This window comes from Chlamydotis macqueenii, chromosome 1, assembly GCF_036417535.1.
Source record: "Chlamydotis macqueenii isolate bChlMac1 chromosome 1, bChlMac1.mat, whole genome shotgun sequence".
NCBI lineage: Eukaryota > Metazoa > Chordata > Aves > Otidiformes > Otididae > Chlamydotis > Chlamydotis macqueenii.
Genome location: NC_141556.1, coordinates 188,925,050 through 188,997,138, shown reverse-complemented (window position 1 = coordinate 188,997,138; position 72,089 = coordinate 188,925,050). Strand labels below are relative to the sequence as shown.

At 37.4% G+C, this 72,089-nt stretch overlaps 1 protein-coding gene across 12 annotated transcripts; it reads right to left on the bottom strand.

The window, feature by feature from the left end:
- Nucleotides 1–30,917: 30,917 nt before the first annotated feature.
- POSTN (periostin) lies at nt 30,918–70,758 on the bottom strand. 12 transcript variants are annotated; one of them, XM_086771930.1, is made up of 24 exons: nt 70,372–70,757; nt 68,754–68,852; nt 61,048–61,112; nt 59,586–59,743; nt 58,768–58,932; nt 57,899–58,045; nt 55,232–55,373; nt 52,711–52,923; nt 52,420–52,554; nt 51,419–51,567; nt 50,730–50,866; nt 49,847–49,977; nt 46,943–47,073; nt 46,669–46,771; nt 46,221–46,288; nt 45,616–45,661; nt 43,400–43,447; nt 39,929–40,024; nt 39,228–39,317; nt 37,535–37,612; nt 37,066–37,146; nt 34,880–34,966; nt 32,747–32,788; nt 30,918–32,201 (listed from the first exon to the last, which is right to left on the bottom strand). In XM_086771930.1, exons 1-24 carry the CDS (start codon nt 70,491–70,493, stop codon nt 32,161–32,163), a joined length of 2,574 nt encoding a protein of 857 aa, XP_086628056.1. In that variant the 5' UTR covers nt 70,494–70,757; the 3' UTR covers nt 30,918–32,160. The 12 variants fall into 12 exon arrangements, with proteins under 12 accessions (XP_086628056.1, XP_086628058.1, XP_010128171.1 ...); XM_086771932.1 differs by lacking the exon at nt 39,228–39,317 and having other exon boundaries at nt 70,372–70,758; XM_010129869.2 differs by lacking the exon at nt 43,400–43,447 and having other exon boundaries at nt 70,372–70,758.
- Between the last annotated feature and the right edge of the window lie 1,331 nt (nt 70,759–72,089).

Below are 72,089 nucleotides of genomic sequence, written 5' to 3'. Positions count from 1 at the left end.
TGCTATTGCCTTGCACGCAGGAGAAGCCTTTATTCAGCTGATTGTTGTTGTGAATGGGGGACTGCATATGGTACCATGTAATTTTGTCTGACAAACCTTCTGCAAAAGAAATCAGAAAAGGGTTTCCATGCCATGATTGCAGAGATAAGCAAAACTTCACCATTTAGATTACAGTAAGAAAAAAATGAATAATGACTGAGGACTGTATGAGAGGATGAGAAGGCAGCATTGTTTCACAGTTACAGATGACAGCTAGGAAAAGGAGAGCCTCTGAAGTGTTTGAAGCTGCAGTAACTTGTTTACCTAAAAGTAGATGAAAACAAACTCATTTCAAACTTCTATGATGACTACCTTTTGTTCTCAGGTACTACCAATATGATAATGTTTTCCTCCTGTTTTCTCTGTATCTACATTTCAACCGTATCTTTTCCTGGCAGTGACTAGGATTTGCTGAAGGTTCTCACCACCAAATATGGGGACTTCTGAACAGCAATTTTTATTAACTTTTACACCAAAATATGGCTGAAATAATAGTGCTGTGCAAATTTATATTTTTTTCATTGTTAATGAGCCCCAGACATTTCATTGTAGGGGCATGACTTCTCACTTGCTCATTTCTCTCTCAAAATGTTGAAGCATCAGCTGTAACTTTTGTGTTCAGATGTGTGCCTAACAATTTCTTAAGTTTTTTATTATAAAGGAAAATATTTGTGTTAACTCTAAATTTGGCATTTTGAAATATGGTACTGCTTCTCATATATTTTTTTAATGTGTAACTCATATGCCTAATATAATAATTTAAAATTATGACCACATAACCAAGTATTCAGACTTCTTCAGCTTTGCATTTGAAAACAAAGTTGCTTGTGTAAGAAAGATTGAAGTCAAGGTTCACAGCCCAGAGTTTTGGTAAAACCTGAAGGATGTTAAACAGGCCTGAATTAGTTTATCTGGCTATCTAAAAGTTATACATCTAGTTCAATAAAATCAATCTGGATAACAGTACAGTTTACAATGAGCGGTAGACTTCTTTTTGACAGCAATGTGTATTACTTCTCTTAAATAGTTCTTTTGGGTTTTGATGTGTTGTATTAAGAGAATGATGACCAAGCTAATGTGACAAGCTCAGCTTGGACAGCTTTCAGATATTTAAAACTATCTGAGTCCTTACCAATAGCATTTAGTTCCCAACCATATTCAGTTTAGTAGGATTGTTCTCATTGATACCAATCAAAACTGTTGTTTTGTTGTTGTTTTGCTTTATATTTTGTTCTTTAATGTGTTTATGTAGCTTTATTCTCTCATCAGCAGGAACATAAAGCCCTTCTTTACAGTTAAGATCTTAAATTCAATTCTACAACAGATAAGCACAAATGGAAGATAATATACTGCTGTCCATACTGAGTACAGCTTTGTCTTGCATCTAATATTAATGTTCTATCTTTTTTTTCTCATTAAGACATTAAAACCAAGCACAGATCAGTTGAAAAGATAGTTGGTTTGTGAGGTGTGCAAGCTGAGACTCTTAAAAGGAGAGAGGAATTTTTACCAACAAAACATCTTTGCAAATAATTTTTCTTTTACATACCTATTTTGTAACCTACTATGCAACAGAACAATACAGATAAAGATTGCAAATGCGAAACTTTGTGTTAGGGCTGCAGGCGAATGACTGGGCTGCTGATTAGATTCTGGCCCAAGGTTAAGTGAAATGAGTAGGATGTGGAGAAGTTCTTGGCACAACATGAGAAATTGCCTAATACAACAAATAACAGTGTGAGAAGTGAACAAAAGTTGTGGATGACACCATGAAGGATAGGTAGATCTCACAGATGGCAGCCCAGGCAGTTGGGATGTGCCTGCTGGACAGCCCTGTGCTTGATCACTACCCCTGGGGAGCATCCCTAGTCAAACCCACTGTTTTGCCCCTAACCTACAGGTAGGAATAAATGATGAGTATAGAAAGTATGGGTATTAGGAAGAAATCAAGTATTCAATATTTTTTATATCCTTGATTTGGCATGTGAGATGTCATTCTGTCAGTTCACTTTTCCAGACCAGATAGATTTTTTTACGCAGTAGTTTAGTGTTAATATATTAACTACTTTGTTCTATTCTTTTGATCAATTTCGAGGCTTGTCAGTATAATTTTATGTCCAAGACTGACTGAAAAAAAAAATGCTTTAATCTTTCAGTTCAGTTTTCCTTTCAAATATCCATTCAGTTTACACATTTTCGTAGCTCTAATCTCACAGTTTTAAACTGACAAGCATGAAAACTTACAAATGAAAAAGGGCTTCAGTAACCCCACAAACTGGAGACTGGCCTCTGGTTAAATATTTCACAGTTGAATATTTGTTAGTTTACCCATCAAATAAAAATCTCTTCCCTTTTGAGTCAAAACTAATTAACATCTGCTGAAAATTTGGTTTTTTTGCAATTTTTATGAGTATGCAGACAATATAGTGGTATATTCCTTTTAAAACTACATTATGGAGAAGAAAATAGGTAATTTAAATTATTTTGACTTGTCCCATGAGAAGCACAACTTATTAAACTGAACCTGCATTCTTCTTCTTGGAAAGACAATCTTAAATTTTAGAGGCTAGTGCTCTTGCATTTATGGTGGCTTTTCTCTACTGAGAGTTTCTTAAAATGAATTTTTCAACAATGTTCTCTTTAAATTACTACTAAATATGGGAAATACTCTCTAAACTAGAGACGCATGGGTTTGATGGACGGACCACTCAGTGGATAAGGAGTTGACTGGATGGCCGCACTCAGAGAGTGGTGGTCAATGTCCAAGCAGAGACCGGTCATGAGTGGCATCCCTCAGGGGTCCGTGTTGGGCCCAGCCCTGTTCAACATCTTTGTCGGTGACATGAACAGTGGGATAGAGTGCACCCTCAGCAAGCTCACTGATGACACCAAGCTGTGTGGAGCCATTGACACGCTGGAAGGGAGGGATGCCTTCCAGAGGGACCTTGATAGGCTGGAGAAGTGGGCCCGTGCCAACCTCATGAAGTTCAATCAGGACAAGTGCAAGGTCCTGCACCTGGGTCATGGCAATCCCAGGCACAAATACAGGCTGGGTGGAGAACGGATTGAGAACAGCCCTGAGAAGGACTTGGGAGTGCTGGTGGACGAGAAGCTCAACATGAGCCAGCAATGTGCTCTTGTGGCCCAGGAGACCAACAGCATCCTGGGCTGCATCAAGAGGAGCGTGGCCAGCAGGTTGAGGGAGGTGATTCTCCCCCTCTACTCTGCCCTGGTGAGACCCCACCTGGAGTACTGTGTCCGTTTCTGGAGCCCCCAACATAAGAAGGACATGGACCAGTTGGAGAAGGTCCAGAGGAGGGCCATGAAGATGATAATAGAGCTGGAGCACCTTTCCTATGAGGACAGGCTGAAAGAGTTGGGGCTGTTCAGCCTGGAGAAGAGAAGGCTCCGGGGAGACCTTATAGCAGTCTTCCAGTACCTCAAGGTACTGGAAGGCCTACCAGAAAGATGGGGAGAGGCTGTTCAGTAGGGCCTGTTTTGATAGGATGAGGGGTAATGGTTTTAAAATAGAGGGAGGTAGATTTAGATTGAGTATTAGGAAAAAAAATTTTACAATGCGACTTGTAGAACACTGGAACAGATTGCCCAGAGAGATGGTGGATGCCCCATCCCTGGAAACGTTCAAGGCCAGGCTGGATGAGGCTCTGAGCAACCTGATCTGGTTGGAGATGTCCCTGCTCCTTGCAGGGGGGTTGGACTAGATGACCTTTGAAGGTCCCTTCCAACTCTAACCATTCTATGATTCTATGATTCTATGATTTTTTCCCTATACTGTGAAGGAAAATTTTTCCTTCTGTTATCAAATATACACAATATTTGTTTGTGCTAAACTTGCTTGTTCTTTCTTTCTCAGAATGTGCTCTTTGATGTCACTCTTTTCCAAGGCTTTCCTGATTATATGTTCTCAGGCTATATCTACTATTCTCTTCAGGGAAAAAAGTGCTCACTGCTGACACAGCCATTGCTAGATATATTATATACTGAAGGGCTGTTGGTTTTTTTTCCCATTCAATTAGTTATTCATACAAAACAAGAAAGAAGAATTCCAAGGCTTTTAGTAACATCTTTGAACATAAGTTCATGTTTTCCCATAAGGCTGAAATTGAATCAAGGGATAATCCATTTTCCTGAGGAAAAAAAAAACAGCGCATGAAAGATGTCTACATATGTGGATTTATTTTTGTTGTGATGGAAGGAGGTGTATCAGTGCAAAAGCTTATGTCATTGACTGAGAGTTAATTAATCATGGTGTTGTGAGGCTAAATTGTTTATACCTCTAATAAACACTTATTAGGGGTGGCTATCTTGTTTCTATGTTGACCTCAGTGATATTCCCGGACTAAAAAAGGGCTATTTGTGTGATGACGAGTTAGTAGGACCCTTGCTGACAAGCCAAACCCTATGACTTTATTGTTTTTCTTAGGTTTGGCAAATATTTCTATTGTTAAAGGCCAGTTTTAACTTTGCATAACCACAAATGAGATATTTTATCCTTTAACTTCCTGACTGTAAATTACATGGAACGTCTACATCCATTGCTAAAGGCTTCACAGGGTTAGGTTCTATCAAAAAGGTGAAATTTCAGAATTATTCAAAATATAAAAAGAGGAGCTGAAAAATGGCTACACCAGAAGTCAAAGTGTACTCTGTACAATAAACTCCAGCAGGCAGCAAGGCAGAACATTATTTATGCTGCTGTAAAGAGATAAAATGTGGTGGTCGTTGAAAACAACATAAAAATCGAATAGAAGATCACCAGCTAGGACATGGTCACCCCTAAAAATAGCAGGACACTCCCATTTTTGAAGACTTTCTCAGATCTGCAATGCACTGCGTAAGCAACTCATGAATGAAACATTCTCAAATATGGTTCTGAACGATCAGACACAGAAGCTCATAAACTATCCTCAGCAAAATAAAAGATGGGTAATAGCCCAAAACCAGCAAAGAGGGGGTCAGGAACCTCAAAATATTTAAAAATAAAGCTGAATAGGATCATGCCCATGTGTGAATATCTGCTGCTACTTCCAGAAGCACACTCTTACACAGTAGTGTATGAAAAGATACAAATTTTGTAGGGAAATTTCAGCCTATAAATCATAATAATTCAGGAAAAGAATGCTATTTAATGAGCAGCTCCAGAGATGATACAAATTTAACGACAGGCATCATTATGGGAAGTAGTATCATGCTTTATGGGAGTCTGGGATGGAGCATGAAATGGAAACCGGCTCCAAAGTGCGTGCTCTGGGCATTCGATCCTCTTCTGCTACTTCCCTTGTCTGAGAGCAGGCAGCCAGACCTCCCTCAGGGCTGGCCTGGAGTCAGAACCTCTCTTACCCATTCACCATCACTTTCTGAAGGGCACGAAAGTCAGCGTCTCTGAATACACTTCAAAGGCCCAGATTGCTAGGATTTTTAGACATTTGAACTTGCAGATAAGCATATAGTGGCATTTTCCAGAGTGCTTTTCACCTAATCTCTATCTATCAGCAGCAGGGTGTCTGAGCACTCTCCAAATTCCTGTGCACGCTTGACTGCATCTCTGGGTGCTTAGGGCAGAGTGACTGCAGATGCAAGTAAAGGCAGGATACTCTGAATTGGCAAAATGTAAGGCAGCCCTGTCCCAAGTATGGCTTGCAGGGCTGTGGCTGAGCATACCCACCCTGCCTCTGACCAGGGAGGTGTCTCAGCCCCGCACATCAGCTGTGGTGAAGTGAGACGCTTGTGCAGTTAAGCTTAATACACACCAAATCTGCCTTTTATCCAAACAGCCACAACTGAGGATCCCACAGGCCATATTTTAATCCCAGTAGACATAGTTTGAAATACTAGAAATATAAATAGGATTTGAGAAGCAAACACACTGCTGTTAGATATAAAAACAATGAAAATGTAACCCTTGAATGTGATTCAGTATCCAAGGCCATGAGCCCTTCCATGCTTCTGCTTAATCTAAGCTGTCTCTTTTGATAGTCCTGCTGATTCCAACCATTTCCTGTAGTCACAGTGAAATCGTACTTCATTATTTCTTCATTTATTCTTAATAATCTTAAGAAGAATATTCTTCTGGAATGCAATTTGTGTCAGAAACATGTGCAGTGTAAGTTTTCTTATCTTTCACAAGGTGACATGGTCTTTATTTAAAAAAAAATAACTTCTATAACGCTACTAGGAATGCTTTTCTAGTAAAAATTAAGTCGAACATTTCTTAGCCTGCCTTTATTATGTGGAACTTTAAATTCCAGACTCCCTCTAATTTCCCACTGGTAGATTGTCCTCAAAGCCATGCAAATCTTCCAATAGAAAACAAAAAAATCCACAGCTTAACCCAAGTACAGCCTGCAATCAGGTTTTGCTTTGCACAGCAAATACTGTGTTTCATTGCATTTTTCTGTCCTTGAGATCTTCCAGTAGTTTGTCTTTAAGTGTAACCAGACATTAGACTGATGTTTCATATTATTTTTTTACAAAAATAACTATCAGCGAACACATCATTAAGTCTCCATGCTGCTTCAGTTGTTTTTTTTTTTTATTTCTGCGACTGTTTTTCATTTTTTAGAATCAACTCTTCAGCACCCATTAAAACTGTTCCGTAGTGTTTCATCATGCTACTTCTTAAGTCCTACAGTTACCGGGTCACTGCTTTCTGTTGCTGATGTTGTTTTTACCAGACACTGTTTCAGATGCCCTTACCGTTCTTCTCCTGGATGCCTGTGATGTAGATCTTTCTGAGTCTCAAACCAACAGTATGCAGAGTTGGACTCTTTTTATATGCACTTTTACAAGTAATAATTTCAAACCTGTAAACGTCCAGGTACTGCATCAACAAATCAGGTCACTGGCAGAAAGGAATTGTCATCCCCTACTATGTTCAACACAAGTTGAATTTTGTATCAGAGTTCTCCTTATCTCCCGCTCTGCTGTGGTGTTGCTGCAGTTAAACAATGGCAGCGCAGTCTGTTTTCTTGTTTGTGGCACCTAATTATCTAATTTTATTTATTAGATATTGTTAAGGATATTAATATACCAGATTAGCCTATGAATTGTGACATACATCTCCAGAAGTGCGACATATTCCCTTTTATTTTCCTGAAATCATCAAAGCTTCCATAGATTTGTAAATCCAAGAACCTTCTGGGGTGTTGTGAGGTGACCTGACATCTGGAGAGGATAACATAGTGAAAGAAGCAAGATGACAAAATGTTGGCAGGGAAACTGAGGATGCTTGTCCCTGGCATCTCTGCCTGACAAAATGCTGAACATCATCAGTTATAATGCTGAGGAAAATTACCTACACTGACTGCAGCAGCTGCTTTTGGGGGCATGGGACAGCGGGTTAAAGACAACATACCTCTCTGTTTTCGTGTCTGTGGAAGAGGTGCTTCATAGCTTCTTGGCAATCTAAGCACGTCTGTTGCAGTGGAGCCATGTAGGCTGCAGAAGAATGGGAAGGCAGTAAGGGCACATTCCTACCACTGAATTCAACACCAGTAAAGGGGAAACCCACAGCTGAGTATGAGAAAATCACATGGGATTAATTAAATTATAGTGCTATCTGAATTTTGTATATGAAAGAAACTATTTTTTAATGTACTGCATTGTTAAAGTTCATTATGTGTGTAACTTTCACATATGCATATTCTAATACTAGCCTGGGATTTATGCAGTGGATTCCCAGACCCTTTTCAGTTCATAAATTAACACACTGGACTGAGTCCAGGCAAGGACTTTTTCTGAGTTCAAGCCCAGTGCCTTAGAGAGCACTTGATAGCTTTCTGGCAGGCATACATCTGACCTAGTGCTACAGGGCTTCCAGGGGTCACTGCTGCAGGGCAGATCACACAAATACACAAACCCATGCTTACTTTTCTTAACAGAGGTCTTAAGCACTAGGGTACAGATTATTTTGTGCAATGACTTGTGATTCATCTCCATTTTTGAAACTTAATATTTGGCAGCAAATGCTTGAGGAGCTGCTGTGCTAGATGATGAGTTTGAGGAGGAGTAAGGCTGTGTAGATCAGCACCGTATTCAACTGGGAAGGGAAGACCTTCTAGAATCACTCCTTTATTTCATCTGAGCTTTGCTGAATATGAATGAAATATGTATAAAATGGTCTTGATCGCAGGGACTCATGTACAGACTCCCCTCTGCAGTGGGGTGTTCCTTCCATCAGCTGCCTCAGGCTATTTTCTCTTGCTTGCTCTCTTTCCAGTTACCCTGTGTGCTTTACTCTGCAGTGGTAAAGCTTCAGCAGGAGAGGTGCTGAGTACCTCGCCCTAGCTCAGCAAATCTCATAGTAGACAGATACTGACATAAAGCTCTTCAGACTGATGCAAAATTCAGGCCTTTTCTTTCATTGATGAGGGCAGGTTGCTAGGTAAGAGACAACTGTCACTGTCATGGACTTCCTTGCCTCCTTCTACAGTTTGTAAAAGAAAAAATACCAGTATTCTACCTTAACATGTTTTAGCCGAAAATATGTTTTGCTTCTCAGATCTAACAGATCATATCTGTCAGGCAAATGAACATAAGAATTGCAAATGAATGACAAAGTGGATGTCAGTTTACTCAGCTCTGAAGTTCTTCTGGGAATATGAACCCAGATGCTTCAAAGTAAAAGAGTGAATTGCCTACAAAAGATGCATTATTTTAGCTTTAGGTGATCTGACCATTGAAACAGGGTGTTCTGGATCACAGCTTAGGATTTATGAAGCTAAATTCCATTTAAATGTCATGTCAGATGCACAAACCTTTTCCTGGATTTCAGCCAGCCTCCAGGCTAGCAAGCTTTTTGGCCTAGCAGTTTAATGGGTATCTTACTGTGTGAAAATTATCAGCACATTATAAAGCAAAATAAGTAAGCCAAGTTCTTCCAGTTACATAGAAAAACTCCCTTAACCTACTGACGCCCTTCTACATTTACACTGATGTATCTAGGATCAGATTTCCCTCCCCTAGTTGAGTAATTTTCTTTGACAAGATTATTTAAAACATTTTGGGAAATGGCAAAATAAGAGCTAATTACTCTATGTTAATGATGTATATTCATGTTTAAAGAAAATGTTAATAGATTATGTTTTGAGAGCATAAGAAAGCTATAACAAGGGGAAAAGTAGCTTGTTGATCTCTAAAGCCAGTCCCAGTGCGCTTTGTTCACATGGCTCTGATGTATGTATATGTCAGTGATCAGCCAGACACAAACTGTTACCTCTCTGAGCGCGCTTTCAGTGATGCACTCCAAGAAATGGTAGTCTTGCTTACAGCTTTGTAAAGAAACTGTATTTAAGCTACTTGATTTCTGAGAAAGAACAGAACTGCCTTCTATGCAATGGGCAGTCTGGAGATTGTTCTAAAATGAATGTCAGCAGAAAAAGCTTCTGACCTCATTCTTACATGGAGTTACAATTAGTATATCTGAACCTTACTATAATGTAGAGATCAAAAGTTAAGGGAGTCATTCCCAGTTGGTGAACTTGTCAAATGAGAGTGAGAGTATTATGGGAGATAGTCAGGAAAAAAGGTAAAAAACTTACAGTTTTGCTAGACTTGTTGAAGACTAAACGAAGACTTTTATCACCCATAAAGTCATGCAGCAGTTTGCAGTGGACTGACAATCCTGCTAAGATCACACAGAACAATGCGTGACACTGAGACATCTGAACTCTCTCTAAATGTACATCTTTTCTTTCTGAAGTTGTTAGTGTTAGACACCCAGAGTAAGCGGGAGCAATCTTCCTTTTCAGTAGGAAGACATCTCTTCTCCATGTTAAACAGCCCCAGCTCTCTCAGCCTTTCCTCATATGACATATGCTCCAGTCCCTTAATCAATTTCATGGCCCTTTGATGGACTACCTCCAGTACATCCATACCTCTCTGGTATTGAGCAGCCAAAGACTACGTGCAGCACTTCAGATGTGTCTCACCAGTGCTGAGTGGAGAAGTATCACTTCTCTTGACCTACTGGTGATGCCTATTGCTAAGTAAAAGCTACACTTGCCAGGGCATTTCGGGAGGAATTCATTCTGATGTATCACATCATCTCAGATATGTTTAGCCTTTTGGGGGTTTAGAACAAACATAACATTCCTGTATCACCAGTAAAGTCAGCTGTGGGATAGTTACTTTCCCAAGACTCAGGCATCTTTTGACCTACTTGGAATTTCACACACTGGGGGAATTGTCAGTTTGTAAAGTAAAAAATTACTGTGCAGTTTAGCAGCCTTCAATACTTGGCTAGAACTTAGGGTGGGAGTGGGAATGATAACTCTGGCTACAAAGGCCTTAATTCTGTTCAAGTACCATTTTCTGTAAATGAACACTGATTAAAATCTGGTTGTTGATCAGGAGTTCAGTGATACTGGTAAACTTTAACTACCATAGAGACTTGAGAATTACATTGCTAACGTTTTAGAAAAGGCTGGCAGTCAATGCCAGTAATGCAAATGTGTATTACAGTGTCATTACTTCATTCTGCTTCGTTGGTGTCTGGAAAAGGGCAAATGCTATTTTTACTTCTTTAAATGGGAAAGGAATCAATTTCCATTCTACTAACACATGGAGAATGTGATACTATTTGTGAAAATATTATCTTATGAAAGGTTAGGATATTTATCTACCCTTGTAACTTTGACGTTTTGAATCTAGGCATACATTTTGAATTGCAAATCTTGACCTATTAAGATTCTGGCAAATTCAACCAGGTGATTTTATTCATCATTAGTTAAACATTTTTTGCAGATCATTTCAAATGAAAAAGTATTGTGTCCTTCTTTAGTGAAATGACAATGAAATATCATTATCTTTGCCAACTTTGTAAACTTTGCTAGATTGTAAAGGACCTCTGAAACCTCCGGTGCTGAGATGAGGCTATTGTACTTAAAACGTGTTTATACAGCTCTGTGTCCAGAAATTTGCCCATTTTGTAGGTGAAACGTCTAATCAGACTACGATGAGACCATCAATGAACTCTTGATGGGCAAATGAATGAGTGACTAAAACACATAAAATTGTATTTGTAGTCATGTTATAACCTAACTTGATTTTTTCCCCAATAGCTATTGGATAAACAATCATTATACTATATTATTATAGCAGTGAGGTCCTCTATCTGTGCAAGTGAGTGTCTTTTCACATGGTACTATGAAATTGCAATTAAGGATGTGCTAATGATTAATTCCCATCTAACAAGATATGTTGAAAAATTATTGAGGAATGAATAAATATAAAATGTAGCTTCTTAATATTCAGTGTCAAATGGAAAATTAAAAGATAACAGTTCTGATTAATCTAAAATATTTGATAAAAAACCCTTCATTATTTTCAACTGTTATTTAATCAAATTTTGTCATTTGTTCTGAAATGTCATTTTAAAATACAAACGGAAAAAATCTGAAAATGCTGAAATAAACATTTAATCCATTTTAAATCAAAACAGTTGTGTGGCTTTGATATGGATTTACATACAGGATTAATAAAAATAAAATAACAAGTTTTGCTTTCCTGTATTTGTAATTCATCTGAACACATTTCCCTCCTTCCATTAAACACCATTTTAGCTTCATTAATTTTGGTGCTTTTTAATGTTAAGATCAAATCAGCAATGCACAGATTAGCTGATGTGACTACAAATAGGTGGAGACAAGAGAGCACAAGGTTCGTGAAAAATCCACAGCAGGACAAATAACTCATGAAGCTTATTATATCTCAACACACTCCTGTGTTGAGACAGAGCTATTGCTCTCACTATTAAAAGGGATCACCTGAGATTTCTGGTTCTTTCTTTGGAAGGTGGCCAGTTTTGTCTCAAAGTCTTTTTTTCGTCCTTACTGCTCTCTGTACTTTCTTTATAATCGCTGCAGTATCAGTTAAGAAAGTTTAGCTGAATTGGCCTCATATGAACCAGACAATGTACAAATTAGTAGCAAGGAAATTCAAGTTACATTTCTTTGCTTTTCTGCTTTTGTTTTCCTCAACAGCATGAGCTGGGAGTGAATCACTTAAACTTTATTCTGTGAACTGAACATGGGCTTTTAAAACATTTCCCTTCTCTTCATCCAACAAATTGTCAAGTGATTTCAGAAATATATTTGTAGCCAAAACTGGACTAATTTCTGTTGTACTCCATCCTGCAATGCCTGAAAGTCCGATTCCTGGTTCTGGGATGAGAAGTTATGATGCTGGCCCCCACGGGGGAAGGAGGATCCTGTCTTGGCCAGGGAGACTCAGACCGGTTTCCCGTTTGCCCCATGAGACACCTAACCTTTAACCTGAGTTTTGAGCTGGGCTGCTGTTGGGTGTGCTGGGCCAGCAATCTATGCGCTCTGAAAGACACTGCTAGTCCAGTGTTTGAGTTGGTACCTCCAAAGTTATACGGCCCAGGGGGAGAAAGCAGCTGACCACTGGAGGCTGCAGGGAGGACTCTGCTCAAGTATTCACCTGCCGCCTTATTCACTGAGTCTCTTCTGGCTCTGCAAGTGCTGCAGCTGAAATATCTTCCTTGTATTTGAGAAACTCCAGGCTCTTTGCATGATTTATGGGATTGTGTGAAGCTATAAATCTTCTGCTACAGCTAAATGCAACAACGATACTGTTTGTATAATAATTTGTGTCAGCTTTGCTTGACCGCATCTGTGTCAGTGCTGAATTGCTGAATGCCTGAGTAAGGGTTGTACAGAAAGCGTGACCGAAATAACATCAGGCTGCCTGGCTGCACAAGGGGACCGTCCCAGCTTCAGCCATTTCCTGAGGAATTACCAGAATTCATATAAACAGAGTCACCAGAGCTTCAGTTAACCTCTAACAAAGTGATGTACTTTGAAAAAGCTAAAATAAAAAGCTTAGACTTACCTGGCAGAAATGTCCAAAAGCAACGACCAGCTGACCCCTCCTTATGGAAGAACATAATCCTTTACAGCGTGGAATATGCTTACTTCCTGCCCACCACCACTAGAATCTGGGCCAGAATGCCAGAAAAACATCAAGAGCTCATTCTGCTTTTTCTGTGACAAACTTAAACCAAGTATTCTTCATCATTTTTGAGGTTCAAATTTTTCTTCTTCACCTCTGAATTCTGGGTCAGTGCCAAAAGACAAAATACTTGACTACCATGCGGTGTTCTATTTAGCTTTTTCCCAACTGAGAACAGAAGTAAAAGTGTCGCAAAATGTGTAAGAAATATTGTACTTGGTGAAATTTACAACCTATTTCTGTAAACTAATAGACACTTGGATAAATGTGACCTTTGGATGAGCTTTTGCTTTCAAATAAAATATTTGGCCTGTACTAGTGATGTGTATGATCTAATTGGAGCCTAAGACTAGCCTTTGAAAAAATGAGCGTGTTTTAAAATGGTCCATAAACTGCCCATATAATATCTAATTGCAGAAATTAGGAAAAAATTTTTTATGATGTGAGTTATAGAACACTGGAACAGGTTGCCCAGAGAAGTGGTGGAGGCCCCATCCCTGGAAACGTTCAAGGTCAGGCTGGATGAGGCTCTGAGCAACCTGATCTAGTTGGGGATGTCCCTGCTCCTTGCAGGGGAGTTGGACTAGATGACCTTTGAAGGTCCCTTCCAACCCTAACCATTCTATGATTCTATGATTCTAAGCAAAACAGTGAGTCTGAGACTGAATTAGTGCAGATTATTTCAAAGACATGTCAATAAAAACTTTTCCTATGTAACACACAATCTTGTATTTTTTTTGAACACTATATATGTAACATAGTCAAATTGTTTTAAGAACATTTAGAAAGCTCACAAGAGATTAGTGGCAATGCTATTTTTAATGTGGCACTCTCCTTGTATCCAGAAAGTCTGTCACCTAGAAGAAAAACACATTTTTTTAACATGAGTTGTAATTGACTGTGTGCTCAGTTACGGTTCTCTTTGTAACTTACTATGTGCTAAAAGATTGCTTCCTCCAGAACTTTTCCAAGGTTGAAGTCCTTGTCCAGCATCAGACTGAATTCTGTCCAGTCAACAGGACTGAAAATCCCTATTTTCTGTTTTCTCCCTTTTAAAAACCCTTCTGCCAGTATTCTTGGACTTCACCATTATCCAAAAATTCTTCAAGATAATATATTTTTCTTCTGAGGTCATGTGAGTTTCTTTTATTTCCTAGAATGAAATTCGTCAGGTCAAATCAATCTGAAGACAAACCTCTGTGTGCCTGAAGTTACCTTTGATAGTGACTCGTCTGGCCTACCCTGGGAGCACTCTTGCAAAGGATTACAAAAAGCATCTGGTTAGCTGGCAGTTTTCCCTTTCAGTGTGACCATAGACCAACACTTCCATCATTCTGTTTGCTTCTTAGGAAACCAGAAATTACATCCTAGTACTCTCATCATGTTGCTGTCACTTAGTTTTTTTGCCTTGCCTTTTCTGATATTCACTCTGCATGGCTGGATTGTTTTTTAGTACTTGTAGACAATTTCATCGTGTTTCCACTGCCTGTGTGTTTGCTTCTTGTGCTGAAAGGAAATGAAGGGCTCATATGCAAATCAAGTTGCTGTCTTACTGTATTTTCTATTTTTTTAAGCATAGGCTTAATTTGTACTGATGTTGTTCCCTTTATTTTCCTCTGTGGAAGTGCCAGCTCCTTTAGCTTATTTTTCATACTTTTGTATTTCATTTATCAATACTTTAAGCTGTCACTATCCAAATGATGAAAGCAAAGACATTGCTCTCCAACTATTTAACTTAGGCCAAAAGCTCATAAGATCTATTGAAATAAAGTGGTTTTGTACATTGCTTAATTTAAGAAGAGAATAGAAACCCAAAGGGTAAAGAAAAAATACTGATAAACACTTTAGAAGTAAAAATAAAATATCTAAAAAGGGAAGGTTTATATTGGTATGAAATAACACATGGCAACAAACAGGGTAAATGAAATGAAATGCAAATAATCAATATAAAAGCAAAATAAAATTTCTCAGTAAGCAATTATGACAGTGAGCCATACAACCCAGAACAGGCAGAAGAACAAACACAGCAAAGCATTAAATTACACTGTTATTATCTATTATAACATATTCATGCTGTGTCTTTCAGCCAGCAAACACACATACTGTAAACCAAAGACAGCTGAAAACTATAAGATTTGGCTGCTCAAGAAGCTGAAAGATGATGCAGGTATATGAAAGATGAGAGGAAATGGCCTCAAGTTGTGGCAGGAGAGGTTTAGGTTGGATATTAGGAAACACCTCTTTACTGAAAGAGTGGTCACGCACTGGAATAGGCTGCCCAGGGAAGTGGTGGACTCACCATCCCTGGAGATGCTGAAAGAATGTGTAGATGTGGCATTCCAGTATATGGTTTAGCAGTCATGGTGGTGTTAGGTTGATGGTTAGATTTGATGATCTTTGAGGTCTTTTCCAACCTTAATTATTCTCTGATTCTATGATTCTATGAAGTAATGAGAGATTTTTAAAGGACCTGGATGGTGTTTCAACAGCAGCTGAAGGCATCCATCACATTGCACAGCAGAAGCATGTTCTTCTGCCAAAGATGGGTGCAGATGTGGTATATCACTTATTCCAGAAGTTATAAATGTATAGGTGAGCAAACAGTACCATGAATGTATGACTTAGGAGTCCTGGTGCCTGTGGCTTTCTCCCATGTGCTCTCTATACATAGAAACATAGAATCATATAATGGTTTGGGTTGGAACGGACCTTAAAGATCACCTAGTTCCAACCTTCTTGCCATGGGCAGGGACATCTTCCACTAAACCAGGCCTAATGCCCTATCCAACCCAGCCTTGAATGCTTTGACGGATGGGGTATCCACCACTTCTCTGGGCAACCTCTTCCAGAGTTTCACCACTCTCAGAGTAAATAATTTCTTCCTTATATCTAATCTAAATCCAACTTCATTAGTTTAAAGTCATTACCCATTGTCCTATCACTACATGTCCTTGTCAAAAGTCCCTCTCCAGTTTTCTTATAAACCCCGTTTAGATACTGGAAGACCACTATAAGGTCTCCCAGAGCCTTCTCCAGGCTGAACAGCCCCAACTCTCTCAGCCTGTCCTCATAGGAGAGGTGCTCCAGCCCTCTTATCATCTTTCTGGCCCTCCTCTGGACCCTCTCCACCTGGTCCACATCCTTCTTATGCTGGGGGCTCCAGAACTGGATGTAGTACTCAAGGTGGGGTCTCATGAGAGCAGAGTAAAGGGGTAGAATCACCTCCCTTGAGGCTTCTTTTGGTGCAGCCCAGGAGGATACTCTCAATGTCTTCATTGTACTCTCCAGCCTGTCAAGGTCCCCCTGGATGGCATCCCATCCCTCCAGTGTGTCAACCGCACCACATAGCTTGGCGTCATCTGCAAACTTACCAAGGGTGCACTCTATCCTTCTGTCCATGTTGCTGACAAAGATGTTAAAGAACGCCGCTTCCAACGCTGGCCCCTGAGGAATGCCACTGGTCGCTGATCACCATTTGGACGTGGAGTCATCGATGGCAACTCTTTGAGTGTGATCATCCAGCCAATTCCTTATCCACCAAGTGGTCAGTCTATCAAATCCATGTCTCTCTATTTTAAAGAGAAGGATATTGTGCAGTACGGTGTCAAAGGCTTTGCACAAGTCCAGGCAGAATTTCAAATAATTAAATACTTGATTTCATAACAGAGGAATCACACTAGTTTAGGTCTGCCTGGAAAAGTGAACTGAATATTTTTAATTGTACACTTTCATGGTTGAAATAGTTAAGACACATTCTCCTGTCTCTGAGCAGCTTTGAAGAGAAGTCTGGCTAAGGATGAGTTAATAATTGATTAGGTAAATATCTAAAATTAGGTAAAAATCTAAAATTAGATAAGTATCTAAAATTAGGTAAATGTCTAAAATACTAAATAGAAGTAATGATGGAAAAGTTTGAAGCAGTAAGCATGTTTTAGTGCATTGCCAGATTTCTGTGTATTTCCTGGAACCACATAATTGAATTTCAGGCACTAAAATCTAGGTAAAGTCATGCTAATAATTTGAAAAAAAAAATCACACCACAACAAATATACAGGTGATAATGACTTGATGAATCCCAACTTTTGAGCAGATAAATATTTAGCTGGATAGTTTTTAGTCGTGATGTGTTCTTTGACAATATTGAAATAATTCTAGAAACTCTTCAGTGCAGTTCAATGTCATATTTTAGAAGGTATATTATTGTTTTCCTGGGCAAAACCATTAACTACAAATCATTGCCCATAAATTATTTTTGTGGCATGTAAAATCAGAAAAAAAATAGGTAATCTATTTTCCAAAAATCCCTAGAGGTTGAAAGGGAACCATTTCACAGAAAAGTTCTGTCAAGGTGGAAGAGTCAAATTGCAACACATGTAGTGACCATCTGTTGTCTAATATGCCGGGCAAAAATAAAGCTACGCAAATACATTTTACCATAGAAAGTTTGAATTTCTTTGAGGAGAAAATGGACTAACTCTTCGCAAGCACAAAATATGTTGACTGAGAAACTCCCACTGTGATTTCTCCTGGAAATGGAGTATAGGTACCTCACATGACTGTCCTCCTGAGGAAAAGTCAGGAACATAGACTCATACCACCCAAAATGCATCACAGCAAAACCCAAGATTCCATCAGCAATTTTTGACTGCTGCTTGGTGACTCCTTTACTGTGCAATTCACTGCTACGGGGAGACTGTCCATAGAGATCTGTAATTAATGATTCTTCCTGCTGCAGGGTTTACTGTCTTCTGCACTGACAAGGGAAAACAACCCTGGAGGATGACTATTTTTTGCACATCTTAGAGACAAGTTAATGGACAGTTGTGGGAAAGTATGGAAATTATACACTCCAGTATACACAATGGCCCCATAAAGCTCCTGGGATCCCACCTGGCTGTCATCTTTTCTAATAGATTTTTTATTATTATTCAGTTTTGTCTTTTGATTTTGTGAAGAAATATATTTTTGTTGCTAAATATTTCTAGTTTATGAAAGGAAAAAATGTAATTCAAAATAACTGATCTCTTCATCATTAAAAAATTGTTTAAAGAATATGATCTGATAAAAGAGAAAAGAATTGCTTGTTTTTTACATAAACATAAGAATATTCTTGGATGAGAGTAATTGCAAGTTCTTTTCCAGTACCAAACAGTACTTATGCATGGCAAAATCTGAGAGAGGCCAATTAAGTTTAAAGAGGTGTCTTCTCAAGATAGACAAGATGGGTGAGTATAAATGGGAAATACAAAAGTTAAAATACGCAATACAGACTCAAGAGCAGACCATTAATATTAAAATATAGAGAGATCACTTGTTCAACACAATTGTCCTGTGTTTTGTGGAAATGGCTTCATTGTCATGCAGGAAATTAGTTCAGCTTTCAACAAAAGGTGTACTTCAAAAAAAAAAAAATTACAAATCTCAGTGTAGCAGATTATTTGAGGAATTATGTTTAAGTTACTTCTTGCCGTTCATCTTTGCTGACCAAAGGTCCTTTTCTCCTGCTCTGGTCAGTTCTAAAGGTGGATCGACTCTTTTAACCTTGTATCAAATTTTGTCAAATTTCCCTAGCGCACAAGAGAAATTTTACAGCTGGGTATGGTGCAGTATATATAATTTATGCAGAATATCTGACTGAAGGTGAAAGTATAAGAAATTATCACTCATAATTTAAATGAAGAAACCACTTAGTAGTAGTAGAATTTAAAATTACAACCTTTATACTGAAACAGAAACATTCAGCCTGGTTCTATGATCATAGCAACTCTGTTATCTTCATACTCAGTTTTAGCCCAAGTAAGTAATTGTCACTTATTTTAAAGCTTCCCATTATTACTGCCTAGGTAAAAGCTTAAGCAGCTTGCAAAATATGCAAATTTAAATTTTACAACTTATTAATTAAATTGCAACTTTTCTAGGAGTTTTTCTTTACAGAAAGATTGATAGTAGCGGAAACTACTATCACCAAAACACAGCAGGTGTCTGCATTTTTGTTGAAGTCTCTGTATTGGGTATTATGCAGTTATTTAGCGCAATTTCTAAAATTGTTCCCACCAGAAGAACACGTGACAAATTAAATATGCTCTCTGCACTGACTATCATTGCAACTCTTTTGAGATGAATTGTCAGAGTGCTCAAGAAAAATATTACCTTTATTTTCTCTCACAGAGGATCTGGGAGCTCAGGCTCCACTGGAGAAAATGGGACGTTATGGCCCTTGAGGTGAGGACCAAGGGAAGGGAGGAGGTGGGAGAGGTGGGAGATGTTCTGGTGAATAGTCAGACGTATCTACAGCACATAAACTGACCAATGGTCAAATATGGCAAAGAAAGACCCATCAGAAGGAGCCTCATGATTTCCTGTCAGCAGATAGCAGTGCTTATGACTTCCACTTGAAGAAGATTTGATACTGATATTTTTATCTTATCTATATTTAAGCTAGTACTTTACAGTCTTTTTCTTTCTTTATCCTTAAAGGCACAGACACCTCTTGGAACTTGACTGTTATTTGAAAGTCAGTGAGAGCTAAGTGCCTAAATCTTCTGCACTCCTTCAAAACATATATCCTGAAATGCCAAATGTCAGAATCTTCCTTTTATACTGACTGCAATCCTGTGATCATAATGACAATTACAGAATTTTGCTATTAATAGTTTTCTCCTCTTTGTAAAATGCTGATATCTGTAAACAATACTGTGAAAAGTATTAATATGCCACGTTTCCTAAACTGGTCCAATATGATATCTGCTTTAGACTGAACTTGTTATATATAGTTTTGGTTTTTTTTTTTTCCACATCTTTGTAGAAATTAATATTCCTTATGGCATAGCTGCCGATTAAAAAATAATAGAAACTTCCTGACCTCTCTCTCCAGAGCAACAGAGATTTTTTTACTTGCTCTTTGCATGTGACATATACTCTCTTACTCGCTATGATGTTGTTCCTTTAAATGAGAAGGCAAGCAATATCTTTTACACTTTTCCTCTTTAACAAGATAGGACAATGTGTGAACCAAACATGGTCATTTTTGCACATCATATGTATATAAAGTAGTTACATTAATGACCTCTAAGTAGTTTTTGAGGCCATGAGGATTTATTATTATTATTATTATTATTACACTGAAGATAATACTCCTTACCAGAAATAACATAAATAAGGCTTTATTATTATTATTAATTATGTTTATAGTATTTGCTGGCTATGTTTCTTCATACAATTTCAAATTATAAACATTCCCTCAAACATTTTTAGATTTTTACAGCTAGCTAAAAATTGAGATCGCTCAAATGTTTTGGCAATGAGGTCTAAATACTAAAGATTATTTCTGACACTATATACCTTAAAAGACTTCAATGAAGATAGCTGAATACTGCGCGCTCTGTGCGTCTGACTTACGTTCATTACAATGTCTCTTCCTTTTTTGGGTGAAGAACACTCACTCAGGACAAGTGAGACAAAGCAAATTCCCAATTTAGAAACATGAAATATCCCCTGGATCACTCAAGTATTTTTGTTGCTTACTGAAAAGGAGATTGAATTCACGACAGAGAGCCTCACTCTTGTGCAGATTTACACAGGGCAGAAAGCCTCATTACCAGAGGTTACTGTGCCAAAGGCTTTCTTGTGGCCCAGGCCGTCTGGATCTGCAGGCTGAGTACACACCGGCTGATCACAGCAGCAGCTGCACTTCCACTAGCTTTTCGAAATAGTCAGAAAGTGTGGCAAAATGCGTACATGAACACATTCATGCCAGCCTGCAAATCACTCAAACCTGCCACTTCAGCTAACATGACTTGTGGTGCATTTTCAGCTGACACCAACTTGCACATTGAGTCTAACCTAACTACCAACAAAAAAAAAAAAAAAGATGGTGCAAGGAATCTAACAGTTTTGAGAATTGACTATATTAGATGGAACAGAAGTCTTTCCCCAGAGAAGCATGGGGAAGGAGATATGACTTTAGCAATGGGACATGCTTCACACAATATAACATGCGATGAGGGATGGGATCAGGGCTGTGGTTTCTGTCTCCTTTTGCTGCAATATTAAAAATCTATTCTGGAAAAAAAAAACAAAAACTTAGGACAAAATATTTTCCCAAGGTTTTCTGTCGTTATGTTGGAACTATCCCTGCCTATGCAGATTATACTGAATGATCTGGAATGTTCGATCTCTTTACTACGTGTCTGGCTGTGTACATTATGGTGTGCCGTGAAGTACCCCTGTAATCAAGTGAACATCATGTCTTCATCTCTTCTGGTGCAGAGTTCTAGGATTCCCCTGTCCTTAGGTCAGGCTCTGGTCATTTAACTTCTTCAGCTGGGTTCCGCCTGAGACCCTTCCTTCCCTGCTTTTGTGGATTTTGAGAGTGTGTGTGTAATCTGTGGTCTTCTCGGAGTCCTCATCCCCTGCTTGTCCACACCAGCTTATCCAAAACAGCAAATCACTCACTGTTCTTGTGCACATGTACCTGGGTTTCCTTCTGTTGGAAAACCTGGGCTTGTGAGATGGTCGTATATATTCAAGTTTTGTCCCAGTTTCAGTAACAATGTCACAGACGTGCCCTCAGGTCTGGAAGCAGAAAACTCTCCCAGGTTCCTCAGTTCAGACATGTCTATGTTGTTTGGCAAATCAAAGCATTATGTAATTTTAACAGCAGAAAGAAGGTATAGTGCAAGAGAAAAATGTTTAAAAATAGCTGGACAAACATCTATTGTGTTGAAAGCTAAGGACATGCTGTTCAGAGACAGCTTCCTTTACATTAGATTGGCTCTTCCACATTGTGTGTAAAACAAGCTTTCTCTCAACCTTGCAATTATTTAGTCTGCGCCTTTCAGTCCAGACTATCAGAAACAGTGTGAAGTCTGTGTTGCGACTCAGCAGAACAACATGTCATGAAACTGAGGACAGGTAGAGAATGTCATGGGGCGTGGCATGAAATGATGTAAGAGGGACTGAGGATGGAAAGTCCGCTGGATGTCTGTATGTAGGACAGAGGTGTACACCTTGTACACCAGCTCAGTAGTGCCCATAGACTGAAGACCCAGAGTGAACTATCAGCTGGTGGTAGCCAAGTTTTGTTTTAGAGGGAGCTCCAAAGAAACTCTTGGAGTAGGCTAACACTTCTATGCAATGGACAATCAGGAACTCAGAGAGAGCTGCTGAGGTAAGTTTCTGATTGATTGCATAGAAATACAAAACAGTCAGTCCATAGCTTGCTTACAAGTGGCTCTCCAGTTGTCCTGCAATGATCCCTGTATGTTTGCTTGAGGATGCCTTATCCTGAAGTATTGTTTGCTTTCTTTTTTCTTTTTTTTTCAGTAACAGCATTCATTCAACCTACGTAATACCACCATAAAAATTCCCATAACAAGGCTGCATCCAGTATTCACAAATTGTTACAGTTCCACATCTGTCACATGACAGAAATCTGAAAAAAAACCCATAAGAGTGAATTAGCTGGGTCTGTTATCTCTGGAAGACCATTATTCAAAACAGGGATTCTTTCTTTCTTAGCAGCAACATCAGTAAATCAGATTCCCCAGTTACACTACTGTTTCCATAAGTTATTCCCTTGAGAAAAACCCTGAACATGAGTAATCTCCATCAAACTGTATTTTGGCTGATTACACCTTAGACCATAACCCAAATGTACTTCTCACACTGATATTTGCACACCAGTCACTTCTATAGCTTTGTATAGATGATAGTCACAACTGCAGACCTTACTTTTTTTCTGAATTCTGTAAAGACTAAGAGCCATAATCTATCTATTTACTGTAGAACAGATGACAGACTTAGGCCTCTAGCTCAGTTTCTAAGTTCAACAGAAGAGTGACATGGGTCCAAACCACCCATCCTTCAGGACCTCCCACCCACAGCTCCCTTTATTGTAGTTAGCAAGTGCTGGGAGCAAGACTGTCTGATGTATGAACCCACTGACACCATGTGTATAAAAGTTTTATTCAGATTCAGAGTCACAGCTCCTTCATTTTAGGTAATATAATAAACTCAGATTGAACATAAAGTACAAAAAGAAAGGGAAAATGTTACCTCCACTAAAATTAGAGAGGGGGAGGCGCGAGCCTTGTGGGCCTTGCAGGCCTCACCCTCTGGCCTCCCGCTGGGCAGCCAACTGGGCCCAACTCGGCGTGGCCTGGCTGCAAGAAGTGGAGAGGAGATGAGATGTAGAGAGATCCTGAGAGGGATCTGCCTGCCTGTTGTGAAGAATTTCTTGAGAGGAACAGCTGCAGACGCCAAGGTCAGTGAAGAAGGAGGGGGAAGAGTGATGCTGCTCCTGGCCAAAATTCCCCTGCAGCCCATGGTGCAGCCCATGGTGGAGCAGAGATCCATCTGCAGCCCGTGGAGGACCCCAAACCGAGGCAGGTGGATGCCTGAAGGAGGCTGTGGCCCATGGAGGGCCCTCTGGGGCAGCTGTTCTGGAGGGACTGCACCCCATGGAAGAAATGACCCGTGACGGAGCAGTTTCACAAAGAACTGTGGCCCGTGGTTGGGACCCCATGCTGGAGCAGGGGAGAAATGTGAGGAGTTCTTCCCCCAATGACAAAGCAGCGGCATAAAACATTGCGTGATGAACTGACTATAACACCCATTCCCTTTTCCCCCCTGTGCCACTCTAGGAGGGGGGAAGGTGGTAGAGATAAGGTAAGCCCAGGAAGAGAGAGGGGCGGGGGGAGGTTATCTTGTTCTCTATCTCATTATCCTGCTTTGTTTTTAGTGAAATAGTGAATAGTTTTCCCCAAGTCGAGTCTGTTTTGCCCATAACAGTAACTTTAAGGATTTCTCCCTGTCCTTATCTCAAACCTAGAGCCTTTTTTCGTATATTATCTCTCCCTATTCTGTCGGAGGATGGGGGGAGTGAGAGAGAGACTGCATAGTCTGGCCCCGACTGAGGCTAACAGGGTCATACAGGGATTTCCTCCCCACACTCTAGGTTCCCTGAGCAGGATGTGGTGACCAAGGGAGAGAGAAGAGCCAGGTCAGCTTCTGGTAGTGCCTCATCATCCATGAATGAATAAAAAACTGTCCAGGGATAGAAGAGATACAAAAACCCTAATTTATGTCTTCAACATTTATTAGTCCTTAAATAGTGATTTTCCACTACAAAAATTATTTCTAACAGCTTCACACAGAAACCACAAAGAGTTAGGTCATAAGCTCATGGTCTACTTAGCTGGCAATGTGTCAGCAACACTAGAAACTAAGCCATGTATGTTACCAACTGAGTTCTGTCATGATCCTTCTTGTTGACCTTGAGTTTTGGATAGGGAGAAAATGGAAAATCCAAAAGAATTGTTTATCACTGGGTCTGGGATCTTAGTGCTGAAGGTGCCATCATTGACAGTGTAGTGCATTTTAAAGACTCAACCAGAACCTACTTTTCTTGAACGGTAGGAGAATCATCCATGATTAATCACTTGCTTGGGCTCTTCAGCATTTCTAAGCCACAGGCACATAGGTAGAGTGTGACTCTGGTTGCTTATATAAAATTTAGAGTATTTTTTTTTTCACTTAGCACTTCAGAGTGTCTCGCTGTTGTCCTAAGCTCATTTGAATCAAACTATAGAGCTAAGCTGCAAATTTTGACATTTGCAGTTGAGTACACGGTTACAAAATGCACAAAACTATCCACATCATAAATTCGTTGTGACTGTGTACATGGCCTGTATGGCTAGATGAGCGAGGCACAATCTTAAGATTCCTAGTGAATAAACTGCAGATGCATGTACTTAACACGTATGATTTATTATCTCGCTATGATCAGCTAAAACATCTTGATTTTTCTCTTGCTATTTCAGTCAGCTGTGTTCCTACTCACAGGCAATTCTGGCTGTGAAACCAGAAGCCTAGGAGCTTTCTGAGCTTTGAATATCAGGGTCTAGGTGCCAAGAGCCAAATGACTTTGAAATGGTTTTATCCTGCCTGATTCTTGGGGGCAGCCCTGGCTGTCAGGGGATGAAGACTTTCAGAACAGTAAGGTTTTCAGTAATGAAACTGAAAAGGATGCTAATTTTATAGCCATCTGCTGCCACACTTCTACTGACATAACTCTACTCGATTCACGAGGAGTATCAGCAATTACATGAAATCATTGCACTAGTGTTTAAAAAATACATTTGATTTCAGGACAAGGAGGAAAATACATAAGGGTATTTCCAACTCATAAGAATTTTTTCACAAATGTAACTGAGCCTCAAAGTATTTTTCAGGACTCTAGTTGACTCTGATGGAGTAGGAGGTTTGGACCTGATGAACACCAGAGATCCTTTCCAACCTTTACCATTCTGTGACTGTGATTTCATGAACCACATATCCTGAACTATTATGGCATTATTAAGAAGGAAAAAAAAAAAGTATCAGACTTATCAGGCCATCCACAAACTAAATCAAAGAATCAAAGTCAATAATTTGTTCAACACCAAAATAGATCTCAAATTGTACAGATGTTTCAGGAAAGTATGAGCAAGTTCATTACTGTCACATTAACAGGGATATTCATCCTTGTTATGGCTAAACCAGCTGTCTTTTCTGCTGAAGGAGTGCTTGATGGAATATGTCTACCTAGTCTGATGGTAGCTAAGCCAGAAAGGGGAGCAAAATATGGGAAAGTGGCTCTGAGGAGAGTGTGAGAGAATGACTGTGGGAAGGTACCACTCACCTGGGCAAAGCATTATGGACTGTAATAGCGGGGAACAATCCAGCCTTGGCGAGGAGAGAGATAACATGATCTAGTAAGACTTTTCCATCTGTGATGTCTCTGATCTGCAGCTGGAGAAACAATAAATACACATTTGATGTACAGCTGTTTTGTTCCAGACTCGCTTCTGTTTGGATTGTGGCATGAATCTCCCTGGCTCATGTTCCCAGAGTCCTTTTTGAGGACTGGAGGTGGAGGAGAGTACATATTTGGGTATTGTCCCAGTAGAGTTAGGGCATATTTGGAACATATATGAAGATCCACTATCTTGGAAATGCTCCTGGGTCTTCTGACGACTGGTACAGGAGATGTGTGCCTTGCAGTGGCCACATGCACTTTTGCCAAGGTCTTTACACTGCAGAATAAGCCTTTCCAAAGGCAGTCTCATCCAGATCCAATTTCATATGAAAATGCAAAAGAAAAAAAAATAGAGCTATATACATACCACTTTAAAAAGCTCTTTACTGGGATTCCTCTTTAAAAATTGTACTTACCATATTTCCTGTCTCTGACCAGCCGGGATCCAGAAATGAGTTATCCTTCTGCCCTCCCTGGAAAGAACAGTCTTTCCCAATTAAATCGTAGCTTCATTTTTCTAGAGATGGAACAAGGAGGCTCAGCAGTTTCATTTACCACTCCATCTATATCTTCTACCACCATATGAGGACTTTGTAAGCAAGGTCTTAATAAAAGACAGAAACAAGTCCTGCCAAGTCCTTCAGAGAAGTGGATCTAGGTGTCTGTAGGCAGATGGATCTGTACTTGTCATTGAGAACTGTGGGGTCTGTATTTGCTACAGACCGTGGTTACAGACTGACAGTGACAGCCAGGCACCTGAGCTCCAGGGATTGCAGGGACACTGATGACCTTAAGAGGTCTCTTAGATCTCATTTGCAGTACAGTCAACAGCCTGAAGAGTCTGGGATAAATTTCTGCAAATCAAGTCACTCCTGTCTATGCCCCTGAAAATGTCCCCGTCTCTTGCTAGTAGTTTTTGCATTGATGTATTTTTCTTAATAAATAGACATGTTGTTTTAATCCTCTTTAGCATCACATTGACATCACATGGCTTCAATGTGGCCCTGACTCAGGCCACATGTTCCATTGTGGGAAATACAGCTGTTGAAAAACTTAGGCATTTTACTGAGAAAAAATTTAAAATATAATTGGACTAGAAATTAGAGGGATAAATGCCTGTGATTCAACCCAGACGTGATTAAAACAACTCTGAAAAGGATCAGCAGGAGTTATAATAAAATGCATGATTATAAAGCAGGCATGCAGTAAGCAGCGCTCCTCATAGCTTAAACATCTAACACACCATGACCAGCAGCATCTTTCATTTCATAGTGGTATATCCCAGGGGTCAGTACTGCACCCAGTATTGTTTAACATCTACATTAATGACTTGGACAGTGGGACAGAGCGTACCTGCAGCAAGTTTACAGAGACTGTGAAAGGAGGAGTGATTGATACACCAGATGGCTGTTCTGCCATTCAGAAGATAGGCTGGAGAAATTGGCTGACCAAATCTCATGAAGCTCAGCAAAGGCAACAGCCAGTTGTGCCCCTGGGGAAGAATAATCCCAGGCATCAGTCTAGGCTGTGGACTAACTGGCTAGAAGGCAGTTCTGCGTTCTGCAGAGGAGGACATTGGGTCCTGTTGGATAACATATTGACCATGGGTCAGCAATGTGCCCTCATGGAAAAGCAGGCCAACAGCCTGCTGCAGCCTAATGCAGGTCTGCATTAGGAAACACACTGTCAGCTTGTCAAGGAAGCTGATCCTTGTCTTCTACTCAGCAGTGGTGAGGCCACACCTGAAGTCCTGTGTCCAGTTTTGGGCTCCCCAGTACAAGAAAGAAATGGAGCTACTGGAGTGAGTACAGCAAACAGCCACGAAAATGATAAAGGCTATGGAGCATCTGGTGTATGAGGAGAGGCTGAGAGAGCTGGGACAGTTCAGCCTGGAGAAGAGAAGACTCAGGGGAATACCACCAATGTTCATAAATACCTGAAGGGAGAGTGTAACAAACACAGAACCAGGCTCTTCTCAGAGGTTAGCCATGACAGGCTAACATTTGATTTTAGTTGGTAGCTTTTTATAGCTATTTCTGCAAAAGAAGGAATCTTGCGTGTAAGAAACTTGATTTGCAGACTTAGAACTCATTGGATGTTATTAATCCAACAGAGATCTACTACAGTCTAGGGGTGGTCCATATCTGAGCTTGCCACTCTAGTATCCCTTTTTATGCAATAGATGTTCAGACAGGCTAGGTTACAGTCCTTGGACCAGAGGCTTATATTCACTTATATGAACCTGAATTGCTAAATTCTATTGACTGTGCTGGGGCTACCACTGACACTTGAGGGAAACACTAGCAATTACCTCACATGTAGAAATATACCTTGTAGACACTCTTTGATTGATGACAGGAACCTAATCCCCATTCATAGTCAGCATAGATGATGAATTTTATTTTTAAAATACATTACCACTCCTTTCCCAAGAAGCAGCAACTCCTTGGCCTTCCTGAAGCAGCAACTCTGCTCAGCTCTACTGTTTCACTAAGGAGAGCAATGAGCACCTACAGTTAGGGGGAAGGAAGTACAAACAAGGTCTTATTCCCTGGAACATACCAGGGAAACAAGTGTTCATGGAGAAATGAGCTTTATATATTGTTGTATTTCACCTGGATTATGTAAGTGAATGTTAAAGTACAGAAAGGTATTTCAGTGACTACCAGAGGCTTCAAAATGTTATCAACACAGAAAATATAATAAAATTAGTATGTTACACATATATTCTCACTTGAAAAGCTAAAAAATGTCCTACCGCAGGATAAATATTAATCCATTTTTTATGCCTCTTTCTGTTCTTCCCCAGTTCCTGTACATATGACCAGAGGAGATGTGATACTGGACCCGATGGTCATCAATCAAGTGAGCTAATTAGTGACATCATGATTGGAGGAAACCTGGGCTGCAGTGATCATGCACTGGTGGAGTTCACAGTCCTGAGGGATATGGGTCAGATGAAGAGTAAAGTCAGGATCCTGAATTTTAGAAAAGCAAAATCACAGCTATTCAAGGAGTTAGTCATTAGAACTCCCTGGGAAACTACCCTCAGGGACAAGGAAGTAGAACAGAGCTGGCAGACCTTTAAGGACTCTTTCCGTAGAGCGCAAGAGTGCAAGAAATCAGGAAAGAAAGGCAAGAGACTAGCATGGATCAGCGGAGATCTGCTGGTCATAAAATCATAAAACTCCAGGTGGGATCTCACAAGAGCAGAGGGGCAGAATTACCTCCGTTGACCTGCTGGCCATGCTTCTTTTGATGCAGCCCAGGATGCAGTTGGCTTTCTGGGCTGCAAGCGCGCACTGCCAGCTCATGTTGAGCTTCTCATCCACGAGTATCCCCATATCCTTCTCAGTAGGTCTGCTCTCAATTAACTCCCTGCTCACCCTGTACTTGTGCTTGGGATTGCCCCAACCCATGTGTAGGACTTTGCACTTGGCCTGGTTGAACCTCATCAGGTTCGCATGGACGCCCCTCTCTAGCCTGTCAAAGTCCCTCTGAATGGCATCTCTTCGCAATTCTTTGAGTGTGGCCATCCAGCCAATTCCTTATTGACTGACTGGTCAATCCATTGAGTCAGTGTCTCTCCAACACTCCAGTAAGAGGACCCATCCCACCATGTCTCTGTGATGTCAATAAGATCATAGCCCTGCAGGTGTGCGCACATCTCTAACTCCTCTTGTTTATTCGAACTAAGAGGTCAAATTAAAGGGCAAGAAGGAAAGGCATAAGAAGGGGCAGGAAGGATGGGTATGCTGGGAAGAGTATAGGGATGCTGCCTGGTTGTGTAGGGATGGGGTCAGGAAGGCCAAGGCACGGATGGACCTGAACTTGCCAAGGGATACAATGAATAATAAGAAAGGCTTGTACAGGTATGTCAGCCAGAAAAGAAGGTCAAAGAAATTGTACTCCCCTGATGAGCAAGATTGGCAAACTGGTATCAACAGACAAGGAGAAAGCTGAAGTATTCAACAACTATTTTTGCCTCAGTTGTCACTGGCAATCTCTCTTCCCACATATTTCAAGTGGATGGACTGCAAGATGGGGACCTCCCATTGCAAGAGAAGATCAGGTTTGTGACCATGTGAGGAATCTGAATATACATAAGTCTATGGGACTTGATAAGATGCATCCCAGAGTCCTGAGGGAACTGGCCGGTGGCCATCATATTTGAGAAGTTGTGGCAGTCTGGTGAGGTTCCATTTGACTGGAAAAAGGGAAACATTGCACCCATTTTTAAAAAGAGTAGAGTGAAGGCACCTTTGTGCCTGGCAAGATGATGGAACAGATTCTCCTAGAAGCTATGAGACCTTATTGTGGCCTCTCAGTACTTAAAGGGGGCTTATAAGAAAGATGGGGACAGATTTTTTAGTAGGATCTGTAGTGATAGGATAAGGGGTAATGGTTTTAAACTAAAATAGGGTGGATTTACATTAGACATAAGGAAGAAATTTTTTACAATGAGGGTGGTGAAACACTGGAACAGGCTGCCCAGAGAGGTGATAGATGCCCCATCCTTGCAAACATTCAAGGCCAGGTTGGACAGGGCTCTGAGCAACCTGGTCTAGTTGGAGATGTCCCTGCTTATTGCATGGGGATTGGACCAGATGACCTTTAAAGGTTCCTTCCAACTCACACTGTTCTATGATTTATCTGTCAGTTCTTGACCCATTCCATTTTCTTCCCCATCTCTTACTTTTTTTTTTTTTTGGCAGAGGAGAGCACAGACACATTCCTCCCCTGACATAATTACCATCCTTTAAAAATCTTACTTGACTGACAGTTTATGGTGGCACAGCAGCGAAGAAAGCAGATTATACTTAATGATTTAATGACCGTCAAAGGCTCTGGGGAGAGGTGACAGGTTCCGTTCACCCTCTAGACAGTCCTAAGAGCTCTCATTCTTATTTAATTTTGTTTAAGGAGTACATGCTCTTTAAGTGCATTAGCACGTGCTAAGTGAGATGGGGAAGCATCAGCTTTCTTCTGTTAAAGTATGTATTTTATCTAAAAAATACACTAAAAGCTTAAGAATATATAAAATTTGCTTTACCACTAAAAAAAAAAATTCACAAATGAAAACAAGCACAGTTCAGCCAAATTCTTTATTGAGTATTTGTTTCAAAACAGAGGTATAAAAGCACATTAGATAACTCCTCTGAAACTTTGGTCTGCAGAATTAAGGCACTTTAAACATGTTTTTTCTTACTCCATGAGTAATTGTTTTCCAACTTTTCTTAATGAAGGCAAACAACTTTTATGAGTATAAAACTAGAGTTATAAAATTGACATAATTTACAGAGAACTCCACATTAGTAGCAGACATTAGCAAAGCATGTTTTGATACAAAAGCTTTCAGATCTAGCCTAATTTTTTAAAACCTTTTTCCATTCCGAGTTAATTGTTTGCATGCATTTTGTTTATCTCTTTTATAATCCACTTTAGTAATCAAAAGACACAATTAGGGAAAAGTGGGAAAACACTTAAGAATCTCAGTATATGTGTTGGTACAGGATTCCTTTAAGCAGGATGATTTTTCTTTTAAATTAAGAAGTCAACATGATCTCAAAGATGTTTCAAGAAGCTCATAATGTTTGCTTTTTTTTCTTTTTAAGAGCTTCTAATAGCCATGTTACCAGAAGGAATTTGGATATGCAGTGTAGAACAAAAAAAAAAAAAAGATGATACATTTAATATAAAGCATACTGTTCATTTAGAAAAGGTAATGTTATTGATGTCATTATGACATTAAACACATGGTGAGTTTGACTTATAAAAAGCATACAAATACTACTGAGCCAAAAGTGCTACGTTAACATCTCATATTTCCTTAGATTACTCTAAAAGTCACCTGAAGTTATTTTTTCTCTAGAAATGATCTAATTCCATCTATATTTCTTATTGAGTGGAAATAACAATAATAAAAAAAATACATTCTGTATTGTTCCCTGCTCTTTTTGAATCCAATCTTGCAAACACTAGCCAGCATAAGAAGGAATGCTGCTTCTACAGAGGCTGGTGACCTTCAGCACTTCCAGGATCCCACCCTGCATAGCGCTTACTATGAAGAGCAGTTAAAGCACCCTAAATAGACTACTCTTCCTAGTGAGCACTATGCTAGCAGTGAGTATCTGCAGCTTCACATCTTTTTGTGGATTCATGGTTCAGTTTACATTATGCTATTAAAAAAACCCATCATTTTCTAATGTTCTTGGGTTTTTTTTGCTTGTTTTTTTTTTAAAAAAAAAAACAACCAAAAAACAGTTTCTATTCCTCTCAAAGACCATGGTGTTAACTTGTAATTCTGTGGATTCTATCTTGGAAACCTTTTAGTGATTAGCTAGTCTTGTCCTCCTTCTTGCTGCTCCTCCTGGGAAAGATGGAAAATAAAACATAGTTATTTTCTGTAATTATATTTAATTACACTATATACTGTATTTCCTTCTGAAACAGACATGTGAAGAGGAAAGATGAAGCCTGATGCTGTATCTTTCACTGCTGTGCTGGCAGCTAGGAAATTGCAATGATCTCTCAGCTTCTTAATTCATGAAAATAATGTAGAATCAGCGAGTTACAAATCCCGTGGTGGGGAATCCCAGTGTCATTTTCACTGTGTCAGACTGCAGAGCCTGATCTTACTTTGATGCCTTTATTCTAATCTAGAACACTGTTTGACCAAAGAACATGATCTAAGTTATTTTCAGGTACAAACATATATAACAAAAAAAAAATCTGGAAACCCAGGAATTAACAATACCAAGCTTTGTTAAAATTTATTTTCTTGAAAGTATAAATGCAACATTTTGCTTTCAAACTCTGTTTTCTTAAGGATACTTTTTCACTCCTGATTTTCAACATAACTGAGACTACTATTTCGTATATGTTATAATGTTTAAATATATGTTCTGCTTTTACCTTGTGTCCTCCTAGTTGATTGTACTTTCCGTACAGGTGCTTCTAGAAAACAGAAATGTTGCAATCAGAAGTTATTTGTAAAAGCCTTTGAATTAAAACTCATTAGAAGTGTTGGAGACCCGTTGCTGACTTGTGAAGTCTGTTCTTTAAGTTTTTCAGCAATTTAAGGATTTTGTCCCATTAGCATGTGACTTGATCACCTGTAACATGAATTCTTATAATACAATTCATACATTTCTGTCATGTGCAGTCATCTATCAAATCTTACAAACATTTCAAAAGTATTTTTACATTTTAACAGTATGAATTAATTCATTATTCACACTGATCTCCTACAGTGAGGTTACATGATGTAGGCAGGCACCAGGACATTTTGTCCATGCTCTTCACTCAGCAAACACCATCTGACACTGTCAGCAATATAAAAGTTCAGGTTAATATACAGCCCAGAACTTAGTCTCAGCTTTTGGCAGAGGATATGCAGGTCTCCTATACAGACCTTACTTCAGGAATTTTTTAAAACTTATATGCTTGAAACTCAACCATCATAAGATGTTGGCCGCATTTCCAGCTGTGTTTGGGGCTTGATGTGTAACTGCATTGTGAGTCCACAGTATCATTCCACTTTGAGAGTTCAGTTAATTTTCTCAGAGACTTCTGCTTTAATAGAGTAGAGCAAGGGCTATTGAATAGATGCCACTCTCATTAGCAGATATATCTGACTCAGTGAAACTACAGACACTTTTTCATCTTTCTCATCAAACCTTGAGATTTTTTTAAAACAGATTTCTCTTCATTGGGAAGAAAAACATTTCACAAGCATAAGAGAGAATTCTTCTGTTACTGTCACAGAAATGTTACTGTGGTATTTTTCCTTCTTTATAACCACAAAGTACTTGCATCTTTGCTTAACCAGCCACAGTCCGTTGCCTTCTCATCCTGAGGTACAGGCTATATAAATGCATAAACTTGAGATACAAGCTTTACCTCATTACAGCTGAGGCTAAACATTGGGTATTTGCACACACGAAAGGAACTTTCAAGCTGTGCACTGCCGTGACAAGGATAGAACATGGTCCATCCAAAGTATGCTTTTCATGCTTATATGCTGTCTGTACAATTATACTTTCAGGCAAACTTCATGGTCAAAGATCACACATATTTGTCATATTCAGGCAATAGTTGACTTCCCTGCATGCCTTCTACTACTCAACTTTGAAGTTATACAAACACTATGGTATATGTTCAGTATTTAGCATAAACTTAAAAATTTAAAAAGTAGAAATATATTTATTTAACATAATTTTCCACAAGCCATAGTATTTTTTGTTTATTATTTCGTTAAAAAGCTCACAAAATAACTTATTCTACATTATTAGAATTAGAATTGAAAAAGGACATACATACAAATGCAAATAAATAAAAAAAACCCCAAACATCTAAATAATTTATTTCTTAACTTTGAATGAAGATCATTTAAAAAATTATTGTTAAACTTGAAGAACAAAATCCTGGTATAAAGCCAGGCTGAATTGCATTTGGCTTCTTTCATTTTGGACCTCACCATTCAGCTTTTTCAAGTCCAAGAGCTTCCTTATTTAGTAACAGGGTAAGAGCAGAGAAATTCCAAGATCCTGTGAGATATTTACTCATCCTCAGATGTTATATTCCTTTCACCTTACCCAATCCCCCCTCGCCAAGTTTAGAACCCCTCACATCAACAGATCACATTAACACTGACAAGAAATAACTCAAGTTAAAAACAACTCACGTGGTCTTCTTCTGGATATGCTGCTTAGAGAAAAGGCAATTCTTACGGTGCATGTTTCTTCAAATGTTTTACCTAAACTTTGTAGTCGACATTTCCTCATCTACTACGCCTGCCAAATCTTTTAGTTACTTCTAGCCACAAGATAAGCCTCAACATTTTTTTCTGCAATGTCAATGAAAGAATTCTTTTCCAAAACAGCTGTAAAACTCTTCTTTTCCAAAGAAGAATTCTTTTCCAAAACAGCTAAAATACTGGCTTCAGACCGAAGTAATTTTTGTGAATAGATACTACAAAACCCCACCTGGAATGATCACTTCAGACAAAGCAGGTCTTAGTGATACTGGATTTATAGACAAACTAACCTTCCAGATGGACTTTCTTGATTTCTCTCTCGATAATCTGTGGCTCTCCCTCAATTACTTTAGTAACCTTGGTGTACTCTGTTCCAGCTACAATAAGTATCAAAAACAAATGAGTTAAATCTGGCACAGCATTTTTCCATATCCAAGGAGCCTTCAGTGGAAACAATGTCATTTTGGGGATGTAGGCCTATGAAGGCCACCATGTTATCCATACGGTAAGGTCCTGCTGATTTCCTTGGCCCTGCCATAGGTAATTCCTTCTCTAGGGCTGAGAGTAATTGATTGCAATCTTGGCTTGAAGTCTTGTTTCAGCAAAGATTGCCAGTGCTGGATATTGTATGAGTAGAATTGTAGCCCGTATGAAATAATTCTTTTACTTTAGACAGTGGGAATATATCTGTTTGTGACTGGACTCGCCTTTAAATGCCTAGGAAATTTTCAGTAAAACACAAATAATTTGATGTAGACAAGAGGGCCATAAAGCATTGTCACCATTATCACCAACAGCCATAAAGCAGTGTTTGTATATGCTTTTATTGGCTAAACATATGGTAAGGTATTATCATGGCAGCCAAGGGTAGCTGACTGGATAAACCATGGAAAAGATAGAGAAAAATCAAATTAAAACAAGAGGTAAATCTGCCTATTTGGTCCATTCTGTAAAGCAGGATGCTTATGCAAACTAAAATATAATAGCAAGGAAAAATAGCAAGAATTCAAGAGACAATATCTCTTTTCCACATTTACTACGCAGAATCTATTTATCTCTTTTTCATACACCTATAGGATCACTGCTAGCTGTATATCTACAGATTAATTCTATTTAATTGTAGACCTCTGTAACTGAAGATGAATACAATTACAATTGTAATTGTTAGGTTCTGGCATCAGAGCTGCTACCAGAATTTTGAACAGTTCTACAGATAAAGTTTGCACCTGCTTTTTATTGCCTGGTTGACACCAATAGAACATAGTCCAGTATATGGAGGGATTTTCTTGTTATAATTTATTTCATTTTTAATGTTGTTTAAAATATTCAACACTGAAATCCTGGCTTAGATCTGTAAAACTAAGATTTAGATCTTTAAAACGGAAGAGAGGAATACAGTCAACGGTATTCATAGCCATATCTTGCCTTTTCACTAAGACTAGCTGTATTATTGACTAGTATGGTTTTGTTCAGTGGAAAACTGTTTTCTATACTGTTCAGCCATCACTACATTTTTTACTTAAGAGAAGTTTAAGTCACTTCCACAGAACAGTGCTTTTGAAGGACTATAAGATTTTGTTCAGTGAACATACAGTTGGCTGTGAGCTACTTCACTGATATTGAAGTTTGTGACTTACTATAAAGCAAACATAAAATGAAGTTGATTAATTTAATTTATGCCAGGAGAAATATCCATAGATGTTTTTGAGCTTCTGACTCAGGTTTCCACTAACATTTACTAAAAACATAACGCTTGAATTCTCTTTTTTATTCTCCATTGCTATTATAGATAGTTTTTCTAATCTACATTAAGCAGAGAACATTCCAAATTCATAGATAAAGATTAATTTCATAAGCACAAGTTCTTTTACCAGTTTTCTACAGCTACTAGTTATATATTGCCAAAACTGTTAGAATTAAGAGAGCAAGAAGGAAAGAAAACCATTCCTTGGAATGCTATATTTGAAGAGAATTAAAGTTAATGCATTGATACCCATCACCTGTAAGCACTGAAAAGAGGATGCTAAACATGCCTTTAATTATTAACTTGAGGGCAATGAATATTCATTTCTCAAGAACTTGATAAGTAAGTTTAATTTGGTGTATTACAATACTTTCCACTTTGTACATGTTTTTCACAGATTTAAATTTGCTGAAAAAAAAAAGGTTCACAGCTAATGGAATAAATCTTCATTGCTCCCCTGAGTTTTATTTAAATAACTTTTTAAAGACTGAAAAAATAACATTTTTTTTTTCATGATCAGTATCATAAGAAAATTGATTACTCAAATTTTGATGCTTATTTCAGATTTCAGAGACATCTGGCACTTCGTATATGGCATTCTGGGTTTTTTTTTCACATTAAAATTACATCTCCACTAGGTCAGTCTTTAAAATGTTGAGATCAGCATATCCGAGAGGGGTTTCAGTTATCATAACCTGTTGCAGAAAGGTTAGTTATAATACACTGAATTACCTCCCTGCAGAAGCCTTTTGATTTCTTCATCTTCAAGTAACTGACCATCACCTTCAATAAATTTGGTCACCTTGGTAACCTCTGATAGGATACAGGTTATCGCAAAAAATTGATTTACAGAAAACATTTGACAATCTTAAGACAGCATATTACTGAATTAATCCTGTTATAGCATTTTGTTGAGTTACAAAATTCATATTAAATTCCATGTAAACACTGAATACACCATATTGCATGACAAACATAGCATACTATATACTAGATTCAGGCAGTCCCAGCTCTGGAGCTGACTGAAATGTGAAGATCATGGACTCAAACCAGAACATTAGACTTTGACATGTTTCAGTTTCTGAGGTTTAATTTCTGGATATGTTTTTGCAGTATGAGCACTTTCGCTGAAAACACAGAGTATCCATTCAGTAACTACTTTTTTTTTTTTAAAGGAAGGAAATAAAACAAGGATACTAACCTTCTTCAAGCAGTTTCTTTAACTTTTCTTCATTGTCTGAACCACCTGCAGTAATTCTGGTATATTTTATTTCAGGACCTTGAAAAAAAAGATGTGTAAGACAGTGACTTTAACCAGATATAATAAGTTTATATTTTAAGTCATTTTTTCCTATTTGACACTTAGGATGTTGCCATGGCTAACATGCTTTAATGTTTTATGATCATTTTATCTTTCCGTGTGTCCCAAATTAAACTGAAAGAGCGTTCCAAATGGTATTTAAAGCTATTTGGGAAAGCACTTAGACAAACTTAACATACTTACAGTAAATATCTGCTCACATTCTTAAAGTAAGACACAGTTTTAAACCCTCTGTTGTATTAGGTCATAGATCAGATATTTCCTAAGTGCAAAAAGAGTCTGGATCCACTGTACTGTTAGTAGACATTGTTGCTTTTATTACTGCCATGAATCATTCGAGAGCTTAACATTCAAGATTCTTTATCAGTTCCTACTACAGATGGAAGAGGAGGAAATATCAGGTCTGAAACACTGGCATTGTACATTATATTGACAATTTAATATGAGATATTAGTGAAACTTGAATTTGAGAAATTAGACATTGATCTTTTGTTTTCTACTCTAGAAATGTGGTGTTGAAAAATAGTACCAGGTTTGTTCAGAAACCATTCACGTTTTTCATTTGGTTATTTTTACTACAGTAAGTAGTTGTATAACTTGAGTCTGATTCTTTGTTTCTCTCTTGCTTGGATGACTTCTTAAATTGAATGTTAAGATTTTCTAAATAAACTGAATATTAAGACTTTCTGCTAAGTCAATATGTTCCTATAACACTGTATTTCCCTTACAACTGCTCTAGCAGACAAAACTTTAATGGCAGCATTCAAACTGATATTTAACCAACAGGAACACAGTGCGTTAGCAGAGAATTTGTAACTGCTTAAATATGCCTCACTCCACTTTTCAATTTCTGTGACGTTTCTAGGATTCTTTAAAAATATCTCTGTAGCAGGTCAAATGTAATTTAAGTTGGTCAAAGAATTTGAAAGTTACTGTGGGAGAAGATGAAGGGACACAGATGCACATTAATTTTATCTTGTATTAGGTAAATACAGATGTCTAACTTGTGGATGTCAGGTCAATCTGGGCCCCTCCTTACAGAGAAATAGAGTTCTTTTTCTGAAATGAATGACAAGGGAGCCTGGGATGACATGCAAAAGTAAATATTTACACACTGAAGGTCTATCTTTGGTCAAATGATCCTACCTGGAGAAATATAACTCAAAAGTTCACCAAAAAAAAAAAAAAAAAAAAAAAGGCTCCTTTCTAAAGCAAGCCAGACAAAAAAAAAAAAAAAAAAAAACCAACATAATAAAAGCAGTTTCATCCTGAAATGCTAATAAGAAACTTCCAAAAGCAGGCACTTCACAAACAGATTTAAAAAAAAAAAAAAAAGGAGAAAAGACAAGTTTTCATTATTTTGCATGCTGTTAAAATATTGATGCCATTTCTGTATATGTGTGTGTTTAGCACACACAGCCAGAATTTCAGCAATACATATGCACTGGGAAGCATTAGGGAAAATTAATCTCTCCAGGAAATGCAGTTTAGGCATTAGGACAGAACGTAAGATGTGTAACTTTTGTATGTAATGCTGAGCTTCACTAAGTATGAATAGCTCAGCATAGTTTACCTTGAATAATTCTTTCTTCTGTTACTTTTTTCTCTGTCACTTCCACAGGTCGCCCATCAATGATTTTGGTGTATGTTTTAATTATTGGTTCTACAAGGATTTTTAAATTGAAAATGTTAATCAAGTGATGAACATTGTTACAAGTGCTGGTTTTGAGATGCTGAAATTTACTGAAGCACACAAGGAAACACCACAGTGTATTTTACAAAAATTAAAAATGTTCAGAGGAGACAGAAACTAAGTTTTCTCCAAATTTAGGATGGCCACATGCTGTTTTTCCTTTAAAAACATCCTAAATATGAACTTCTCAATGCCCCTAGCAAAGCAGAAGGCAAAATTTACCTCTCTGTCTGATAAAATTGCCTATCAGAGAATTACGTACTGCATTTTTAATTGCAGGACAACAATCAGAAAATAATTCCTAACTGAGACAGATGTTATGTCAGCGTGCAGAGCATTTCTAATAGTCTCGACTGTAGCTATGGGACATAGCTAGGCAAAAAACTCAATTTTTTGAAATGCATGAGAAGTGAGAACGAAATAGTGCAATAAAATTACAACACTTCCAGAAGTTCTTGCTACAAATGGAACAGATCTCTAACATATCACATGAATCACCTACATAAAGTAGAAATTGACTGGGAATAGTAGATGTTTCAAATTTTAACTAATACAAATTGAGTTACTGAAAGCATACCAACCTCCATGAATCACTTTAGTTATTGTCTCCCCTTCCCTGACTATTTTGAACTCAGGTTCCCCTTCAATTAATTTAGTGAGCTGTGTGATAGACGGGTCTGTGACATAGGAAAAAAACAACACATTACAAATAGTCATAAAAATACTTATGGTATTCCACGGGGCTCAGATGAATCTAGCATTATCCCCCTACTCTAAATAAACTAGATTACTGTAATAAAGGTTTTTTTTTAATCTGAGAAGCCACTTGCAGCAATGCTGTACAATCTTACACTTTCTCCCATGCTATCTTAAATTTAGATCCCATTGCACACTTACTATTTACATTTTATTTTTTTTTTTCACTTTTGTGTATCTGGTATTTTTAACATCTGTTGACAAGTCTCAGGCAAAGAACCAGATCCTCAGCAGCTAAAAGGAAATATTCCTGTATATATATATCGATAGGAAGCCTACTCTGAGGCATTGCTGGAATCTTGCAGCTATTGCTCTGTTAGTGATCAGTGTGCAAACTATGGTGTGAAAGCTTAGAAAAGAGCTAGAGAGAAACACTTGTCATGTTATTTCTTAGTAACTGTACAGATATCCAAGAGGAAACCAGGTCTCTTACTCAGAATTCCCTTATATCCTTATATTGTTATGGGGTTTTTATTTGTTGGTTGGGGGGGATTTATTTGTTTTTCGGGGCAGGGGGTGTGTTTATTTGTTATTTTAGGGGTTTTATTTGGTGCTTTTTTTTTTTAAGCTACCAAAATTTGGCCAGTAGCCATCCAGATTAAATTAAAAAAACCAAACAAACATACTTCAGAGATCAACTGAAACAGTGGTAGGGATATTTGTCAACATTAATGGTTCTTTGAGTTGCATGGGAGAGGTCATCTTGATTTCAATGGCCAAAACAAACCTTTAAATCTTGTGCAATCCCTATGGACTATCCTGATCCAAATGTATCTCTGTCTGACAAGCCGGAGCAGCAGATACTAAATAAATTAGGAATGTACCATTGATGCAGTCAATTAACAGGAATACCACGGTTCTTCTGTAACAAGATATAGCAACATTTGCTTGAGTTGCTGTAACACACACTTCCCTTTTTCCCTATTCAGAGTTAGAAACTTAACACAGTCCATCTCTCTCACTTTCCTTAAAAAAAATCTCTTACATATATTTCTTGTGAATTTACGTAAAAGTCAATAGTGATTTGTTTTAAATTACTGATCAGGATTTAACAATAGCTTTTTAATATGTGTGGCTGGTGTTAATTGTTGAAAACAGTACAATTCAGGCTAACTAGTGTCCTTCAATAGTAATAAATCCAAGCATACCTTTTTGTTTGTGTTTGCAACAGAAGTGTAACTTAGACTTTGGAGATAAGTAATTAACTTATTTGCTGCAGGTGAGATGATATGATAGGATCATAATGATGCCCAGTTATTACAGAGTTCTATTAATCTAATCTGAATTTTAAATAGCTGAAAAACCTATAGCTTTTTAAAAATTATTTTCTAACAAGTCTGGTTGAAAAACTTTCATAAATATTTTAAAGAAGCAACCTCACAAGATTCATTCACTTGCATCTGTTCTAAATTTAGAGCTAAATTTAGAGGTGTTTTTGCATGTCAAGAATCCATTAAATACAAACATACTTTGATAAAAGTGATGAATATTAATGAAAACATGTCAAAGACATATTTATGAATGTTTATAAATACCTTTTTTTTTTTTTAGATTTCTAAATTACTGTACCTTCCTATGAGATTGATACAACAGATGTATGGAAAACAAAAGTTAAAACCATAGTTTGCTGTACTGCCTAGTCTAGGATCGATCCTTTGAATATTTAATCCATTAAGATTTGAGTTTCAGACAGATTTAACTCTTTAGATCCCTTTAACATATCTATGTACAAACAATAGAAGCACAACTCAAGTAAAAAACATCGAGACAGTAAAGGGCAGACATCAACCTCTAAACTTAGGGGAGGTGGTGGTGTATTTTTTTCTACTGAAATCTCCTTTCCATCATGATCTGTTAGAACTTTCTGACATATGTTGCAAAAATTAACCTGCAATTTTGCCAGCTTTTTTCTACAGACAGTTGTGGGCTTATATGGTTTTGATGGGAGCTCCAGCTAGCTACTGTTACTACTAGGAAGCTCAGAAGGGCCAGAATTGGCTTTATTGGGACTATTTCTGAATCATCAGCAGAAAGGCTGTGTTGGCCAGAGATCATTCCCTGGAGTGTGTCCCAAAGCAGAAACACTGTACTGGCAATGGAAAGAAGTAACTCTTCAATACTCACTAATAAAGTTGTTCTTTTTTGTCTCTCTAGTGGATAACACTTAGTTGTACATTTGATTATAGAAAAGCTCAGATATTTCATTTTTTCTTTAAAAGAGAGTTTTGTTTCATTTAACTTTCAAGTCCTAAACATCATATAAATCACCTACACTATTTGCCCTGTCTCTGGATTTAACACAGAAGAACAGGTACTTTCAGAGAGTGATTCCCCTTCATCATAGGAAGATTTCTAAAATATCTTGGATGAATTACCACATGGAATCATCTAGCCATTTATATTGCTCTGTGGATCTGATTTAATGATGGAGACTAGGCAACAAAGATCAGCCTGTATGCTAGGTGGTGTCTAATCCTAGGTAGGACAAAGCACAGACAAGCTGTTGAAAAAGCAAGCTCATGTCACTTCTGCTGCGAGGAAGTCCTCCCAGAAACAATGATTAAACAGTCTGGATAAAATTTTTGCAAGACATTTTTAACTGCCTTTCTCCTCAACTGAGCTCAACCAGATTCCCTTTGAGCATTTTTATATCAGTGAGAAACTGGATCTCTTTAGCAATATACTTGATCTAGTGAAACCAATGGGTGTTTTAATTAAGTTACGAATCATAAGTGGTTTTAACAGTCCCAGCCCCACTTTTTGTTCTCTTCAGTCCCACCACTAACCTTCAAGTCATGCTTTTGCCATGACGAATCGAAAAATAAAGTTTGGCTAACCATACTTTACAGGCAACTGACAGATATTGGTATTTAGAACTGACTGAAAACTATAGAAAATAGTACTGTTTTTTTTTTCCAAAGTTTAAGAAACAAATATACTTCACTTTTAAAAATAACTGCTTTAATGAAAAAAAAAAAGTTTTTGTTGAAAGAATAGTAATATTTGGGGCACTTAAAGGAAATTGTTTGAAAAAATATAATTTTAAAATATTATTTAAATGGACTTGGGAAAAGGACAACATTCATTCCAGGAGAACAACTGTGAAAATCTTTTTATACAAAATATTTCAGCCAGTTCTAATTGCAATATTTGTATCTTTGCTTTTTCAGCAAAGTGCTGAATGTTCTGGAGTTGTTATGCACAGAATGCATCCTGTTACATAAATATATACAATATATATTCTGTATATGTATATGAACATATACAGAAATATATATACTAAAGGCCTCTTTTACCTTCCTTTGTGATGATGGGCTGGACGTTGCTTTCAATTATGTTAATTTCTGAAAGTATAGAAAATGGGATATAAAGCACATTCCATCCTTACAGTTTCTTTATGGTAATGATCAGTTAGATTTGATCTGGTCATAAAGATGTGGATAAAATCAGAGATATTAATGGATGGAAAATGAACTCAAAAGGGTATAAAGTATGGATGTTTGTTCTAGTTATTAACTGGTGGTGTATACAAGTCATCTGCAGGAGGAGTCTGCTGGCATGCTATTTGCCTTTGTGCCTTATGAAACCCATAATAATGTATGGTACATCATAATAATGGCTCATAAAATTCCTTGCATAAAGATTTGCAAAATTTTTTTATGTATTAAATTTGAATCTTGTCTCTTTTCATTAGAGAGCTGACCTGGTAAACAGAAGAAACTGTCTGACATTCAGAACTATTCATACACTTGACAGAACATCACAGAGAGGACAACTGTGGTGCCCATGTGAGATCAAGTTGTCCCTTTATGCCTAAGCTAGATTCAAGTATTCATTGAACATCTCTGATAGATCGTTGGCTTGTATTCATTCACTGGTAGAGAAGTCTTCACTGGTAGAGGTCCCAGCCTTCCCATTCCCATATTCAACTAAATCAACAGTTACAACTTTATTGATGTCTGCCATTGACCTCCATTGCTTCAGTTTACAGGCATTGCTTCTTGTGCTACTTTCACTGGCCACAGGAGATAGAATCATAGTCATAGAATATCTGAAATTGGAAGAGACCCATAAGGATCATCAAGTTCAACACCCTGCTCCTCGCAGGACTATGTAAAACTAAACCACATGACTAAGAGAGTCATCCAGATGCTCCTTGAACTCTGATAGGCTTAGTGCCATGACTGCTTCCCTGTGAAGCCTGTTCCAGTGACAAACCACCCTCTCAGTGAAGAATGTTTTCCTAATATCCAGTCTGAACTTCCTCTGATGCAGCTTCATTCCCTCTCCTTATGTCCTATTGCTGGTCACCAGAGAGAGGAGATCAGCACCTGTCCCTCTGCTGCCCACCTTGAGGAAGTTGTAGACGGCAATGAGGGCACTCCTCAGCCTTCTCTTCTCCAAGCTGAACAAACCAAGTGACCTCAGTGGCTCCTCACAAATGTTGCCCTCAAGGCCTTTCACTACCTTGATTGCCCTCCCCTGGACACATTCTAATAGTTTGATGCCCTTATATTGAGGTGCCCAAAACAGCACATAGTACTTGAGGTGGGAACGCATCAGTGCAGTGCAGAGTGGGACAATCATCTCCCTCGACCAGCTAGCTGTGCTATGCTTGATGCACATTGGGACATAGTTGGTCCTTTTGGCTGCCACGGCTCACTGTTGACTCATATTCAACTTGTCATCAAGACAGATTATTACATTTTTTGTTCCAAGAGTCTTTTAACTTCATCATATCCTTTCTCAGTTTTCAAAAGCCTAATGTGATGTTCTCCATTTCTACTGAGAAATGTGGGTAGAATTCTATAGACATTTAATCATCTGTCTAAATCAATAGTATCTCACAAGCCAAAGCTTCAGCAGGATCTTTGTCTTCTAACAGTTTCCTTCAACAGGTTTTGCTTTATATGCAGAAACTAAATGCAAACTCTGAGAAAGGCTGCAAGAGAGAAAAAAAGTTTCCTTTTTTACGTTTACTCTCTAAAGAAAAAATGGTCAAAATAACTACCTCCCATATAAGCTTCATATTTGGACATATGGGAAATAGGTGGAACATCCTGTCCCTCTGGAAACATCTATGAAAAAGAAAGCATCTCAGTGCAGAGTTTGATCAATGATATATTTTGGAGAGTCAGTACAGTACAATGCTCTGTCTTGGAGAGAAAGGCAGTACAACTCTGCTATGCAACTGAGCACTGAACCTTGGCTAAAACCAGAAAATCAGTCTTTTCCACATGTATCCTGCCTATTCCGAAGAGTTTGACCAGCTTATTTCACCATTACTTTCCTGTCACAAATCTGGAAAGGGAAAAAAATATATACAGTAGCACAACGGCCAGAAACATTCTTCTTCAAGTCTTTCTCTTCCTGTGCTTCATTGGCACATCTTTCTTTCCGAGAAATTGCTTTCTTTTTGATTAAAAAAAAAAGATCTACAATTCAAGATTGGAACTGGCAACATTTTAAAAGCAATCTCAAACTCATCTGGAAGTATTTAAAATGAACTTACTGTAAAATGTCAGTGGAATCTCTTTGAAGGTACTGTCACGAACAAACTATAAAAACAGAAAAGTAATTTTAAAATACAAAGGAAAGAGCATTTGCCTTCAAGTTTCCTAATGAGCATGGTTAGGATTCACTGTTTCATTGATCTAAAAGTTCTATGCTATTTGCCTAGGTCCTCTCATTCATTGTAGAGGAGGATAGCTAAGATAGATAAAGATGCTTGTTTTTCTCCACAGGCTATTGAAGCTGGTGGGCTTAATGACAGAGTAATTTAGCCATTCAATACTTATTTCAAACAGGGATTGCCTCAAGGATTTAGAAGAGATTTACTTTGCTGGAGCAATAAAGTGTACCAAAGACCAGATTTGGGCCAGTTGACATTGGAATTATCCAAACGCAAACATTCTACAATTATTCGGTGTTGAAAAACATAAATTTTAACTGTCAAGTGCAGTGTATCATTCGTGAACACATTTGGGTACCTGGGAGCTATTAAGTTTGTTGCCGGTTGAAGAAACAGAGGGGCCAGGGAATCACTTATGAATTACGATGTATATGGTTTCACAGATCTTGCCAAAAAAGATGAAGGGATCATTATTTAAAGAGTACCTTAATTTGAATATACTTAATCAACTTCTTCAGGATTGTGAGCAACTGATCATTTCCAACAGGCAGATCTGAAAAAAAAGAAATAAGCATGTAAGAGGAAACATACTTCTGTGTTCATTTTACTTTAATTTACAGTGATCAGGAGATGTAATCACTCTCAAGCATTCACACAAGCATTTACTTGTACATAAACATTCTTCTATATTAGTGGAAAAGACAGCCTACGGCATCTTGTCTTTCATATACTTGACTTTCATAAAATTTCAAATAGTTGCTATGGTTTCAAGCAAGGATCTTCCATAAAATAAGCAGTGAGGTAAATTCCCTGTTTCTTACTCCACATAGGATTTTTTTCTTTAAAGGAATTACCTTTTTAAAGTTATTGCACTTACACAACATGTAAACAGATTCAGAAGAGTGTGTATGAATTCCATGAACTAATACTCACCTGCTGGATACAGGAGTTTATCAATAACATGAATGACACCATTGGTTGCCATGAGATCTGATTCTCTTGATTTCAGTTCATTAACCAGAAGAGTATCATTTACCTGGCAAAGGACAAAAAGAGAACACAAGTTATTAGAGACATTAAAAAACGATCTCCAATCCCTAATACAATATTCAGAGAAAAGCATCCCAATTTGTAATGTGGATAAACATGCAAAGTCAAATCCCTGTTACAAGGCTGTATCAGGGAGACTTCTTTTCCAGCACTTAACTATTTTCAAGTAGAGTTTCCCTCCTTGGATAGTTTTAAGAATGTTTGTCACACCAGGCTCAAAACCGCTTCCAATGAAAACTCCTTGTATCAAGTGGTAAAGGAGAATGTTCCTGAGAGCATTTTTGTCTCCTATTTAAAAAGAAAAGAAAAATAGGAGTAAAATTTAAATGGTAATGGATAGTTCTTTCTGGAAATTCTAAGGATTCACACAGGCTTGAGCCCAAGTTAAGCACAGTGTGAATGAAACTATCATGCACATGTACAATTTGGTTCTGTTAAAGCCATGATAAAGAGAAAAAAACCAAACATATGACAAAAAGGGACTCAGAATATAATCATAAAGATACTATGAGAACTCCTATACAAAAGAAGAGAAAAGTAGCCAGCATATTCCTATTTTTCTGTATTATTTTCTTTATTTGCTTGCACCTCTAATCAGAGCTTTTTGACCTTTTCCTAAATATGCTCCACAAACCATTTGCTAACAGAATAATTTGAAGACCACAAAACAGTCAGCAATACCAAATTTCACCAAGCTACTAGATAAACTCCAGCCTTAACACTGCTCCAACTAAAGGGAACTACAGCTAAACAAGTGAAATAATTATCCTTTTATGGCAACACCCTTCTGAGATGACTGGGGATAACTCACAGCTCTTTACATACACGCATCTTCTCCCATGTGGGGCAGGAGAATGATGCTGTTTTCTTCAGCCAGAAAACATGGAGTCATTTGGAGAACTGCTTTTGTCTGTTCTCACTGAGAACAGACATAGCTTGGAGAAGCTGGGAAAGGAAAAAAACCCTATTTTATGGACGATTTCCATATATCAAAGTTTGACATTCCTATTTGGGAAGGAAAACAAAAAAGACAACACTTTTGAGACTGTCTTAAAAACAAAATGGATTCTGGAGCCCAAATTAATGTCCCGACAAGGCTTTCTAGTGCTCTGGGTCCATGGAGGTTCAGAGTCACAGGATGGGCTACAGGAATACCTGTAACCTCTCCAAGAGACGGGGTATCAAGTAGAGCAGTTTTAAAAGACATCTGTTTGCCATCACATGGAGTTTTGACTATGCAATTACAAGTTTCATATTAGCATTACACGCTGGTATTGATGGTTATTAGGAGTTTCAGACTTTTTTTCCTGGTGTTTCTTTCAGTGAACATTTTCCTTTTTTCTGCTTTTTGCTTTGATCACTGATATTACTGCAATTCACTTTACTACTGAAGTGCAATTAAACGTTATTTTTCTTCCTACTAAATTAGCACTGAGATTTTGTGACTAGGCCGTTAATAGATAGTGTCGAGTTACATAAAAAGCCTAAATAGGGCTATTCAAAATCTGTTTTCACAAACTATCACATTACCTTTATTCTATGCCACAATGGCTACTGATTATAAATAAGCTTTTTTTTATGTCTTTCTTATAGATAAACAAAGTATTTCTTTACATTCTTTAGAAAAATTACATTTTTAAGGTTTAATTTTTACGGAGAAAGCAACTTAATGTCTTTAAAGAAAGCCAAGAATTCCAGAAAGCAATCTGACACAAAAAAAATTGGCCATACTGCTGCTGCTGAAAAAAAAAAAAAGAGTGTAAATTAAAATCTTATTTGCCAAGGAAAGCAAGTAGAAACTGAGTCACAATGATAGGAAAAGCTAGTACATAAAGTCTCTTGAAAAGCAGAACGGCAAATATAATTTTGTTCTTAGTTATAGAAGTAATCCAAAATGGTATGGGCCTTGGGCACGATGTCAAGTTGTGAATTGAATTAAAAAATAATAGACCAGATAAACTCAATCTTAGGCAAAAAAAAACCCTATATACTCCAACAAAACAGAACAACAGCATTGATCCAGTTACCACAGTTCACAGCCTTGAGACAAGCTTAATTTCATTTTATAGCTATCTCGTGTTAGTCATTTAGGCTATCTGTTAATTTAATGTTAGTCACTAGAGACACACCAGACTAGAAGATAATTTAGACTACTATCACAACTTTAAATGGCTGAAGTGATAATTCAAATTTACAGTGCCCCATTAATGAGTTAAAGGCTGGGCTTGCTGCTTATCAATGCTCTGAGCTGGAATTTTTGAAGTCATTAAGGATTCATGGATTTGGCTTCATGTCTTTGAACTTTAATCTGAAAAATACAGGAGTGGAAAATGTGACTGACCTTCAAGACAATCACTCCTTCCATGTTTTTGCAGTGTTCAAATTCACATTGCTCTCAAATATACTAAAAATATTTAGAGTGCTATGGCCACAGTCTACGCTTCTAGTGGGAAATTTTGCGAGAGAGTTTGAATAGTTTCTTCTCTTAAAGAAACTACTTTTAATTCTTGTGAAAAATCTATAATTCCAGAGTTTAAAAGTGTAAAATGGAAAGAAATTACATAAATTGGTATTTAGCAATATATATTCAATATCTAACTTTTAGAGCACAGATGATATTGGACATTACTGGGTGGAGGTAGAGAAGAGAAAGGAAAAGAAGATAGGAAAGTCGGTGCTGCGTATCTTTTAATGCAATGGTCACAACTAGAAAAGAAACACGATACAAGAGACTTTTTAGTTTAATAAACCTATAGCAAGACTGAATGATGAAAAGTTGAAGCTAATTAAATGAATGCAGATTTTAAGTGAGAAGTAATTACACTTTGGAATAATATATCAAGGAGTGAAATTTATATTTAAAATCAAGTTGAATGCTTTTTTTTTTTAAAAAAAATATTTTCTCTATCCCCCAAGAAGGAATTAATTTAGAGAAGTCCTATGACCCCCCCTATGCAAAAGTTACTATTTTATCAGATATCTTTTGTGCAAGAAATGGACTAGCCACCTTTCCCATCAATTTAAATTTTGCTTGTATTTCTAGTTTTCTTACATTACTTACTTATTAATATATCCTTATCATCGTCAGTCAAACCTTTAAAGGCATCATTAGTTGGAACAAACAGAGTCCATTCTCCAGGTCGTGACAGAATATCATCTAAATCTGCAGCTTTCACCAGACTGAGGAAAACGCTGTTTAAAACAAACAGATAAATCACAAACACATTCTGTTGAAGTGTAGTAACTATACTTGGGTCCAGACACTTAGTTTACTCATTTTTTTTCTGATAGTGCATCAATCCTGAAACGCTCTCACTATCTCCCAGAAATACAGTAGGGGAGGAAAATGAGGAAAAAAAGACAGTCTTAAGAGAAGCAGAGTGAGTAAAAAGGATTTGAGGGAAAAAAAAATAATTGGCAGTCTGGATCAGAGCAGAGTTCATGGAATAAACCTCTCCAATTCAAAGAGATGAAGGAAGGATGATAAGGGCAATTGGTGTCTCTAAGAGGATCGAGATACTTGCAGGTAGGGAATAGAAATATGTACTGGAAGGGCAGGCAATCTTGCTGCAGTCACATGGAATTGTACTACTCATTAATTAAATCTCCAGATTCTGCTGCATTTATAGCTCTGGATATGTCATCCATTCCATTTTGTCCTCTTACTCTTCTCATTCTGGTGTCTTACTGACTCCTATGTGCTGAAAACAACCCTTCTAGAATAAAGTCTGGGAGCCATTTCAGCATACTGCTTGGAGGTGAATATTTTTTTTCATTTTAATTCCACATCCCACTCCCTCTTTTTTTTTTTTTCTTGAATAAACTCTTCTCTGTCCCCTAAAATACAACAACCCACAGTCCACAACTATTTCTCAAACCAGCTATGCAGTATACACAGCTACCCTCTGTAGGAAAATCTAAGTGCTGTCAAAACTGTTACTCACCTAAAACGCTTATCATTTCTCAGCATTTCATGCAATGTCTTTTCTGCCGGATTGATGATCTGTCTGAAGATGTGAATAAAACCATTCCTTCCTTCTTTGCTTCCTCTAACCATGCATGAATTTTCAATACATACAGCCTGATTAAAAGAGAAACAAATGTAGCTATTCACACAATGATACACATTGAAATATATTTGATAAAATCAGATGGATGCATACTTCCCAATAGGCTCCTAAATTTAAAAATAATATTCATATATACTTCCTACAGTCAAATTGTGTGTTCTTGCCAGGAAATCTGGTATTGCTTGAGAAAGTAAAAGTGGCAAAATCTGGAGTAAGTTAATATGGTGTAAATAATTCTAAATTTGATTTTTTTTTTTTTTGCTTCCCTTGAGAATGTTCTTAATTAGTTCTGAAAACTAGCTTTAAAAACTGGTAATAAATGGAGTGTCAAATCTGGAATCCTGTTTCATTTTCCCAGAAAGTCTTCCACGCAAACAAAGATCCCATTGATAAAGAACAGATTTTCATTTTTTCCTAGCTTAGAAGCGTAAAGATTTTTGCTAGACAGTCATAATGGTAAATGCTGGAGGTTTCACTCAGCTTTGTCTTTCATTTTTTCATGATTCTTTATTTTCATAGTTGGGATACTGTTATGATATAATTAGAAAGCTCCCTTCACTTACTGTGCGATACACAAAGACTCTAAGCAGTTTTCCTCCAATTGTCTCCAGCTCTTGTCCGTTGTACAGTTCATTGAGACCAACTTTCACTTTAATAATGTGATTCTGCAGGATTGTTTTAAGAAGGCGTTGATCCATCCTTAAGGTGTCATCTACAAAGCCATTTAGATCTTAATATATAGTGATTTATATAGCGAATTTTCATTCAAATAAGACTAACTGTGGATGCTATATTAAAAGACCATGTAAATACCAAATCTTTCTTTGAAATGCTTGAGCTAAGGTTTGGACAGATCTATGTACACAGAAAATGAATTATTGAATATTTTCTGCAAATTGCCATTTCTTAAATTCACACATGAACTTTTGACATAGCTCAGTACATAATACAGTCTGTGATTTATATGTGGGCCTGCCTCATCTTCTGAATTACTGCTGAAGTTCTTTCTACAGCTTTTCCTTTCTGCATATGCACCTTAAAACTTTTCCAAATTTGCTTCTGTGGTGGTAAGTTAACACTCGAATTCTTGGGGGAATGGCAGGATGCCCATGTGGTCACTTCTGCAGATACGCAAACATCTGTTTTATAGTTTATTTATATCAGTTTCTTTCTGCTTTGATGTACTGGAAAACACTAACTTTCTCACAACTTTTTTTTTTTTTTAAATAAATGTAAATCTAATGTAAGTAATGCAAAGGTTAAGGGAACTAGCAATTCATTAATATCTTTCCTTTCCCCCAGTACGTCTGTGCATATTTTGTATCATATTTTAGTGATAATATTTCCATTAACAAATGATAAAAACAAGCTGAGTAGCCTAGTGGTTAGGCTTGTTTTGTCTTTCTGCACATCTATTTTTAAAGGATGAAGTATCTTTATTTCTGTACAGCTCTCTTTCCTTGGGACTTAGAACAAGTACTGGGACTTATTTGAAAATTTGTCAGGGTAATATACATTTTTGTTTATTTTAACATTCAAAGCATAGTCTTTTAAGGCTACTAACCTGAGAAAGCACCATTCAAAGGCACCAGGAGAGTGTATTGGCCTTCTGGTCTTAGAGAAGATGCGAGTCCTAGCTGTGCTACTAGGTCTGTAAAAGTAGTCTGCTGGGCACCTGCAAGCTCAATGACTTGCTTGGCTGCAAAGAGAGGAATAAGAGAGGGCATTTTGACACAAAATTTATTCATTTTCCTGATTTGGATTCTCCATGCTTATCCATAACAACATATATTAATCTAAGAAAGACTGTAGAAAACATCTTCACTGTAAGAAGTTATTCATACACATCACTGACCAGAATCAGGAATTAGCACTTCATCAATGAGGTGGATAACACCATTGCTTGTCACAATATCTTTGCGTTTCACCATCTTCACTCCATTCACAGTCAGACTTTCACCATCACAACCAACTTCAACTATGTTTCCTTCCAAGGTTTCATAGACAGCTCCACCTGTGATGGCTTCAGAGCACTGGAGAGTATTTAAAATATGGAACTTCACGAGAGCTGTGGATAAAAGAGCAAGAAGTTCATACATACGTGTTTGGTCACAGGTATTCATATATATATCTCTCACATATAGATGTGGGATAAATTATTACATCTACACTATTTCTAATAGTTTACTATCTTATCCACCATATTTGCTTATTTGTACTCATAGATTCTTCACAACAAAAATACTGTGTTATTTCAGGATTCTATTTTTAGTTATTGTCTCACATTAAAATTAGCAAAGATCCCTCTTTTCACCATTCTCCATTGAGATATGGCACAGTGACTTAATCAGTCTTTAATTAAATGATGGAGAACTTGTTTAGTGCAGTGGAGCTTATAAATGTGGAAAAGAACTTCAGCTAAATACTGCAATCCAGGAAGCTCCTGGCATGCAGTCATTTCAGGGGTAGACATTAGCATACATGTGATGCAAGATCTCAAAGAACACTAGATTCCAATGAAGATGGAGTCCAGGATTTAACATATTTGACCACAGAATTAAGTGGCTAGTTCCAACCTTAAGACTGATGCTCTGAAGTCTCAGTTTTCACCTGTTCTACCTGAAGAATTTATCTGAAGGCAAAACAATACCAAGGAAACACGTCCTTATGAAAGAATCAGTAGAGGCTCTGACATCTTAAATAGTCATCATAAATGGTCATAAACTGCAGTCTCAGAGTTCTGCTTCCGCTTTTTCCAGACACTCCAGACACTGCTTGTATGTGCATTTTTAATTACTTGCTCTTTGCGTAATTTAAAGAAAGAGAGGAGCTTTCAGTCCTACATGGCAGAGTAACTGCCCTTTCCTTGGTAAGAGAGGCAGATATTTGGCGAAATTTCAACTTTAATGATTCTAATGAGACCTCCATTTTTGTTTTAGCTGAAGTAAATTTTCCATGAGGTATAAATGCTCTTAGATAACATCAATTAAATTTAGATACCTACTTTCCGATGGCTTGGTTATTGTAGTATTCTTAGCCTTAAGTTTATGTAATTGCACATAAGGGTATTAAGGACTGTAATTGTTTGCTATTCACCATTCTAAATGAGCACAATTTAGATCTGAATTTATCTCATCTCTCTGTAGGCAGTTAACTGGTGCATTTCATCCAGAAGCCAAAGCTCAGCATGTAGGAAAAACAACTGAGACATCTCCACAGAGCAGTATATACCAAAGATCAGAATTAACCATTGGAGAAATACTTTTTTCCATTAGCCCTAGGTGATCAAGTATGTGGTCTTAAATCTGGTTGGATGAATATGTACTTAATTACAAAATAGGATTTTTATAAAATATATATTGATTTTCAATCTCTTGTCTGAAATCTAGAGTCAACATCATACTGTTTGTTGATCTTCTCTGTAAACTCCTTCAGTCTGGATGTGAGGAAAATTGCTGTCTCCTTTACTGTGAAAACCGAGTGGTGAAACAAACTACACATCCGTTGTGATACAGCACTTCGTGATACATTGTTTCAACCACTGATTAAGTTAATAAATTTGTTCAGACTATCTTGCAATTTCTCTGGCATGTTGTTACTAGCTCTTCAGTAAAAGGCATGGCAATGCGGTTCTAGTGCAGGCATTACTTGCATGGAAGTCAAAAAGGATCCTTCTACAGTTACGACAGGATCCAAAGTACTGAAGTCTAAAGGACTCAATTCTCAGTAGAAGTGACTTGGAGAGAGGCTCCGAGTTTGAAATATTTACTGATGAGCAGTAAAATGGACCTCTGGAAGCAGGAGTGGTCTGCATTTTTGTTGAAATGAAATAATCTCAGACTCACTCACTAATAGAAATATAGTCTTCTATTTCTTAGTGGTCCATTACATTACTGTTCACATAACAGACTGACTTAGTTATTATTTAGCTTTACTGTAGTTCTCAGAAGAATAAGTGTGCTGATGGTTATAGTTTGTCAGAATATACAGTGTAAAATTCAGTTCAACTTGCAGGGCAGAAATTGCCTTTTACAAGAACATGTCCTTTTTGCATGAAAAAGCTGTTCATGAGAAAGCTATGAGAGAATCCTACATTCAGATAGCCCTGCATTTCTAGAGGCCGGAATCTCTATTGGAACTATGCAGCTGAACATCAATGTGCCTTTATTTTCAATTTCCTTTAAAATGATTTGGAAAATAAGTTTTCAGTGAATTTGAATGCTGAGGTTACTGGAAAAATCAGAGACAGAAGAAATAACTTCTGCTATATGTATAAAAGTACAGGTGCTTAATTTCAGAGCTAATAGCAGAATGTAGCTTCTACCTCCTGATCTACTAATCTGTATTTCTCATTTGCAAAAAACCAGGAAACATACCTTCTGACGCCACCTTGTCACCCATGATTCTTTCCAAGACTCCCCTTGGAAGTCTCTCAAAAGCTTCATTAGTAGGAGCAAAGAGTGTGTAATGACCAGGCCTTCCAAGAATATCCAAGACATCTGATGTGATGGCAGCAGCCTAGAAAATAAATTTGGCTATTAACATGAGTTATTTAAAATATTATTCAGATACATTAACTGTCTAGTTTCACCTAGTGCCCACAGGTACTTTAATGCTAGCCTGAGAAAATGTTATAGAAAGATGTGTTAAAATATGTAATTAAAAAAAAAAGGAATAGAAAATTAATTTTGTGGGTAAAATGTGTCTTGATATACCACATTACATCCTTAATTTAGCACATAGCAATTAATAAATTCTGATAGAGGTGACAACAGAGCAGAATTTTTTATTCTTATTGACTGAATTTTTAAATGAAAAATGTGAACATATAGGTTTTAATAAATTAGATCAAAGCAACAGTCTATCAAAGCTCATAATTTCCCCCTGAAACAATTTAAAATGTGTATGACTAATTAGATTAAATACAAGGAGGAGGTTTTGAATCACAACAGAACGCTGAGGGGCAACCTCCTTACTCTCTACAGCTTCCTGAGGAGGGGAGTTGGAGAGGGAGGTGCTGGTCTCCTCTCCCTGGTATCCAGTGACAGGACTCTTGAGAACGGCTCAAAGCCAGTGGTCAAACACTGGAACAGGCTTCCTGGAGAGGTAGTCAATGCTCCATGTCTGTCAGTCTTTAAGAGGCATTTGGGCAATATCGTCAACAACACGCTTTAACTTTTGGTCAGCCCTGAAGTGGTCAGGCAGTTGAAATAGATGGGCGCTGTAGGTCTTTTCCAAGTGAAATATTCTGTTCTATTAATCTCAGGCTTTGAGGTCAGGAAGTTATCTCCAGGTTTTTAATCCCTAAAACATTACTCATCTCTGGATATTAAAAACTAAAGTTAAACACAGTTGATGAAAAATTATCTATTTTCTAGTATCGAAGAAGAGGTAAGCAGTCTGAACTAAATAAAACCCAATTCAGTGTTTTTTAAAAAAATATAATTTCCCTTTTATTCCTTCAATAAATCTTCTTAACTTGCTTATAAATCTCGTCCGTATAACCTGGTAATTTGAGTGTTTCCATTATTGGATTAATCCTATAAGAGAATACTATTACAATATTTATTTCTTTGGTGGCTGCCATCTGTCCTCATTAAAATCAAAGACTGAAGAAAAAGAACAATGTAAGAAATGTAATCAAAGATATTTTGAGAATATGTGATGGTCTAAAGGGTAATATGATAGACAATGCCAATATAAATTAAGAACAGACTTTCTAGAAAAAGGATGTATGCAAATTGAACACATCTGGACCTGAGTAAAGAATTTTCTCGTTTAAATGTGAAGTACTATTAGCTTAACCTAGGACAGAAAGATAAAGTGCATATGAAACTGGCAGACTGAAAGACAGGAGTAACCATCTTAAAAGAAGGTCATACTAGAGTCTCAAGGCTCATTTTTTTTAATGGTTTCATTAGCACACTTCCTTTTGGAACCAAATTAAAGCAGTATGAAGTGCAGAGGCAGGCCCACAGGAATTAGCAGGTGTATATGCTATAAACACAAACTTCACCCTTTGAAAAGTCAAAAAGGCAGAGTGCAGTGTAGTGCAACTGAAAGAAAAAAAAAACCACCATGATGCTAGCATGTATGCTGCAAATCAGTAAGTTTTTTTTCAAGCAGAGTTAGGAAGGTATGGAAGTTAATACAAAAGGAATAGGTAATATCTTATCTAGGATTAGGTGAAAATGTCTCCTTAGAGTTTACAAAAGTTAAGCCCAAATAGAAGAGATACAAGAAAGAATGCACAGGAAAAATGCACAGGGCTTCTTTTTCAACTGGAGACTAGAAAGGGTTGGCTTTTATATTCAGTTTTTTAAGAGATTAAATTATGTGGTCGCCTGTAAGTGTCATGGACTGGATTTGGGGGATTCAGAGGGTCTTTTCCAACTTTATGCCTCTCATTTAAAATATTTTCTTTTTATTTGTTGAGGAGCTGGAGGAGGAAAGAGGACAACAACTATTTGCAAAACCATGGCATATTAAGAAAATATGTGCAGCATGAAGTCCCATTACAGTAGGTAGACACATCTTCTAGAAAAAGGAGAAATTAGAAACACAGACAGAAAAATATCGGCTTCCTCTCTGCAAGAAAAACCTTCCTACATGTCTCTACTGGTATTCTGAAACTTACTATGAGTCAGGTTCTGGAATTTATTTGGGTTTTTTTTTTGCTATTTCCTATAATCCATTTTGAAATTATTCTTATTTATCTAGCACCAGAGATTGAAGCTTACTTCATTACCTCAGAGCTTGAAGAGAAACACACACTTTTTTTTTTTAGGTACAGGGACATATTCTGTCCTATTGATGTGGTCTTATTTGATCCACAAAACAGCAGAAGCAAACCCCTTATGTAAAATATACTTTGCCTTTTTATAAAGTTAGATTTGCAATATTGGTTCAAGTTCTCAATTTAATTTATTTCTGTCTCTTACTGAACTAACCCTTCTTACTTCCAGGTCTCATACACAAATAGAAAAGAAAGAAGAAAAAAACCTAAAAAAAACCCAGAGAAGTGTTTTTATTTTTTGTCTTACTCTAAGAGATGAAAGATCATCCTCAACTTCAATGAAATCTTGAATGGTATTTCCAACAGCAGTCAGGACGCGATCAATGACATGAACAACACCATTGGTAGCAATTTGGTTGCCGTGGATGATCCTGGCACAGTTAACAGTAACAACCTATATTTGAAGAATCAAGCAGTAGAAGATGAAGCATTAATTTGATCATACACTCGGAAGCTGATTCTTAAAGATTGGCAATGTATGTACTGTACATTATGTATTCACTGTTCTTTCAGGTTTTATTTTAAATTTTAAGTAAAACCATGTCAGATTGGAAAGGCTGGCTAAACCTCTGGAAGGCTAGTAGTGGACTTATTCAGGCTACATTTATTTCATAGTCATGTTTTATTCGTAATTGCAATTATTCAGATTTGTTTTCCAGTACTGGTTAATATGGTCATTGTATAGGTTTTTACTGATGTAAACTGCAGGCCAACAAAAACATCTCCATGCATTTAAGGCAACAAAGATGAGTGACTTGACTGGGAGATTTCTAGAATTTATAAAAATGATTTTTTTTTTCAGCCAAATATTGGATGTGTGTCCCCTGCAATCTTAAATGCTTCTACTATGCACTCCAATCCAAAGAAAAGATTTGATTTAATATTATTTAATACATGCATGAAGATTAATCATAGATTTTGCTCTCAGATTTATTATGATCATGTATTTTGGCCACAAAAGTCTTTGTCTTTTAGGAAGAAAGTTCATTGTCATATTGGACTTGCTAGATGTTGAACTTTCTATAATCTATTTTCTCAGCTATAGAAGGAAGTAAAGAAAAGAGTAATGGCTATAACTGAATAATTATATTAGGGAAAAAATAAGAATAGACTTACCCCATTAGGATAATGGTTAATAATCAATTTCTGGTCATTATACATAGACACTAGAGTCATGCCATTCTTAAGATCTTTTGTCAACATGCGTTTGTTTACCATATGGTGGTGGAGAGCATTATACAGTTCAATATTTACATTGTCAACCAAATTCCTATGAATTTCCTGAAAAGAAAGGAATTTAATTAATTAGAAGCTTCAAAACATTCTTCCAGTTGGAAATATGTACATATTGCTTTACTATAACACATGCTTTCAATATATTCAACAATGGATATTTCCAGTTAGGAGACATGACTTTGATATCTATCAGCCTAGCTCTACTTAAATGATGTTTTATTCTGATTTGCTCACTAATGGAAGACGAAGTCTCATCACAGATAACTCATTGGAGGAGCTCTGGTTCAATATTTATTTAACTAAAAATATTACTTAAAGAAGGACACTTGAACCACTGACAAAGTACAATTATACTCCACATGATGTAATTGCTGGAATTCCTGTTAGTTTCCCTAAAACTACACTAATAATACCAATCATTAATAATTGTCATGCAGATGCTTAAATAAAAAAAAAAACACTTACAGTTACTTAGTAGTCCTGAAAATCAATTCAGGTTCTCTAGCTTCAGCAATGCATATTAAACATGCAAATTCTTTTATTATAACTTGTGTAATGTCCTTTTGTATCTAAAATATCAATATTGTTTCTAGTCTACCTTATCATAGACAAGTTGTTGCAGCTGAAAGAGAAACATAACTTTAACACATGCACACACACACACACACACACACACACACACACACACATAGACTCACTGAATTTAATTCCTCCCAGGCTTCGTTGCTTGGTGCAAAGAATGTGAATGATCCTCGTCCCTCAATTTCTTCTCTCAGCTTTGATATGTCGGAATACTGCTGCGTGGAGGTAGCTCCCACAATACCAAGTGTACCATATACATGATCAATAGGAGCAACTGAAATAAACATGCGATAAGAATACTGTAAACTTTTCAGTCATCCAGTTTCTTACAAATACACTTTGGTTTTGTTTTTTTTTTTATTTATTTGGACAATAGTATTGCCTTTCTGAATCTCTTTAAATCATTATTAAAACAACATGCTTGGATTACAATTCCATTTTCCACATACTCAAAAACCATCTGAACACATCTGCTTGTTATTTTTTTTGTTTGCTTAAACCAAAACAAAATATTGTAATGTTTTCTTTAAAAGAGTTGTCTTATTATGAGTAAAACCTAACCTGAAATGGAAGCCTATCCATTGAGGACCTTTCAGAGAGGACATAAGTAAATTCCATCTATAATAACAAAAATTTCAATGGAGTGGGTCTCCTTTGGGCATAGTGGACCAGAATTCTTCTTGTGAGGCCTTTTGCTCTTCCAGTCTGTGGTTTGTGCATGCATTGATTCATCCAGAGAGTAAAAGTGGCCATAGTCCCACAGTTAAAACACTGCTACATGACAGCAGGATTCATCTCTCCTAATTCTAGGCATCTAGAAGTGAAGCATCTGCATGCCAGCTCGTTGTTCTTGACTATTTTTATAGTAATGAAGAGGAACGGGTAATTCCAGAGTGTGACTGACCTTATCCTAATGTAAACATCTAAAGTGAGATTAATTAATCTAAAAACGCTGAACTCTGCCTTAGATATGTCTAACTGCATTACTGAATGTAAAATGATTACTTCAGATATAGGGATCTAAAGTTATGAAATATATTCCTTCTCAGATTACTCATTCCTGCTGCAATTAATTTTATTTATGCAAAATAGAATAGTACAAACAGAAAAAAATCAATAATTCCTGTCTTCATTTGCACTCTTTCTTAGTTTATTTAAAGGCTATAACACTCTTTTAGTAAAGAAGATTCAAGTCTTCTCAGGAAAGGGAATAAATAGAACTTAGATCTGCTATACCTCATGTCCTGAGTTTCTGACCTCACTGGCACAGTTTAGGTTATTCTAGGGTGAGATGGGAATAGGAATAAAAGTTCTTTGGCAGCTTTGGGTATTGAAGACATTATTGTTCCTCTCCAACCTAGCAGCTGTAAGGAGCTGTGAAATGCAATCTAAACTGCACGGTAAATTCAGTGACAGCTGCTTTTTAACTGTGTTGACTGTGTGCAAATGAAGCTATGTATTCTCAGGCAGTAATTCTTAAAAAGAGGCGATCATTTCTCAGGATAGCCATCTTTGAAAGTCTCCTGTGTTGTAATGCTTCTCATATACTGTTTCATCCATATGAAAATAAGCTTGTACCTGCAGGACATCCTCTCATACCATCCATCTTCATGTAGCCAGGACAGCACTCATATAAGACAGTTCTGTGGGATATAAACAAAACCACAATTAAATAATATACAGTAGAAGTGTATACTAATTTTAGCTGAGTCTAATTTTAAATTTTTTTTAATACTATTTTTTCATTGCTAAGTATACACTCTCCAGATCTTCATCCCATTTTATCATTCAACCTTTTCTATATAGAATACAAATTGGCTGTAGTTTACTAAATGTAGGACTTTTGAATTTACAGTATGAGTGCTGTCATTAAGTTTAAGTATTAGGAAGGAACAAGGGGAGAGTATGTGGAACTCATGTAGAATTATTAAAAGATGATGTGACTAGAATAGCAGATGAAGAGAATTAACTTAAATGGTCTATTTTGAAATATTAGATGGGATTGAAGAAAGGAAAAAATAAAAAGAGTGGGGACTTTCAGAGAAACTGATGGCAGCAAGGTTTCAAAGGAAAAATAAAATAAATAAAGGAACTGAAGAGAAATTAAAATGAAAAAAACTACCTGAGGCCACCTACATACTGGATAGAGGATTTAGGTACAGGTATTTAGGAGAAGGTCCTGTGCATTACATGCTGACAGAAAGTGGGATGGCAGAGGCTCATTTTATCAAGGAAGACTTTGAAGAAGCTCAGGAATGAGAGAGAGAACTAATTAAGAACAGACATAAAGCAGATCATAGAGAACTCAAGACTGGATGGATGGGCACAAGGGAAAATTCACTGGTAAATGTAGTGAGGATGAAAACCAGACTGCAACAAATCAAAAACAGAGTTAAAAGAGCATATTATCACAGCATACATAGAATTCAGCAATACCAGGGGCCAGGAACTCTCATATAATTGCGTTAATAAAATATTCCTGTTCTTGAATAGGAATAAGCTATACCTAACAGCACAACAGGGCTAACTGATAATTCTATATTGTAACACTCAGTTTAGCACTGAAGGTCTTGTAAGATACAATGTCTTCTTAACTAATCTGACAGAAATAAAAGCTGTACCATAAATCTACTTGACAAATTATCCTCTCTTACATGAAAGTGCAAATTCACTGAAGTTATCACAGACTTGCTTTTGGCTGCTCAGGAGAGGGAATGCCAAAAAAATTATACAATCTTACCAAAGTCTAAAACATAAACTTTAGGACATTAGAGTTCAGATATTAATTTTCAAATTATGGTACACTGTGAATTACAAGGAAAAATTGCCATCACGGTTTTAGATAATAGATTTATTTTTATAGGTGTGGCTGATGTTGGCAAAGCTAGAGTTCTGAAGGTTTTTCTAAGTCTTTACCACTACATTCCAGCTTTTAATTTGTAGATTCTTTGGTGGCAGCTGAGTACACTTCTCTCATTTTTCTGAACTAAAGCTGACAAAAGATTAACCACAACCACATTAAAATGAATAGCTTATTTTACTGAAAAGTTGAACTTAAGACCTTCAATATATTAACTACTTGAAAAGATTAAAAAATAAAAGTATTTTATATAAAAAGTGTGTTATTATTGGAAGAACAATAGGATTACAAAGCATGATTTTAAAAGTGAGCATTATAATTCCATAATTGACAGCAATCTGATAGAGCTGGTGAAAATTACTGACTTTTTTTTTTTAAAAAAACACGGTCTTTCATTTCTTTGTGCTATGAAAATATTTTGTCTCCACTCCCTCATCTACATATACACACAAGACATATTAACCCTTCTGCCATGTGCACCTTTTCAACTGAGAAGCCATGTATCAAAAGTATTTGTATAGTTCTTCTATACATCTCTTTCTGTAAAGCAATTTGCTGATTGGCTATTTCTTGGGAATGCAAGAATAGCATACAGCTTAGGCTGCAGATTTTCTAACTAATCAGGAAATTAACCTTATACTGTTCCTCCGTGTTGCATCCCTGCCAGAAGTTAATAAAAAAAAATAATCTAATTAAAGAAAATTATGTAACAGAATAGAAGTCAGAATATCTCCCAACTCTGTGAACTGCTTTGTCATGAAAAAATATTTTTTCTTTCCATGAAATAGAAAATATCTCCCCCTCAGCCCCTGAGTAACTATGAAAGACTGCAGTCTTAATTAGCTTTTGGAAAAAGGAAAGAGGAAGCTGAGTCATAAGACATGGCAAGCTTAGTCTTCTTACCATATCCAACAATGACACAATTAATGAAAGACAGAAAATCGGCTGAAGAACATAGATAAGAAACAAAATGCTTCTTCAGCCAAGCATTACAAGATCAGTGCGTTTTTTACCATGTGACTTGTTATGTACAGCCCAGGCTTTTTTTTTTTTTTTCAGTCATCAAGGGTTACTGTAAGTTCCTACTTACAGTATTCATGTTCCCTTACAGTTGACTGCAATTAGAAGGTCCATGCATCAGCTGTGCTCAAAATGTAGTGAGAAAGATGGAATAGGAGAAAAAGGGTCTGTATGGAGGATCCCACGATAAGGTTAGAACCAGATAAAACTCAGTGCAAGATGCAGTTCCTCAGCACCACTCATGTATTGACACTGTGCACAGGAGAAGTACCATCTCACATCATAAGTCATCCTCATCTGTATCTGCCTACTAGTTCAATATAAGATAGTGCACAGGCGAAGAAAGCAGTTACTCAGATAATAAGCAATGCTGCCTTCTTAAGCTTTTGGTGTTGGTTTTTTTTTAATTTTGGGGTGGTCTGCTTTTTTTTTTTTAATTTGATTGCTTGTTGGTTTTTTTTTTAGCACAAAGTTGTTCTGATCTCATCCAAAGGAGTATATTCCAAAGGAAAAGGGGAAGAGCTACACTACCTTATGTCCTTGTTATTCTTGGCTAACAGAGCCAGTTTTCAGTTTATTTAGATCTCATCTATTTCTACTCCTTACTGGCATGGAGATAAAACACAGCATAGAAACAGTGGAAAGACTGTCCAATAGGCCTTGATTTTAGCAAATCTTTAAGTTGCATTTCAATTGGAAATTCACAGCAGTGGACAGGAAGTGTAAATAATAAAAGCATTCTTAACATTTTATAGATCATATATACAAGTTAGGGAGAAATTGTTAACATGGAGATATTAACATGAGAAGAGTCGTTATCCTCTGGATTAGCAAGTAACCTCTTTAGTCATGTCTGCATTTCTGGTTTGAGTACACAGAGTTTAAAACTCCCATTAAAAGGTAAGACTAAGTTATAACAGATGCTGTATTACAGCCACAAAAAGATCCCCAGGTGTTCTATGACTTAACATACTCCCATACACAGATTTCACCCTCTAGCCTTGCTCTCTGAGTGCTTGTACAACAGTAGGAGTGTTAAAAGAGAAGGAAGAAGGTAGGTGATAATTTTGTGCAGACTGTCACGCCCAAATCCACTCAGCCCCACTTGCTAAATGGCTTCCTCTGTCTGGCTGTAGCAGGCCTTTTGCTTAGGGCCTTACGTAGGCTCTTTAAAATGTTTTAGATCTTAAATTCCTCTAAATTCTAGTCAGTGAAGAGAACAAAGTCACCACCTGACTTTAGTTCAATGAGTCCAAACTGTCTATTGTTTCCAACTATTTTTCCTGGCACATGAATCACAGAATAGAATCATAGAATCTTTAAGGTTGGAAAAGACCTCCAAGATCACCAAGTCCAACCATCAACCCAAAAACACCATGCATACTAAACAATGTGCTGAAGTGTCATGTCTACACATTCTTTGAACACCTCCAGGGATGGTGACTCCACCACTTCCTTTGGCAGACTGTTCCAGTGCCTGACCACTTTTTTAGTAAAGAAATTTTTCCTAATATCCAATCTAAACCTCCCCTGCCGGAACTTGAGGCCATTTCCTCTTGTTCCTATCACTAGTTACTTGGGAGAAGAGACCAACACCTGCCTCCCTACAACCTCCTTTCAGGTAGTTGTAGAGAGCAATGAGGTCTCCCCTTAGCCTCCCCTCCTCTAGACTAAACAATCCCAGTTCCCTCAGCCACTCCTCATAAGACTTGTGCTCCAGACCCTTCACCAGCTTCATTGCCCTTCTCTGGACATGCTCCAGCAACTCAACATCTTGTACTGAGGGACCCAAAACTGAACACAGTATTTGAGATGCGGCCTCACCAGTGCCAAGTATAGGGGCCCAATCACTTCCCTACTCCTGCTGGATACACTGTTTGTGATACAAGCCAGAATGCTGTTGGCCTTCTTGGCCACGTGGGCACACTGCTGGCTCATGTTCACCCAGCTGTATACCAACACCCCAAGGTCCCTTAAGGTGTCTCTCATTGCATAACTCATTTTACTTCTGGAGTTCAGCAAAGTAATGAACTCTGTCATCTTTGTGATGAGAGCAGACTTTCTCTCGTGCAAAGACATTACATCTATCTAGGAATAAAACCACAGGAGTAATTGTTTTCCAAAACTGACTTTGAGAATATCCGAGTTTTAGGCTAAGTAATTTTCAGGAAATATCCTTCTTCCTGATGTGTCTGTAGTGGAATAAAATGTAGTGCCAAAGAAGTTAGTGGTATGGCAAACTTTACTCGAAAGGTGAAGTATTTTGGATGACTTGCAGCACGTTGACTGAATAAAATGGGAAGTCAGTATTATAATGCCACCTGGAGGAGAAGGAAAGATTCTAATAAAAAATGTAAACCTATGGGTCCTGAAAAAAATTGAAAGTAGAGGTGGGGCAAATGACCACACACTGTAAATTGATTGACTGTATATTTATCATTATAGCCATTTATTACCATCATAAAACACATACAAATCTGTAATTTGTATGAAAAATGGGTTCTAATCTGTCTGGGTTTTCTTATAAAAACAAAGCCAAAAATCAGAATGGGAAAGACTGGTTAGGATTCCAGACAGTCAATTACGTTCCAAAGAAACTTCCGGGGATTTAGAATTATCAGATTGCTTGTCTGGGTAGGATGTTCATTATGATTTGTGCTACACCTACTCTAACTTACTGCTGTTAATTTCTTCCACCTCCTTAAGGAAGTAAGTAATTAGTAACCAATTAAGTTTACAACAGCAGAAAGCTTAGGGTAACAGTTTGGCCCATGGAAATCAGGTCTTTTTGTCGGCTCTGGTGGGGCAATGTTACCGTTCCTCATGTCTAGACTGACTTCAGAGTTGAGACTTCAAAGCTATGGGAGTGCTTGAAAGGCAAGGCTGTATGTTGGAATCAGTGCCTCACTGTGTCAGAAGTATAACTCAACTTCATTATTTTATGGTGTGCAGGCAGAGGACTGAAAACATTTTCTCAGAAAGAAAATGGAAGAAAACTCCCTTCTCCTTCCCTCAGCCTTTTTCCTGAGGATCCTTTCAAACACCATGTTGTGACACACAGCTTCTTTCATGAATCTCAAAAAATACAAAGCCTCTAATACCCAGCAGGAGCAGTAGACACCACAATCCAAACCCATTTCAGGTCCTTGCCTAACTACTATTTGATTTGCGTGTCTGATTTTAACAGTGCAAAAATCATTACTGGAGGTATTTTTCTCACATAAATAATGATATGGGAGTCTTAATCAGTTTTATATTTAGGAAGCATTTCCTTATGGAGAGTGTAGTCAAACACTGGAACAGGCTTCCTAGAAAGGTGGTCGATGCCCCAAGCCTGTCAGTGTTTAAGAGGCGTTTGGACAACCCCCTTAATAACAAGCTTTAACTTTTGGTCAGCCCTGAGTTGATCAGGCAGTTGGACTAGGTAATCGTAGGTCCCTTCCAACTGAAATAGTCTATTCTATTCTATCTAGTCTACATTAGTAAGTATAGAGATCATGCTCAAGAACTATGAATATAACGGTTTGTCAGCCAATACAGCTGAACCAGTCAAAAAGTGAAACAAAATGTGAAGTTGACTTTGAAGAAAAATGAAAAAAATAAATAGGAAAAAAGATACCTTTTTAATTACAAAAGTGTCATATGTGTAGATGCACTGAACAGAGCATGAGAGACTGCAGCCTTATTAGCACTGCTACTGATGTTTTGTGCCCCACCATTCCCCTGCAGAAGCCCAGATTGTGTCTCCATCTAATTCTTTGTAAACACAGAATTCTTTAACTTTCTGAAAAGAAACATTCAATGAATTTCACACAAGTTTACAAAGTCATATAGTTGCAGTTTTAACTTAGAAGTATTCTGTTTGTAAAAGCTCGCTTGGAATCAATGTGAGGTATGTGTAATTGTTTAAAGTTAAATTTATCTTTTTTTTTTCAGGAATCTCATTGTTTCTATATTTAGAAATACTTTTTTAAACTTGAAGAATGGACTGGAAAATGTGGATCTATTTACTAATTACTTTGACAATCAGGAGAATAAAAATATGACTCAATCATATTATCACTTCTTGTTCAAGCTCTCCTTCCTATTCCATTTAGTGAATTATTGTTGATTAGAAAAAACATTTTCAAGAATATTTAAGAGCTTGTTTACAAAGAAAGTAATCTTTGACTGGCTTATGTAGCTAACACTGTGGATATTTTACTTCCATATTAACCTCTGTTAAAGAAGCCCTTGGCACAGGAACAGAAAATCTCTATTCCACATTAGACTAACATCTAAAACAGTGTTTGATGTTTGTTAGGAGAACTTTAAATACAAATCTTACTTTAAATGGAGTCAAGTTCCTCATATACATAATTTGCACCTTGTATCCATATAACATAACCTCTTTATGGCACACAATCTCTCAGTGACTATGCATATTGTGTACTTAAATATTACTTAGTCACTTGGAAGAGTTTGGTGGGCTTTCACCAAGAGACTCCTAATACCCTAAGACAGAGTTGCAACTGGAGCCTGGACTCCCTGCTCACTCAAGACTTTCTGAAAATGTCACCCCAGACCTATTTGGACTCTGTAAAAGAGTAATGTAAAAATAAAAATAATGATTTCCTGTGACAACTGATGAGGAATTTATCCAAGTAATTGCATAACAGCAAGAGAAAATGTAGCACACTAGAAAAACATTAGTTTATTTTATTGGGTAAACAATGTTAGTATCTGTTAAATTATTCAATTCTAAGTGAGGCAAGTGGGGCAGACCAAGTTTAGGACCAAGGATTTTGTATGTGTTCACATTCTGAACCTACTCTATGGCTAACGAAGCAGTAGTAACTATTTTATCACAGAGAAGGCAATGACTGGCATTATGAGAAGTGACAATTGAAATACATACACAAGTTCCAAAAGAATGCCAAACTCAACCAGACTTAATCTGTACCCACAACCATTTTATTTTTTCTTTTCTGGAGAGGTGTGGTCTGAGCACAAAGGTGTGCTGGATAGTGCTGAGTTCTTCTCACAATTGGCCTATTAGGTTCCTCTGTGGTTTTGTGCTGGTCACTTAACCTCATATCTCTTCGTGTTTAAAATAGAGCTATGAATACTTAACTCAGAGAAGTATTGCTGAAACTAATACTCTCAAGCCTCTTGAATGTAAAGAGGACTACATACTACACTGTCATTTTCAGACTTTCCATTCCTTTTCTGATTATTTTGGCAACAATTACTGGACCAGTTATCCAGACGGTTTTAGAAACAGCTAAAGAGAAGCAGTAATCCTGTAAATTTTTCTTGTGCCTGCATTCAAAACAAAGTTAGTTTGCCACTGAGAAAAGGAGAGTTTTCTAATCATACGTTATATCCCAATGAATGGGGAATAGTTTTGAAACAGAAAACTTACGCTTTCTTTCCACAGATAGCTCCCTGGTACCAGTTTCTGCAGGTGCTGAAGTATTTCTTTTTTGTTCCCATAACTTGCTGAAGGGCACAGACATTTGGCCTATGGGTAGGAGGGAGAAACATTTTTAAAAGAAGTTTCCATACATCTTTGGAAAAACTTTATATAAAACAGCAGCAAATATAGTTTCTGTGGAGCAAGAGTAAGAAATGAACATTTGGCTTCAGTTCCTGGCACAGGTGTGTTTTTAAGCAACCAGAGTATAAGCTCCTGGGACTGCCCAGCTGGGCTCCTTGGCAAGCCCACCCTCCTAGCAGGGAGAGAGGGTTCCCCTCTGTTCTGGTTTGAACCCCTGCCTTTGATGGGCAGCTATCGCCAGCTGTGCCTATTCAAGTTTCAATATGCCTTACATTTCACCCTTCCCCCTGTGAAGTGCATTAATTGCCAGCCACCAAGGATGGAGCTGTGAATACCATCAGGCTCTTTTCATTAAAGTTTTTGTCTTGTACACATCTGTGCAGCTGAAGGTCACGGGGAGATGGGGAAGAAAAGTGCCTTGTTCCTTATGTAGAAGGAAAGCCTGTCTTCTGTAAATCAATCAGCTATTTTGATTACCAACCGTTTGGAGTACCGCAGGCACCTAAGTAAACATTCTGGGAATTACTGGGGACCAAAGGGTAAATTGGCATGTAAATAAAAAGAGTCACAGATTTCAAATGAAGAATACTTTTTCCTTAGCATGGTAGTGTACAGAAGAGGAATTTTTTAAGGGTAAATTCCATGGAGCAGACATTTTGTCACTAATTTTCATACTTCTACAATTAAAAAAAAATTACTAGTTCAAATGTTAGAACATATTTTACAACAGTGGGAAGTCAGTGGACATTTTTACTAAAATCTCGGGGTGGGAGTGTGTGTGTTTTTATAGCAGGCAGAGGGAATTCAACAAATGAAGACAGGATGGTAAAAAACTCTTATTCAAAGAACATTTTTTACTTAAGAAGACTGAAGGAAAATATGTTTAGATACATGTGTCTCCCTGACACAAGCTGTTAAAATTATTTCCATGTCTTCGAGCCGCCTGGCTTGTAAGCATTGTCTTTTGGGTACCCTGCCGAGCAGCTTGCCGCATTGCTCTAGTGGGAACAGAAGTTTTACAAAGGGCTCCTAGTGTATATTCATATGTTGTAAAGCATTTAAATAGAGTTCATGGTTTTCATTAGGATGGAATAAAGGGAGCAAATGCTGTGGAATAGGTGTTGACTCTATTCAAATATTAAAAAATGTATATTAAACATAGCGGATGTCCCATTAGATTAATAATGAACTGTAATTAACTTCAGTGATTCTAAAATGAATGTATTTTATTCACTAAGAAGTGGTGATTTTAGATTTTTCCACATTTTATGAAGTTTAATAGTATTCTGTCTCCTTTTGAAACCCCCTAGAAAGCTTTATATTTAGGAACAATTATTGTAAAATTAATTGAGAAATAATGTTCTATTTGAATGACAGTAAGAATTCAAAGTGAAAAATCATATTTAATATAATGTGAGAAGAAAGGTGAGAATAAAGATTAACAAGCACTCTTTTAAAATAGAAATAAAACACAGTTACTTACCCTTGGTCGCGTGCCCTTATTCGACTATGAGTTAAAATCTTGTCATAGTGAGCAGAAGCAGCTGCTTGTTCAAAAGCAGACAACAAAAAAGTGGAAAAGGTGAATAAGAAAAAGATCTTCATCTTTAGTCCTCTGTTGCTTCTGGCAAGTCTAGAAGAGAGAACTGGCAAAGGGTCTGGAGAGCTGACATTTTATATACATGCTGGAAGGTGGGAGGGAACCACAGGATCAACCTGAGACTTCGTACCACCCCACTTAGAATAGCAGCTTTCTCTGCCAGCTTCAGTAACCTAAATTAGTATTAACCATATAAACCATTTTTTTTTAATCCCCGATTGACTAATTTCTTCCTTATTACAGAAGGCTTAGCATTTTATTCTGCTGACACAACAGCAGAGAAAGTTTGAGAAGTTCAGACTTTGACTTATGATTTGGTATTTATAGCACTGAAGCACCCAGAGGTTGTGATTATTGCGTGTGGTTTGTTCAAACCCAGAGGAAGATGTTATCTGTTCCCACAAGAGCTGCACTGCTTTCCTTTTTTCTTTCCCATGTCCTCACAGTTATCACCTATGAGCTTTTTATCTAGTGAAGCTGATGAAAGTTCCAAGCGACACTGTTGTCAACAACCTGGAATAGCATTTTTGTCTTGAGAAAAAAAAAAAGCTATATTAACACACATTCCGATTATAGTTACACAATCAAATGCAGTATTAGCTTAAATATTCATTTAAATTCTAATAATAACAGTTGCTATTACATAATGCTTTTATTCAGAGCTTTATGTAATCATATAAAAATTACTGAATATCTGAAAATATGAATATATGCCTTTTTATGCTTATTCGTCAGTCTTTGGGACCCTCTTGTGAAGTAAATGGAAAATGTAATTTCAAACTGTAAATGAGGGAACTGAGGCAGAAGGGTGAAGTGACAGTCTCAAGCCTCCAGTAAAGTGACAGTCTTAAGGCTCTGGGGACAACCGGTGTTTGGACTGCAATCCAAGAGTTTGCAATTTTCATGTCAAGGAAAAAATTCTGCCATTTGTACAGAAGAGTTTGCATATGAATACAATTGGAAGGTATAGTCTATAAATCATTTCAGTTCTTATGAAGGTAGGGTCAGTTCTAATGACAGTACTTTCCTGTAGTTTCTTCCTTCAAATCGGAGCAAGGAGTGAGGTGAATACCTGGAAATGGATGCAGTATTGGACTGACACACCTGGAATCAACCTCTCATTATGGAACAGAGACAAATGGGGCAAAGAGTAGCGAACAGAGACAATGACTATTTCCTATAGGTTATAGGAAGGTTATAACTAGGCACAGGTATATAAACATTTGATGATTAAGGTCATGTCTTACATAACTATTGCACTTCAAAGTTTCCAAGGCTAAGAGCAGGGGCATTTGGTTAAATGGTAGGGGGACTTTTTTTCTACTGTGGCCTGAACTAATCCTACCTGCAAATGACTCGAGATAGCTCGTGGAAGTACCAGTACCTCTAGACTCACTATGCATGAAGTCAGTAAAACTCCATGCATGAAACCATCACCATCACACCAGTTGATGGAGGTGATGGGTCCACTCCTTTTTATCTCTTTCTGGTTTTTGCAGCAAGAAATACAGTGAGAAATATAACCTCTTAGATGGCTAGCTAAATTGACCTCAGTTGATTACTCTTTGCAGTTCTCATTCCAGATATGAAAAAATTAGAAG

Coding starts and splice junctions, on each gene's coding strand:
- POSTN (XM_086771930.1), bottom strand. CDS start 70,493: ATGAAGATCTTTTTCTTATTCACCTTTTCCACTTTTTTGTTGTCTGCT. Junction 52,555..52,710: donor AGTGCTAATTCCTGATTCTG/GTCAGTGATGTG, acceptor CTCTCTTTGCAG/CCAAGCAAGTCATTGAGCTT. Junction 32,789..34,879: donor CAAGAAAGTCCATCTGGAAG/GTTAGTTTGTCT, acceptor TCTGTTTTCTAG/AAGCACCTGTACGGAAAGTA.